Here is a 60948-nt window from a genome sequence, read left to right on the forward strand (position 1 = left end):
TTAGAGGAAGTTTATACCATCAAATACTTCGTTTGAAAAGTTCACATTAATTTATTTAAGTTAGTTTGTTTAAATGCAAAATGTACAGAAATTGTTTAATAGCCAGAAAGTCAAAGCAAAAATCAAAATCCTACACAAAGTTACGTTTTAGACAACCTTTGTTAAAGCAAGTTGTGCCGATTAAATGATTGACCAGCAATTTTTGCCTGGCTTAAGCAGATAGGCTTAAAATTCAAGTTAAAAAAAGACATACAAGGTAAGTGATTAAAATTAGACATTCGTACAAGTTCAAACTTGAGTTTGAATATAAAACAATCAATATTTCTATTGACTAAAAAGCTACGAGTCATTTCAGATCAGTGTTACAGGTTGTTCATGGTGGTGCTTTAACCCCTTTATTTCAAGTCTTGTCTGATCCATAATGACATTTTCTCAGGCACTCTGTACAAAAGGTACAGAGTGCCTGTACCTTTGTCTATTAAATAAAGTTTAAAAAAATAAACGTAAGCATCTAGTGGTTTTAAAAACACAAAAACCAGCTTTGTAACCTTTGGTTTGATAGATGCACAAAGTTAATGAAGGCAGGTTTGACTTGCGTGCACCGCTCATGTGGTCTCATACCTTTCTTGCATGTTAGTTCACAGCTCTCTTCATCCGACCCGTCCTTACAGTCAGTATCTCCATCACACACATGGCTGTAGGGGATACACTCCGAGCCATCCTTGCACATTTCAGAGCCCAGGCTGCACTTCAATTGACTGCTTCCAGCTGAAACAACTGTTACGTCACAAGACGTAAAAAGCAATTAAAATGTGCAGCAATGAAGAGGTTGATAAAGACAGAGTTTGGTCTCACTGAGTCACCTTGCAAGGACAAGAGCACACAAAGAAACCACCAGCCACCCATCACCACACATAAAATAAAACAGACCAAATGCTGTCAGGTACTGATGGGGAGCATTTTATAAAGGAAGCAGGTGAGGCCAATGCAGCTTAATTGGAGACCTGAGTGAGGGGAGGAGCTGCACCAAGCTGCAGGGCTGAATCAGTCATCAGAGAAATTAAAACTACTGGAAGTGATGCTGCACAGCCCATCTGTTCAGGTTGTAAATTTAGGAAGAATGTGGATAATGCAAATGGACCAATGAGTTAATGACTATTGAATTTTTTTTTTAATAATATATGGATGCATTTGTTCTTTTCAATGTTTAAATGTTTGTTTTTTTCTTTTTGTATTGTGATCAATGGTACATACATATAGTTATTTGTGGTTATGGCATCATCATCATCATCATCATCATCATCATCATCATCATCATTATTATTATTATTTTATTATGATATTTTTTATTTGTCCTATTTTTTGTTTTCATTGATAGTTGGATTTTAATGGACAGTTTAATTCATGCCATTTCTATTAATTAATTAATTAATTGATGTATTTATTTATTTATTCATGTTTCGTTTCTGTGTTATTTCCCAGTCAGTTGCTGTGATTGTGGTTTTAATTATGCTTTACTGCAGTGAAAACAATTATTTAAAATATATTTTTTTGGTGGCAGGTGGCAAACTTTGTTTCTTAGGGGTTTTTTTTTAAGGAGGGTAACCTTTCACACCTGTGAAAGAAAAGCAGTTATTGGCTGATGAGGAATAATGAACAGTCACAAATTGCCCAACAAACTGAACCAATATCACATTTATGTGTTTATTGTTTTTTGTTGTTGAGGTTTGTTTTTGTATTCTATTGAATTAAATGTCGTTGTGGTTTTTTTATTCAAACTGTGATTTAATGTTCAGGAGATAAAGTCTGCCTACATGTTGCTGGATTTTCCTCATAACTGCACATAATGGGGAGAGACGTAAACACATGCTGTCAGATAAACAATGGGGACTGACAGGGAGGTGAGCCAGTGTCGGGTCGCGCTCTGGTTGTAATCCTCCAATCAGGGCCAGAGAAGGCGGGACACAGCGTGCCGCACGAAACCAGCATGTTTGTCGTGATGCTCCGGTCTACCTACCACGGGCTAACTAGCTGCTGTAGCAGCTTCAGGGGAGCTGAAAACACCAAACTCCCTTCAAAACGCCCTTTTTAATGTCAGCGCTGTGCTTCAAGAGCCGTGCACACCTTCATTCGTCAAAGTGGAGCTCCGGACTTCCAGATTGGGGTCAGTATTGACACGCTTTCGCCAGCTTTGGGGACTTTTGCGGCATGTTTGTGGAGCGGTAGCTCCGTTTAGCCCCGTTAGCTGCAGTTCGGGAGAGTTCGTCCGCGATGCGAACCCATATTCTGGCTTTATTTCTGAGTCGAACGCCCCGAGCACCGGTGGCCCCTTCGAAACGAAACTCAGCCGGGATTAAATCCCACAAACTGACACCCGGTGGTGTGCCATGAGCCCGGCGGTGTTTGACAGGCTGCTTCCAGAGCAGCGCGGCGGACTGTTGATCACAACAAAAGGATTTTTGATAACAAGTTGTCCGTTAGCTCCGTTCAGCTAATGTCCGCTGCCCCGGCGGTGGTATCACTCATTTGTGACTCTGGTTTACTGAGTCATGTTCGCTGTGCTCTGTGCCTTCATAGGGTTGGGTTTGATTTTGGAGGCTTTTTGCTGGCGAGCGCCGGTGAAGTTATTGTTGTGATTGGAGAGGAGCAGGGCCCCCAGCAGGCAGCTAGCGGCCGGCCTTCCAGCACGGCGCTGAAGTTGGCCTCCGATGTGTTGCTTCGAGTCCGGAATTTAATGGAAAGTTTTACTCTTAAAAGTGATAATCGCGTTGTTTCTGCACCACTGAATGTAAAGAAAGCGGGATATACTCTGTATAACCCTACTGCTGTCTGAAATTTCACACATTTTTCAGGTAACATCGTATAATCGTCCTTATTTTGGTACAAACGTTGCAGGTTACTCTCATATGACCACTTCTTTCAGTAACAAGTAATATCACGCGTTACTATTTCCAAACCACTAATCGGATTAAAGTTACTTGTCCAGGTCACTGTGCGTTACTATTGTAGCGTCCAGCAGGACGAGTTTCTTGTCTGAAAAGCCGCTTTATTATTAAACAGAACCAGCAGCTCCTCCGTTCTCCTCCAAACTGACGGACACGCTCACCAGACCCGCCCCCTTCTACACTCTCAGCCAATCACAGGCCGACCTGCTCTAACGGTGCGTTCGGGTAAAGTATTGGAACCAACCATTGTCATCAATAAACCTTAATATTGCGACAAGACCCCACTTTTTAAATCAATCAATCAATGAAAGAAGTTTTTACTCCAGGAGGGGGTGAAATGCAGTCACAGAGATCAGGCAGTGCAAATAGCTAAATAAATAGTGCAACTACAGCTACATCTCTGGGTAAATAAATAGCAGTAATAGTAAAAATGTGATAATAAAACAGTGGTTCAGATATAAATACAACAAAGAATGAAGGTCAAAGGTTAAATATGTACCAGCAGGTGCAGGAGGCCGGGATCATCAGAGTTTTTGTGTTCAGACGATTGGTGGTGTTGTCGGCAGCTGCTGAAAGTAACTAAAAAGTAACTTGTAATCTAACTTAGTTACTTTAAAGAAAACAAGTAATTGGTGAAGTAACTAAGTTACTTCTTAAATGAGTAACTAGTAATCAGATAATTTTTTTAAAGTAACTGTGGCAACACTAGTCATGACTCCCAGTCCTTATTCTCCTGGGACTTGGTGGTTTTCCAGTTGACAGGCACCATAATGACAATCTAACTTCATCGTCTGTCCACACCAGTGTTGGTGTTCTCTCATTGTTAATGGTGATTGTATTGTTCTCTGTGTGCATGTGTGTGTTTTCATTACCAGAACCACCAACAACACCGACTAGTGACCCGACATGATACCTACATTGTTTTCAGTGTTGTTAAGGTCCCCTTCCAGAAGTTCTCAGAGAACTTTAGTTGGGAGTTCTGACTCCCAGTGTGCCTTGATTTATTAAGTAATTTATAGAAGAAGGAGGTGTGGCCTTTTGTTAGGGACAGTGAGCCATCCTCTTATTTGTGCCCAAAGAGTTCCAACAACAACCGGATTAGAAGTAAAATTTGACGGGATGAGAGGCAAAGTACTGCAAGCGAAAGCCAGCAGTGATGAGGAGCATGAGGCTGACTCACTTTGGCACCACTTGAAGTGAGGGGTCGTGAGCCATGCTATAATCTCAGTTGCGGTGGCTGCCCAATAGTAACCAATAAGATTGGGTAACTACAACTGATCTGTCCCTGTAGGGCAGCGTTCGGTTTGTTCTTGGGCGTTTGTTATCCCAGATGAATGATGACATAATACCATTTATAGTCGTGAAAAATGATTTGTGAAGAAATATTGGGAGACATAGGAAAACATACAAATATCTTGGTAGTGCATTCATTTTAATCATTTGTATCCTACCTGCTAAAGATAACGGTAGATAATTCCGTTTTTGTAAATCTGATTTAACTGCCGTTGCTAATGAGGTAAATTCTGCTGACACATAGTTCGCATGGATTGTGCAATTGTAATGCCAAGGTATTTAAATCCTGTGTTGGCTGGTTTAAAAGAGATAGACAATGGTGGTATGTCTTTGGCTGATTGGTTTATTGGGAAATATTCACTTTTAGCGATGTTAAGTTCATATCCAGCTATACGGCTGAAAGAATTTAATACTCTCAGGATGTGTGGAATGCTTTTCAGAGGGTGTTTGACATAAAGAAGCAGGTCATCCGCATATAATGAAACCTGATGTTCAATGCCACATCTTTCAATGCCCTCAAATCCCGCCTCCCTTTTTAGAGCAGATGACAGTGGCTCAGTTGCCAATGCAAACAGCAATGGGGATAACGGGCGCCCCTGTCGGCTGCCCAGAACAAGTGAAAATGGCGCGGAGCGCTGCTTGTTGGTGCACACTGGAATATTGGGAGACGAGTAGAGTAATTTGATCCCCGAGATAAGGTTGCTATTAAATCCAAACTGTTGCAGGGTAAAGAAAAGTTATTTCTACTCCACCCTGTCAAATGCTTTCTCGACCTCAAGCGATATTATGGCCTTTGGGACATTGGAGGTAATTTTTTTCCTTGTTTTGTTATTTTGCGTTTCGAGCTGGATATGTTATAATGAGTTGTAAATGTGCAGTTTGACTTGGGTATTTCAGTTTTGACAAAATTCGGACAAAAATATGACCATTTATAAAATATGAAACATGCTTTACAACGAAACACAAAAGCTGAAAATGTGCTTCCCTTAATCAGCTTTTGTTTTTCGTTGTGAAGCATGTTGCATAATTTAAGAATGGTCATATTTTTGTCCGAAATGTGTCAAAACTGAAACGTTTCCCTTAACTGCACGCTCAGAGGCTACACATGTGAGACTAACTTCACTGCTGTGCGCTGTGGGGGCCTGCCCACTGATACTCCTCACTTGTTTGTGTTTATTGGGAATGCCAGAGGGATTCTCACAGTTTGCTTCGAATTGGTGCATCTAAAGCAGAAGGAAGAGGCCCGACAATTGTGTTAACCGCAAAGTTTGTCATGTCATTAGCCTCAAACATGAGAGGGAGTGTGTGGGTTGAACAAATATTTAGTGGATATTCCAGACCGATAAATTCACCAGCTCGAGTTCACTGAATAGTAATAGACCAGATTCCTGGTTTGTAATACTCATGGGATGCATCTTATGTGACAAGTCGGTTTCATACTTTTGTCATGTCATATTCACTACTTGTTAGGGCTGCTCGATTAATCGAATTTTAATCGTGATTACAAGTTTGGCTCGAGACGATCTCAACATTCCTATAATCGAGGGAAAACGATTATGTGGTGTTTTTGTTGTGAGACGAGCATTTGGCTGCGGGACCTCCACTCTCAGCCTGTCAGACGGGAAATGACGACACATTTAACCCGAATGCACAGGTGCTAGTTACTTAGCGGTAAGTTACTACTTTTAAATTTCCCGAAAAAGTTCTGACTGTATGGTGTCTTGTGTGTGCTCGCCGTTGTCATACCTCCCGTAAACTAACATGTTGATGATGATGATAACAGCGTGTTACACCAGTGGTTTAGGTTACGTGTCATTTTAAAGCTCAGTAATGCTAACGGTGGCTATGAGCATTGCTTAGCTTTAAGAACTGCCTCACTGCCTCACAGGACGGCCAAAGTACCAACATATAATGTAAAGCAACATGATTCCTTACTGTAGCTTATATTAGTATCTAAAGTTATTTATTTACTGTTTTAAAAAGATTAAATGCAGAACAACAGTTTATTTTATCTACATTATAAGATTTTTAGATGTTCAACAGGAGAGTTTTTTTTAAACATGTTTAATAAATGCTGTTCCAAAATCAAAAACATAATCGTGTAAATAGTCGTGATTTCAATATTGCCCAAAATAATCGTAGTTATGATTTTGTTTCCCCATAATCGAGCAGCCCGACTACTTGTTAGCCTAACGCCCAATACTAGTCTTTATTAGCCTTTAATAGCAATCTTCAGCCTCTATGTTGTGTTTGAGTAAATGTTCATCAAGGAAGTCAAAACTTTATTTTCCATTCGAACACACTTTAAAAAAATGCTTTTTCTTCTCTCTCATCTCCAACGGAGCTTCACACACGGTGGAACAACGATACTACTTCCGCTCGGGGGAGAGGGAGAGGGAGAGAGAGAGAGAGAGAGAGGGAGAGGAGAGAGAGAGAGAGAGAGAGAGAGAGAGAGAGAGAGAAATTTTGACATCGTCTGGAGCCAAAATCATAATCACCATTAAAAGTCCACTAATTGAGCAGCCCTACAGCAACGTTTTGGAAACGATGACTGTTTCCACAGAAACGCTGAAAATAACGTGGCGACCATGTGGGGCTATGAGTTGCTCTCTTGGTTGTTTTTGTAATAAAACCACACACATGCACACAGAGTTATAACTCATCATGTTATAAACATGATGAGTTCTCAGACACTCGTACAGACGGACGAACAAGTTGGATTGTTCCCGGTGACCATCAACCAACAATAAACAATAAACTACCAAGTCCCAGGAGAGTGTGGAGCGGGAGGCACGACACTCTGGAGGCAAACATAGTGAATGTCGATCCACTGATGCATGTGCAGAAGAACTATTTACTACGGCTGTGGTGTGTGCGCACAACAGCAGCTTTTCCACTGTTGACGTGACGGGAGTCCTAGTTTTCCAACAAGTTGGATTAACGGTGAATCTGAGCTCTGTTGTCATGTGAACAAACACGTAGTGAGAGTTTTGCGTTTTCACATAAACATGGCTTAAAACTGCAGTTTTCTGTGGGCACGGGACCGTTAACTGGCTCCTTGTACACGGGTAGAACCTTGACCGGGATGGCTATGGTTTACTCGCTAGAGTGGGTGATTGTGGCGCTTCTCTAACCTCAAAGCATCACTGCCTTCAGATTTCTAGTGCCGACTTGCAAGGGGCAGACTGAGTGTATAACATGGACAATGCTGTATCTTTGTGGCTTCGACAGGTAAAGGACGTTTTGAAGAACAATAGAAAGAAGTTAACAAGGGAAACACGTGGAGTTTTAGTAGCCCCAGTCACTTTATTCTGTGGAAACTGTGTGCTTAAATAAATCATCATTTGGATGCACCTTTCAGACAATGAAATGCAATTGAAACTTCTTTGATGACTGACAAAAACATTAAAAGAATATATTCAAGTGTGTTGCACACGTATAAACACACCAATAACGTCTTTAAGTGGGGAGAACAGTGCACACCTAAAACAGCTCAAATGAGTCATCAACTGTGGTAAAATGGTAAGAAAACAACTCGCATTAACAAAAGGCAGGAATAAAATATCTAGTTATTTCTAAAACGCACAGCTATAAAGCCACAGTATGAAGTTATTTCCTGAGAGGAGCTTAATATAAAAGCAAATCATACTTCATTGATCCTCTGAGGGAAATTATTTCCATACATTTAATCCATCGTATTCATAGTTAATTCATTGTTCAGCAGCATGATGCATCTGCCTTTCTAATGCGTGAGTCACATCAGTAAACCTGTTGTTTACATAATGCATTCTATAGTTGGACAGAGGGGCTCAAAAGCGTACAGACAGTCTTTTCCATATATCCCGTGTGAAATTTAACAATCATTTAGAGATCATATGAGTTAGTTTGTGATCAGCATGATGTTTATCGACATGTATAAATGGCATAAAGGGGTGTTTTCCCTCTATTAGTTGATTTAAAAATCCTTAAGTGACACTCTGGGGTATGTGGGATATCAGTGAATTCTCTCTGAAGGTTTTCATCTGATTACTGCTGAAACTGTAAACTGTATCATGAATTAGTTGATTTTACAGTTTCTAATCATGTGCTTTCTTCCTTCTAAGGTGCCCGTCTCGTTTGAAGAACCCCTGCGAGCTCTGGCGTCCACACTGTGAGTCCCTGGTCACTGGCGGGGCCCCTCACGACAAGGGCCCAGACTGTAGCTCCGGGACCCCCGGACCCCCCCCCCCCCCTCCTCCCTTGTCTGTCTGTCTGTCGGTCAGCGTGCCTGTGAAACGTCCACCGGGTGAGAAAAGAGCGCGCCAGCTCGTGTCGAGTCCTCTCTGGAGACTCCCGGCTTCGTCCCGTGAACATGTCCTCCATCCTGCCGTTCACCCCCCCCGTGGTGAAGAGGCTACTGGGCTGGAAGAAGTCGAGCAGCGGGCCGGGCGGCGCAGGAGGCGGGGAGCAGAACGGGCAGGAGGAGAAGTGGTGGGAGAAGGCCGTGAAGAGCTTGGTGAAGAAGCTGAAGAAGACGGGCCAGCTTGACGAGCTGGAGAAAGCCATCACCACACAGAACTGCAACACCAAGTGTGTCACCATCCCCAGGTACAACCCCCCCCCCCCCCCTCCCCCCCGACATCCCTCGAAATACATGTCAAGATGCAGAACGGTTAAATCAAAAAACAACTTGCCGTTTGTTTACCGGCTGTCTATGTTCCTCACATGAGAGAAAATGTTCCCTTTATCAGCCAGCCTTGATGATCCAGATCGGCGTTCGGTGGGAACACTGTGTGGGCTGACTCACTCGTCACTGACGTGCCGCCACAACCACCACGTCAGATGTTTGTACATCTATCGATAGCAAGCTGCTCGTTATCGCCTGAGAAATGTGCCGGGCCGGTTGTAGAGCTCCAGCGGCTGGCTCAGTGTGAATGAAATCCTAGAAGGTCCACATGACCAGAAAAAGCAAATAGTGCCCCGGTGTACTGTCACGTTGTCAGATCATGAGAGAAACGCTGCTCGCTACAGGAAGACTTCCACGACGCCTTGTATGTTGTCTGTCGGCGGTAAACAGATGATGTTTCCAGCCGAGCTCAAGCGCCGAGTCAAAACGGTGCTTGAGCTTTATTCATTATAAAAGTCTCCAGTCGATAAAATACAGTGAATAACATGTTTTAGGGTTCGTTAAAAGGCTGACAAGAACAAACCTCTCCGCACGACGGTCAAAAGATGACCGCTTCCTCCCGGTGGTGTCACCAGAAAGGAATTCCGAGGTGTATTTAAAGCTCCCCAGGTGAAAGGCACCGCCCCCCTCTCCTGGACTAAACACAAAGTGAAACCCAAAGTAGCCCCAACACCCGTCTTTGAGGGAACTGCTGCCACTTCTGATCTCATTTGTTCAACTATTAACAAAAAGTAAGGAAGTCTGAGTTTCGGAGATGATTTCTTTAGAACAACGAATTATTTCTGTTCAAGTGGTTTTACAATTTTAAGGAACATGGAATTTTTTTTTTTACGACGTATAAATAAATGGCCACATTTATTTTAGTCACATGAACGTCTGCCTCTGACTTCTGACACGTGACCCCCCAGGTCCTAAATGTTCATCAATGGAATTGATCAGTTGGTCAGGCGTGAATGCAGAGAGCATGGAAACACATTTCACTGCACTCCAGTCGATCCTTTGTGACTTGCGTTGAGCACACGTTGACCTTGAGATTCCCCGGTGGAGCTGCCGTCTCTATTTTCACCTTTTGGAACAAGAGCAGAACTTAGTCACGTCGCTCTAAATGCATCTCAATGCCAAGTGTGAATGGGTTCTCTGACGGCTGTCGGCGAACTCATCCACTTTTCTTTTCCCTTGACGGAAACTCTCTTTCACACTGCTGTTGATTTCACCTGGAACTTCTCATCTTGTGCTGTGCAACTTATTGAAACCCGAGGGATTTTCAGCTCGTCTCTGGATTAATGATTTCCCAGCTGTAATTTAAATGTTAACTGAAATTCCACTCGCATATAAACTGCTTTGTGTTTCTGCATTTTAACGTGTATAAAATACTATTGTTGTGTTCTCCACAAGCATTGTCTCATTTGTGTTCCTGCCACGTTTTGTGTTTCTCCATTTTCTTGTGAGTGTTTTGAGAACGTCTGAACAGAGTTTTGTTCTGTTTTTGTTTTTTCGCTTCCCAAGGTCGCCTCCTACTTTGTGTCATTGTGTGTCTTCAGTGTTTGTTTGAGCGTCTCCAGATAAGTCCTCCTGACACAAGCGACAGTCGTGGACAGAAGCTTGGAGTTATTTTCAGACTCTGATACAATGCCACCATGTTGAAGAAAGCTTTGTGTGCAGAATCCATCATGTATTTGGGGGGATTTTTTTTATGCTTCTGTCAAAAAAGGCTTCACTCATTTGAAGTTCCCGTCCTCCATTCCCACAGTTGAATGTGAATTTATTGTCTTTATTTTAAAATTAGACCCCCATAACAGAGGCCTCTTTAATGTTTATGTTCTCATGCTGATAATTCTCATTGTCCCCTGTTTGTCATTGTTTTTTCTTTTTCTCTGCACAGCAATTGCTCTGAAATATGGGGACTGAGCACACCAAACACGATAGAGCAGTGGGATTCATCAGGCCTGTACAGCTACCCTGACCAAACCAGGTGACTGTCCTTACCCGTTGCTTGGTGTGTGAGAGTTATCGTGTATATTAACATCTTTGTTTCTGCTCTCTACCCCCCCCAACCCCTCCTCACCACACGGTTCAGATCCCTGGACGGCCGCCTGCAGGTGTCCCACAAGAAGGGGCTTCCTCATGTAATCTACTGCCGCCTGTGGCGATGGCCGGACCTCCACAGCCACCACGAGCTGCGCGCCATCGAGGCCTGCGAGTATGCCTTCCACCTCAAGAAGGACGAGGTCTGCATCAACCCCTACCACTACCAGAGGGTGGAGACCCCAGGTGAGGCCGAGCCGCTGAGGCTGCCGGGTCACATGTCACACGTCGGGCGCCACACGTCGTATCGCACACTTGTCGTTCTCAACAGATGAATTCAGTTTGTATACATTTTGCATTTTGATGCTGCCAAAAAAAAACAAGATCATTTTAGATTTGTAAGAAAAATACACCACTTCGAAGTTTTAATAGAAGACTTGTTTTAGTTTTCTCATAAAGTTTAAAGTTTTACAAACCTATGTATATATAACCTTCTGTGTTTGTTAGCAGACAGTGTGGCGCTTAAGAGCTTTAGAGACTTTAAGTTTTACAAAGAAATAATACAAAATTTGAATAAGACATTGCACTTGCAATGTCTTCATGTTGAATTAGGCCAAACGTCATGTAAGGCCAATTAAAAGCTAGCAAAGGGAATGAAGATGATGCAAGATTTTTTTGGTGGTACATAGATTAACAAGGGTTACATGAAGAAAAAAATCCCCTGACTTGACATTTTTGATCAATTCTGGTAATGTTTAGCAAAGAAAACCACAGAGACAACCTGCAGTCTTTGAGAAAATTGCCTGGAAAATCATGGTTTATTGCCCACAACATCCTGGATCCTTATTAATTCACAAGAATAGTCCAATTTAAAAATAAATGAACATTTTCTTCCTTTCACCACTTAACTCAATACAAAAATTGAGAAACAATGGCCCAAATCAACAGTGAATATGATGATTGAGGAAAACAAACACGACCCACTCATAGTTGGTGTAAATTATGCAACAGAAAGAACAGTTTTTTTTGTTTTTTTTACTAATAATCTCCAGGGAGAAGTAAACTCAGTTTTATTTAAAGGGGTCATATCATGGAAATCCACTTCCTAAAGGTTTTCCAGCAGTAATAATCATCACCACTCCTGGAACGACGCCCCAGAAGTGAAGAAAGTGTGTTCTCTCGCTCTCTCTCGCTCTCTCTCTCTCTCTCTCTCTCTCTGGCTTGTTCCAGGTTTTAAAAAGTGTGTTGCTCCAACCAGCCAATCAGAAACCAAACCCTATATTGTGCCATCAGGAGTTTAGCCAATCACAATCAAGGTAGGCTCCTCCCACAATTAGGCAGCTCTGCTCTATGGGCATGTGTGGGCGGAGCCAGTGCACCTCACACAGACACAGCAGATTCTGAATGGAGTTCCAATATTCTACTTGAGGAGAATCGGTATAAAGCTGGATTTGGAGTAATGAACTTTGAATACAATGTGTTTGGACCAGCGAGACCATGTCAAAGTGTTAAAAAGCTGCATTTTTAAGAATGTCTGGCACGGTAGTGCAACTTACCTGAAAGTGAGTTTAACTCCATGTTGTTGCCTCGACTCCGCAGTGCTGCCTCCCGTTCTTGTGCCAAGACACTCAGAAATCCTGCCAGAGCTGCCCCCTCTGGACGACTACACTCATTCCATACCGGAGAACACAAACTTCCCCGCCGGAATCGAACCTCCTAACAACTATATACCAGGTCGGTTTGACTCTGCAGAGCACTGTGAGTGTCCAACTGGAGTTGTGCTGGATAGATGTGTGTTTAACAGGTTCTGCCACCTCCTTATTTTAGTTTTGTGGGAATACGCCACTTCTTTGTATGTTCAACTGAACAAACAAACAAACATGGCAGCCTGAGTGTTTATTTTCCTTCTGGATGTGTCCAGAAACGCCTCCGCCGGGCTACATCAGTGAGGATGGGGAGGCCAGCGATCAACAGATGAATCAAAGTATGGACACAGGTACCCTAGACTAGCGCTTCCTCTCCTGTTCCTTCTTGCCCCTCGGCTCCAGAGAAGACACTTGGTGGTTTTCTTCAAGAAAAAAAAAGCCCACGAACCCGTAAAAAGTACAGTTAATTTTTACAACAAGAGCGAAACCTTCCGTTTCCTGCAGCTGATTATTTTGGACCTGGTGCTCAGAGATGATTTCACACTTCCTGTTGCTGATGCTGATTGTGAGTGTTGTTGTTTTCAACTGGTGCACGTCCATGACGATCTTTGTTTGTTGTGCCAGGCTCTCCAGCAGAGCTCTCCCCCAGCACTCTGTCTCCTGTCAATCACAGCATGGGTAAGACATGTTCATGCTCTCTACCTCAATAGTCATGAACCAGCTCATAGCCAGAGTTTAGCTGAAGTACACACGAAGCAATGTAGACTGAAGTAGTCGGTTATTATTGGGGGGGTGTTGATGTGCTGATGGAACATATTGGGACTACTTGGAATTTATTCATCATATGTTAGGAACAAAATATCAATAAAAGTACAAAATGAATAACATTTAAGGTTCATTATGAATCTAAATTATCAGGTAACATCCATATCATCACATAAATCATTTTTAAAGATCATTTTTAGTCCAATTCTTTTAAAAATGTTGGGTTTTTTTCACGACAACAGGCACATTTGTGATAGATTTATCAGCATTATCTTAGATTTGATAGTTTTATGTAGCAAGTTGTTGGTTTGTTTGTTTGTTTTTACTGTTTTTATGCGCTGATATATTACTTTATGTTTTTGTTGTGTTTAAATGTTCTGGCTGTTTGTCCCGCTTTGATATTTGCTATAAAAAAAAAAAAACTCTTTTTTGAACGACGGTATTTGTTCCCCTGACTTGTGTCGACGCCGAAACAAACCTCCTCTGTCCCGCAGACCTGCAGCCGGTGACCTACTCGGAGCCGGCCTTCTGGTGCTCGATAGCGTACTACGAGCTGAACCAGCGCGTGGGGGAGACGTTCCACGCCTCCCAGCCGTCGCTGACGGTGGACGGCTTCACAGACCCGTCGAACTCCGAGCGCTTCTGCCTGGGCCTGCTGTCGAACGTTAACAGGAACGCCACTGTGGAGATGACCCGGCGGCACATAGGTACGTCACGGGTCCAATTCCTCTGTGTGATATTTCATCTGCAGAGGAAAATGACCAGCAGAGGGTAATTCAAGGATCTTGTTAGTACGTTCTAATGGGCTCTATTGCAGCACTGTGGGGACCAACGGGTTGAAGGTTTTATACAAATAGTGCTGACAGTTTTGCATGTTTGATGTGATTAATCTCACGCAGTAATCAAAGGGTGGGGGTGTGTGTGTGTGTGTGTGTGTGTGTCTGCTGGCATCAACCACAAAGAGTTTCTGGGTGAAGTTTCTCGTCATGTCGCTCAGACGTGACGGTAGCTGGATGATTGTGGTGTCGCTGTCTGAGGACGGATCCACTCTGTGTTCAGCTCAAGTTTTGTAGAAAGTGAAATGTTGGCGCACGTTTTTGTTTTTTGCCTGTCTGAGTCGGTCACACATTATTAACTGTAGGTGCTCCTGGGTCCGGGGGGCTGCTGGGTGCGGGCCCCCCCACAACAGTTCCATTCACATCCAGAGGACAAACCACACACACACACACACACACACACACACACACACACACACACACACACACACTTCCAGTCCTCCTTGACGAGATTTGCTGCTGATTTTTCTTATTTTCTGCTATTGTTCTGTCAATTATCAAAATTATGTTTTTTTTTTTGTTGCTTTTGTTTTGTTTAGTTTTTTTTCCGTTTCTTCTTCTTTTCTTTTCTTTTTTTGTTCTTTGTTTTGTATCCTTTTGTTTTTGCTTTTGTTATCATTGTTGTGGTTATTTTGGTTTTTGCTCTGTTGTTGTTCAGGCTGGTCTTAATCTCATGGCAGTTGGAAAATATTTAGATCACTGTGATTACTGTATTTAAAAACAAAATATATATATATATATGTAGCACTAACAAGGGTATTGTATGTATCTCGCCACCAAGTCTATCTCTGTCTTTCCTATCCTCTCCTCTCCTCTCCTCTCCTCTCCTCTATCCTTTCACCCCAACCAGTCAGCAGACTTCCTCCACCTCTGACTCTGGTTTCTACAAAGTTTCTCCTGTTAGAGGGAGTTTTTCTTTCCACAGTCGCAAACAAACCTGCTTGCTCATGTGGATATGTTGGGCTTTTCTATTTTCTCTGTAAAAGCACATAGGAATGACTGTAATGTATTTAAAAAATTTTAAATGTAATACCAAAAAACAAACTGTAGGTGCTCCAGTGGGCAAAATGTAATCCCGGCAGCCGTTAACAGGTGTGGCTCAATAAGTGTGCGTGCCGTCACCAGTCTTATTCCACCAAATGACCTTATATTTGCGTCTGTTGCTGCTGTCTGTTCACAGGAAGAGGAGTTCGGCTCTACTACATCGGAGGGGAGGTGTTTGCCGAGTGCCTGAGTGATAGCGCCATCTTTGTTCAGAGTCCAAACTGCAACCAGCGGTACGGCTGGCATCCAGCGACCGTGTGTAAAATTCCTCCAGGTAGGACTCTGAAGATGCTGCAGTCAGAGAAATGTTGGCGACATTAAAGAATTGAACAAGCAGCTTCTGAGCATGAAGACGCGGATTTCTCTGTCTTGTGTGTGTGTGTGAGAAGATCGCTGGGAATGTATTTAGAATATAAGCTACTGTGATTCATCAGTGTGTCCTGAGTGTTTGGAGGCTGCTGCCTGGTGGTAGCAGCAGTAATCCTGCCACACTCAGAAACACTTGAACATGTCACAGCTTCCATAGCAACCTCTCAAATCACCTCCACCGTGGCGTGCTTCCAGCGCTGATCTGCAGGTCTGATTGCATAGGGATTCAAAGCCTGTTTGTTCAAAAACAAGTGAAATGAATGCAGCTGCTGATTGCTTGAACCAAAACGCAATACAGGTACATCTCAAAGCAATTAGAATATCATGAAAATGGTCAATATTTTTTCTCACTTATTTCATAAAGTCAAACCCATCTAGGATATCGACTCATGACACACAGGGGGAAGTATTTCAAGCCTTTAGTTCTTGAAATGTTGATGAATATGGCTTACAGAAAGTGAAAACCCAGTATTTAGTGTCTCAGACATGCAGAATATTTCATAAGATTTAAATAAAAGGATATTTCAAGCAAAAATGTCATGCTTCTGGAAAGTATTTGGTTGGGCCTCCTTTTGCATGAATGAGTGCGTCTTAGCGGCGTGGCCTGGAGGCCATCAACCTGTAGCACTGCGTCTTAGCGGCGTGGCGTCTTAGCGGCGTGGCCTGGAGGCCATCAACCTGTAGCACTGCGTCTTAGCGGCGTGGCGTCTTAGCGGCGTGGCCTGGAGGCCATCAACCTGTAGCACTGCGTCTTAGCGGCCTGGCGTCTTAGCGGCGTGGCCTGGAGGCCATCAACCTGTAGCACTGCGTCTTAGCGGCCTGGCGTCTTAGCGGCGTGGCCTGGAGGCCATCAACCTGTAGCACTGCGTCTTAGCGGCGTGGCGTCTTAGCGGCGTGGCCTGGAGGCCATCAACCTGTAGCACTGCGTCTTAGCGGCGTGGCGTCTTAGCGGCGTGGCGTCTTAGAGGCGTGGCCTGGAGGCCATCAACCTGTAGCACTGCGTCTTAGCGGCGTGGCGTCTTAGCGGCCTGGCGTCTTAGCGGCGTGGCGTCTTAGCGGCGTGGCCTGGAGGCCATCAACCTGTAGCACTGCGTCTTAGCGGCGTGGCGTCTTAGCGGCGTGGCCTGGAGGCCATCAACCTGTAGCACTGCGTCTTAGCGGCGTGGCGTCTTAGCGGCGTGGCGTCTTAGAGGCGTGGCCTGGAGGCCATCAACCTGTAGCACTGCGTCTTAGCGGCGTGGCGTCTTAGCGGCCTGGCGTCTTAGCGGCGTGGCGTCTTAGCGGCGTGGCCTGGAGGCCATCAACCTGTAGCACTGCGTCTTAGCGGCGTGGCGTCTTAGCGGCGTGGCCTGGAGGCCATCAACCTGTAGCACTGCGTCTTAGCGGCGTGGCGTCTTAGCGGCGTGGCGTCTTAGAGGCGTGGCCTGGAGGCCATCAACCTGTAGCACTGCGTCTTAGCGGCCTGGCGTCTTAGCGGTGTGGCCTGGAGGCCATCAACCTGTAGCACTGCGTCTTAGCGGCGTGGCGTCTTAGCGGCGTGGCGTCTTAGCGGCGTGGCGTGGCGTCTTAGTGGCTTGGCGTCTTAGCGGCCTGGCGTCTTAGCGGCGTGGCCTGGAGGCCATCAACCTGTAGCACTGCGTCTTAGCGGCCTGGCGTCTTAGCGGCGTGGCGTCTTAGCAGCGTGGCGTCTTAGCGGCGTGGCGTGGCGTCTTAGTGGCTTGGCGTCTTAGCGGCGTGGCGTCTTAGAGGCGTGGCCTGGAGGCCATCAACCTGTAGCACTGCGTCTTAGCGGCCTAGCGTCTTCGCGGCGGGCGTCTTAGCGGCCTGGCGTCTTAGCGGCCTGGCGTCTTAGCGGCCGGGCGTCTTAGCGGCGTGGCCTGGAGGCCATCAACCTGTAGCACTGCGTCTTAGCGGCCTAGCGTCTTCGCGGCCGGGCGTCTTAGCGGCCTGGCGTCTTAGCGGCCTGGCGTCTTAGCGGCCGGGCGTCTTAGCGGCAGGGCGTCTTAGCGGCAGGGCGTCTTCGCTCGTCTTAGCGGTTGCCAGAGTTCATTCTCGACCATCTTTAGACGTTGGACCTCAGAGCACCCAAATGAGACGAAAAAGGAATTGAGCTAGCCTTTCTCCTGACACGGAATTCTGGGTTTTCATTAACTGTAAGACATAATCTTCAACATTTCAAGAACTAAAGACTTGAAATACTTCACTCTGCGTGTCATGAGTCTAGATCAGTGGTGGGCCATCCTGGTCCTGGAGGGCTGCAGCCCTGCATGTTTTCAATGTCTCCTCACATCAATACAGCAGTTAGTGGCTCCTTGTCAAGCTTCCTGCAGAGCCTCATCATGATAACAGGTGTGTTTGAGCAGGGAAACATCTAAAACATGCAGGGCTGCGGCCCACCAGGACCAGGATGGCCCACCCCTGCTCTATATCATAGATGGGTTTGACTTTCTGAAACGAGCGACAAAGAATATGGAACATTTTCATGATATTCAAATTGTTTTGAGATGTACCTGTAATAGGCTACATTACGTTGATGCGTGCCGTGTACCGTTATTAAAAACCCTGGTTTTTTTCTATTTTCAGGCTGTAATCTAAAAATCTTCAACAACCAGGAGTTTGCAGCCCTGCTGGCTCAGTCGGTCAACCAGGGCTTCGAGGCCGTGTACCAGCTCACCCGGATGTGCACGATCCGCATGAGCTTTGTTAAAGGCTGGGGGGCCGAGTACAGGTGAGGACACCCGAGCTGACAGTGACGGCTATTTTAACCAAATTCCTCCAACAGCAGGTTTTTATAAGAGCATAAGACAAAATGTGAATGTCTAGTTGAGGGTCAGGGGGAAAAAACGTAATCTCCAAATAAAGAATCAACATCTCCTACATTACATTATGAAATGTTGCTTTATGACGTTTTAATGGAATAAACTTCCATTTTATTTCTTATTTCGTATTTGTTGATATACTTAAATCACTCTTAGCATACTTGGAGAACGATTTTAAACACGTGAGGAAGCAAAACAAGGGAATGAAGACACCCTTATGAGAAGGTCAAAGAAAAGATCAAGTCGCATCGTTTAAACAAAAGGAGAAAAACTGGCATTTACTTTTCCACACATACAACTCTTTCTGTTCTCTGCTTCAGATCTTATTGTCGAGTTAGAATTTTCTTTATTTGGTGACATTTGTCTCGCTCCGTCAGTCAAACTAATAATGAAGGTTCACGGTGGTTCAGCTTTCTGCTGTCATACAGTGACATCTAGTGGCCCCAATGGGGTTTACCAGTAGAGTTTCATCTTTAAGTCACTTTTTATATATAGTGACATGGGGGGGGGGTGAATAAGATCTCTACAAAATACAGTACATGTTAATACTAGCCTGCTAGTTGGTTGTGCTGTTATCTAAAGTAGGTATTTACGTGTGTTTGATACTGTGACTAGAGGAATGTGTGTTTTTCTTGTTTTCTGGTCACGAGCGAGTGCAGGGTCTTTTTGGAAATGACGTCCATGCTATTCTGAACAACTGCGTGTTTCCAGGCGGCAGACGGTCACGAGCACTCCCTGCTGGATCGAGCTTCACTTGAACGGCCCGCTGCAGTGGCTGGACAAGGTCCTGACCCAGATGGGCTCCCCGTCTGCACGCTGCTCCAGCATGTCCTGAACGGCTCCGCGGGCCCAACAAAACATACAATGCATTTTAAAAAGAGCCCGTTACAAACGTCATACCAATCTCAAGTTGTGAGTCCGCTCATGGAATTTAAAGAAGAAAACAAACTACTCACTCAACAGATTTCCTGTAACAAACTTCATAATATTTGTAGCTCAGTTCCACATCCCTGTTTTATCCACACACACACACACACACGCACACACACACGCACACACACACACCTCTCGGTAATAACGACACAAAGAAAATTGGCACTTTGTTACCCATCCTTGTCATGCACCTTGTTAAATTGCTTCTCCCCAAATCCTTAATATTAGATCTATTTGTGGTACAAATAAAAATGTATATTGGTTTTTAGTAGGTCAGGGGAAATACCAAAAATATCTGTGAATAGTTTCTCAGTATTGAAGATTGCTTGTAAGAGTAACACGAGCTTGAATGCTAACGTGGATTCTGCCCTCCCCTCCTCCCCGCACCGTCGTTCTTTCGGAGTTGACTTTTCTCTGGGAAGCGTGTAGTCCGGGCGGCGGCGTGCTGAAGACGACCATGGCCTCGGTGGCTTTTCTTCTCCGAAAGAGGCGCCGCGCCGCGTTTGTGAAATTTGAATCGACTTTGCCGGAACGCCCCCCCCCCCCCCCCCCCCCCCCCTCCCTTTTTTTAATTTTATTTCTTCTCTCGATGTGTGTCGTTGTAAGACATGCGTCTTAAAGGACGAATAGGAATGTTAGTGGGGAAAAAGAATCTGAAAAACAACATCAGCTGCAGAGTCCAGTCCGGTTCTGGTTGTATTTTTCCTTCCTTTTGGCCGCCGTGTGGCGCTCTGTGTGGTTGACGGTTTGATCCCCGCCGGGCCGGGACCAGAGTGTCGGGAAGCTTCTGGGGGGTCCCGCGGCCCTGGAGGGTCTGAAGGTCTCATCCTGGTTTTAGCCTGTATCCCCATTGTTTTGCTACTTTTTTGTATTCTCATGTATTTTTATATATAAATCTACTTAAGGACTTTCTGTCGTTCACTTTTTATTAAAGTAATATTTTCAAGACCACGGTTGTTTCTAAAGTGAAGGGCGCCAATCATTCCTTCGTTTTTCACCCACTTACTTTTCCGATAGCGACACGCGGACAAAGAAATGTCACTGCCCCCCCCCCCCCCCCCCCCCCCCCCCGCACAAGTTGTGTTTTCCAAAGAAACGTGGTGCTTCTGAAGTACACGAGCCAACAGATTTGTTTTAAGCCTCTATTCCTCCTGTTGAACAATTTTAATGATTCCAGAGCCATTGTGAAACTTTGTGATGGCCGTCCGTTCATTCAGTCATTTCTTCACCCGATCACTCTTCTATCCTTAAACGACACACACGTGACCTCTTGTAGCCTTTTGGTGCTCAGTCAAGCGGGTTTTAAGGTCAACTTGGGGAATAAATCAGCGTCGTCAATGTTACAGAAAGGGGAGGAGAGCAGCAGGAGAGCGGATGTGCCTCCACACGGGGACGTTCTGTGTTAATGTTTGTTATCGTATTTGTTCCGTCTATAAAATACAGTATGTACAACAAGACTTAAAGCTTAAACTCATTACGTGGCTGTTGTGAGTTTAGCATGTCCCCACTCTCTCTCTCTCTCTCTCTCTTGCTCTCTCTCTCTACTTCCTTTCTTTATGATGTAAACGTGTTTACCATGCGGCACTAGTGATTGTACTTTCAGTGCACCTAGTGACGTTTGGATTTGGGGAGCTGAACCATGTGTTAGGGTCCAGTGTTACATTGTCTTTATCTTTGGCCTACAACATATGAATGTGAAGAAAATAAATAAAAACAAAAAAACAAAAAACAAAACAAAATACATTACAAAAACTGACGTGGACCAGACATGCATATACATAACAGTAGTACAGTATGTGTGTATTTAACAGTAATCTTTTTGAAAAACAGTCAGTACAGTAGATGTCGCAGTTGTTTTACCAGTAGAGGGCGGTATTGATAGAGCATTTCCTTTTTATTTTATTTGTTTTTGTTTTGTTTTTCTGTTTGTTTTTCTGACCATAAGCTTCTCAGGCGTGTGGCATATTATGCAGACTTCATAAAACACTAATAAAGATTTTTATTCTCATGATTCTCTGCTTCTTGTGCTTGTTTACTGCAAAAGTGGCAACCAAATACTCGAGTCCAAAATCAAGTGGAAACCCAAAGTTTGAACTATAATTTAATTGAAAAAGTCCCATTTCAATGTAAAAGATATCTGACAATAATATCTCTTCTTCTTGGTGTTTTTGCTTCAATTGTGGTTTTGCCCTTTCACTGAGCTTTTCTGAGTGTTAGATGGAGGATCAGAAAGTAACAATCAAAAATGGCTCAATGTTTTGAGGTGTGACTGACTAGATAACTGTCAGCTCTAATTTTCAGGTGAAATCCTCGTTCAAAATCTGATTTACTGATTTTCTAGATGTGCAATCCTGTACTTGCATGTAGAATTACTCCAATAAAACTAACAACTTGAAATAGTTTAGAAGCAAATTTTGTCTCCTGAAAAAAGTAAGATGGTTTTCATAATCTAAAATGTAATTTCACAGATAGGTTTTCTTCGTGAACAGTGTCTCAGCTACAATCTGAAAAAATATCTATTTTAAGGTACTATTGTGAAGTGACAATGGTTCCACTATTTAAACAGCGTGTGTTTCACCTGAGATGAATCCATTTGTTACTCCCTTCAGAGAATATCATCTGAGAATTTCAGTTTTATAAAGCCTGCAATGCTTTACAACATTCCTCCTGCACAGTGTACCTTCTTTATCAACACAGGAACAGAGAGGGCAAAAGTGCCCAGATTCTTTACTTGAGTAAAATGAAAAACTAATGATCCAAATATCTACTCAAGTAATAGTACAAAGTACAGGCTCTAAAATGTACTCAAAGTACTTTTAAAAGTGAAAGGTATTTCTATTGCATGATTCACAGGCTGCAAAAATATTGAAGGATTATTTATATGGAATCTACTTTAGCTATTAGTTATTATTTGAACAAACACGACCTGCCTATTTGGGCAATTGTATTGTACACTTAAGGTTAACACATCACACTAAACTATGGTGTCACAAATCGTGATCATAGGCCCAACTCTTCATCGACCTTTTTAATAGCAGTTTTTTAATAGCACATCAGGCAAACAACCAAAACAAAACAAATCAACAAAAGCCTCTGTTGAGTTTCATGAGAAGCAGGTTTTCCAAGTTCTCAGATGAGAGCTGAGCCCTCTTAGGTCTAAAAATCCTTCCTGCTGTGCTAAAAAGCCTGTGGCAGGCAGTGGTGTGTTGAGCTACAGAGACAGGTGGCCCACGGACAGGAATGATGTCTGGATGTCCATGGTAGCAGCTGGACTGGACAGGTAGGACTCCAGTTGATTGGTGTTGTCGTCCCATTGATCCGTCTGCTTGATGGTTGAAAAGAAGTTCTCGTCCTCCACCGACGACAGAGGGTCAACTGACGGTGCTCCACTCCTCTGCTCCTTCAGGTGGGTTTGGATGTAGTCGAGGCCTACGGGGATACAAAACCAAATGAAGAAACAGAATTCGCATACAAGAGAAGGGGATGGACAGAGAAAGGTTATCAGAGAGCAGGAAGTCTTTCCTGGGTCTCCACCATGTGCTGGAGAACAATGGAACATGAAAGCTCGTCTTTAGCATCTGCTTTCTGTGTGTCTCTGCTAAAGGACCATTTCTAGAATGACTTTATGTGAATGAGACTTGCTTTGTAAAACGTCAGGAGTCGTCAGATGGTGTTCAGTTACTATGTGATGTTGTCTTTGATGTGATATGTGTAGGATTGTGAGTTAACAAGTTAGTAAAGCAAAGATTAGCATGCAGACCCTGTGTCTGTGGCAGAGCTAACATTGGTTTACAAGTTGATAACTGCTCCTAATATCATTATCTATAGAACTCAATCACTGTAACAGAATCAACACATATTTCATAAAAGTTAAACAGTTCTATCATAGCATCAGGTTTAACTAATCTCAGGTAAAGCCCAGTTGTTGTTCCCACTTCCTTGAAGGAGTTCAGTTGTTGTCCTGCTGGAGGGAAGCTGGTGTCTTCTCCTGTAGTTAGCACCTCCTGCTAACTGTGGTTGCTGGTTCTGCAGGCTGAGGAGAAGAAGATGAAGTTGATGTTTCAGGAGTCCTTCTTTGCAGCTCCTGGTTGTTCCTTTTGTCCAGACTGAGGATCTGGTCGCTCAGGTCTGTGATGGTTTTCCAGCTGGTTGAGGAAAACACAAAGAAGTTCTGTGAGGCGTTGTTTCCCTGGTCCGTCCTGGAGGAACTGGTTGGTTTTCCTTGGTTGATGGGAAATCAGACTCTGGGCGCTGGTCTCTGGCTCAGGGGAAGGTCTGACCCTCGTGGTCGGGTCAGCAGAGGAGTTGAGGAGTGAAGGCCTCTGGTTGCAGGCCTCTGGTGTTAGCTGTATGCTAACACTGGGTGAGCTCCTCCAGCATCCCCATTGAACCCCATTCTCCATTGAAGAACTGGAGCAAAAAGCCTTTTGAGAGAATCTCTCCAACTGTTTTGATGAAAGTTGGGGGGTTCAAAGGTGTGAAATCCCGAAAGCCTCACCCAATCAGTGGCTGAGGACATGGGGGAAGTGTCTCTTGAGCAGAAAGCGGGGGAGGACTTGCATGGGTCTGCAGTGGCAAAAGGTCTCCCCACTGGGTGTGATGCTCAGTCACATTCCTGAGACAGAATTCATGTCATGATAGTTGTATCATAACAAATGAAGACTGTCTTTCCCAAGAAATGAACAAACTTTCTGTGGTCTTGTGAGATCCCAACACACTGAACTGGAGCAGTGAGCCAAAAGGTTTCATACGTGCATACCGCAGCATTCAGTTCTTCCTCTAATAATCTAGTAATGCAGGACGACGTGTCCGAGCCAAAGTGCCAATGAAAGAAAGTACTGTCATCCAGAATAAGCGAGATTGTTCTGTGTGTCACTTTTGTTGCTGTTAATTCCTGTGGCTCGTTCACACAACTCCTCAAACAGCCCCAAGTACAACACAATCACAACTGTGCAAGGCCAGAAGTCAACATTTAATGTAATCTAAATACACATTCACAGATCACTACAGCGATCTGCATTTGATCATTTTAACTGTTGTACATGATCAAATGTGTTGGTTTGTAAATAGGATGATGTGCTGCATACCTCTTGGCCAGGTCACCCTTGTAAGAGAGATTTAAAGTGGCTTTCCTCCTGGTTTCATGAAGATAAAATACAACATAGTGTATGATCTGCTGGTCCAGTCCACATAATGACCTCGCCAAGTCTAAAAGTTAAAGGGATTTCACTTTATCAGTTATTTCCACTGTTTTAGGAAGTACATTAAAGTGTTCGTCACATTTATAGATTCAAACACACACAGAGTGTGTTTTGGCTGCCAACTCAGAAAGAACATTCAAATGTGACACAGAAAGGTCCAGAACCTGGAATCCAACCAGGGAGATTGTCAAAGGGACATGGTAGTGGAAACCACAACACCAAGTCTGTACAGTTAATGTAGAAATGCTAATTTAGAACATGAAGTGAGTCCTCCTGTGGGTTATTCTTTAAATCTATTTGAATAAAGCTGCCACATGAAGTGAATGGACATTTTGAATTATTCATCATATTCACAACAACTATTTTGTCTCTTAAAACGTTGGCACGTTGTTGGCAGGATTCGAACCTGCGAGGGGAAACCCCAATGGATTTCAAGTCCATCGCCTTAACCTCTCAGCCACAACAACCTGTCTGCCTCATCATTCCATCAATCCAGCAGTAGAGTACTAGCTTGTACTAATATTTGTAGAAACTTGTATTTTTATTATGTATCGTCTGAAACTCAAATCTGTTCAATTTTGCTCGTATTTCTATCTTAAAGTCAGATTCTTAGTCCCTGTGAAAATGTCAAAAGTAATAAATACCATGAATATCTAATTGTTGAAACATTGAAACTAATATTTGGTCAAGATCTGTACCTCTCATAAACACAGTCATGTGTGTAATAACCTTTTTGAACCACCAGGGGGACACCTCGCCTTTATGGTGACTGACCACTGCACTCGATCTGCAACAGGATTTGCACCAACAGTATTTCTTTCCGGGAGGAGGGGGGGGTGGCTACGATGAATCAGAATTATTTGGATGTGAAAACTATTAATAGTTTAACTTTTTAGTTCTTTGAATTGAATTCATTGTAAATGTAATGGAGATCAATGAATATACATAGAATTATGTTTCCAGAACCATTGGTGTAACAACAGGAGCACAACTGTATGTGTGAAGACTTACCAGATATGACATAACTTAACCCTTTGTTGCCCATGCATCTTAGATTATAAAATGAAAGAAAGGAGACATTGAAATAGCAACCGTCCAGTTAGTGTGGTGGTTATTTGGTCTGGAGGGGAGGAACCATGTGCTTTAACGTGTGTGATCCGTGTGTTTGACCTTCCTCAGGTCAGTGGACAGAAGACAGGTCAGCTGACTGGACCTCCAAACTCATGATGGTTGATCTCAGGATCCTCAGACAGGTTTATTAGTGGTTGTGAGCTGTTAGAAAATACTGTGGCATTGTAGGAGAGACCTCTTTGTTTCCTGTTCCAGGTTTGGCTCTCAGTTTCCGGCCCACAGTTTCCAAAGCCTGACAGCTGACCTTGAGGTTATAAAAAAAATAATCACATCATCACATCGTTCTCGGGGGTGATCTCTTCAACACCTCAACAAACTTCCTGTAACACCAGAGTTCATTCATAGATGAAGAGAAGATGGGGGCTCCTCTTAGAGAGAGCTGACTGCTCATCTAGAAATCAATGTATTTACATTTCCAGGTGAAGTCTCACATTGTTCTGTCTGCTCACTGGAATTTCTTCATCGCTTCAACAGGCAGCCTGAAGAGTGAGTGACGTCAGGACCAATCTCCCCCGGCCTCCGGAGCGCAGCCCCCCCTGGTGGAAGCAAGGGGAATGTTTCTTCTTTTTTTTTTTATATATATATGAAATATGTGAATAAACTGTAATACTGTCAAAATGTGTTTATGCCAACAAACTAACAAAGGGCCCTGAGGAAACCTCTGAGGAGGCGGGGCTTAGTAGCCATCTGACCAATCACTGATAAACACCAGAGTGACTGACATGAAGTCAAACCAATCAGCATCATTTCATATCAGAGAGTTAAATCGTCCCTGGCTCAGTGATTGGCTGAAAGCCAGTTCTCATTTGTTCTCGCGCGTTTTAACGAGATGTTGAGATGAAGACAAGTGGTGAGTCTCTGATTATTAACTCTGTCACTTCTCTTCTAATTTACTGTTAGACAGAAGACATTTGGCTGAAAAGCTGCAGGCCAGGTTCAACTTTCTCCAGTATAGTTATTTTTTAATGCAGAAATGTGTTCAGAATTTTTCAAATGTGTCCAGGTTGGTTAATATTTATAATGTTATATGTTAAGATGCTATCATATTTTTTAATGACTGGAAAAAAACTGTTAATTTTGCACTTCTCTTTTTGAGGTTTGTTTCAAAGAATTCTAAAATGACTCTTTAATGACGTTGACTAATACACTTGGAGCTATATTATGAGTGTCTTCGGGATATCCATATGATAATGCATGTTCATGGTCATAGCGCCACCTAGTGGTAAGAGGAAGTCCCCCCCCCCGTGGTGATCAACCCTGCAGACGAACAGGAGGAGGAACATTGTGAGCTCCTTCGTCCCCCTTCTCCTGCAGGATGATTACAAAATCTAGTTCATGTTGTCAACCTGGAGCCTGAGTTTTGACAGACTGCAGATTTGATGCCCTGACCTTGTTGAAGTCAGTTAAAACTCGTTCTGTCTCTGAACGCAGTCCCGTCACTTTCCTATGAGGATGCCGAGAGACCAAGAGGCATCACTTGGAGGGAAAAGTCCCACCACTGTCCCAGACTGTCATGTTACATTCCAGATCTGATCCCAGATCTGATTCCCCTGCTCTCTGCCGTGATAGCGGAGAAGAAATGAGATGCTGGTGATTTGTCTCTGCTTTAGATGTAAAGGGAGAAGAGGAGTCCAGTGTGTGTGTGTGTGTGTGTGTGTGTGTGTGTGTGTGTGTGTGTGTGTGTGTGTGTGTGTGTGTGTGTGTGTGTGTGTGTGTGTGTGTGTGTACTCTCATCCCTCACAGACACCATCACTATTGTCTTCCAGCTGATACAAGTGTGGCTCCACACAAGGCTCTGGAGCAGATCCACATTAAAACCCTGGAGGAGATCAGGAAGGAAAGGGCCATGAAGGCTCAGCCCCAGATCCGAACCGTCTGGGCCAAGAGGAAGAGGGAGGATGATGGGCCGAGCCAGAGACCCAGCCTACAGAGGGCCAGGAACACGGTGGAGAGCCAGGAGCCATCGGACTCGGCAGCACCTCCTCAGGAGACCTCCGACATAGGGAAGATCTCCTCCCGGACCCTGGAGGAGAGCCGCAGAGGGAAGGTGGCAAGACTGCAGGTCCAGCAGGCTGCAGAGGTACGATCACACACAACAGCTCAGACACATGAAGAGTTGATCATGAAAAGTGAAAAGTTCAACCTAAATGTTTGGACCTCACTCCGGACGTTTTAACTGAAATCACAGCCTCAGTGTCGAGAACACCATGAATCATTTCACTCAATCCTTCTCAAATCTTTCTGGGGCTTTTATTGGTGCAGCAGCTTCCTTACCAAACACTTGTGTTGTCAGGTGGTGGCGTCCTCCTGTGGCGAGGCTGGACCTGGCCGCCTGCTGGAGGCTGGCTCCACGGAGAGTTGGAGTCAGGAGAGCCAGCCAGCTGCCAAAGAGCCCTGTGCTGTCCCCCAGAGGTACCAGTCCAGTCCCCCTTCCATACTCACTCCAGCTCTTCATCAACTCACCAGGACTTTCTGACAGCGCAGCGGTGGGCGGGGGGGGGTACACCCCCCAGAAGCTCTTCAGTTTTTGGCTATTGAAGGTTTATTTGACAACTTGGAGGACGAGAATCAGTGGCACATGATTCCACTGACATCTGCATAAAGTTGATGTCAACCAGCAGGATTTTGACATAATTCTATCAGTTCAGAAATAAAACACAATCATAGCTCACATTTATTCAGAATTAACAAAGGAAATTAAGTTGTGTTTGTAGGACATGTCCTCCTCCTTCCATACTGCGTCCTCACTAATAAATGCTGTGTGTTTTCCAGTCCGGTCCTGAAGTCTCCCAGCCAGCCAGAGTCCAGGGGACCCAGCATGGCGGCGTCTCGCTCCGCCTCCGAGGAGGACGCCATGGACCTCGATGATTTCATGAAAGAGTTCATGGTCGACTACGAGGAGGACGACGTGGACAAGGACATCGGAGAGGACGACCTGGTGAAGGAGCTGTGGGACATGATCAACTGCTGAGAGCTGCGTGGATGCCCCCCCTCATCCTGTATTGATGTTTTTATTCAATAAACCAGCTCAGACACACTGGATAATGAGTAAACAAAGAAAAACTGGCTCCACTTCTTCCTATCAAACATGTGCAGGAAGAGTTGGGAAGGTTTAGAAGGTCACAACTTAATCCTGAGGAATAATAGAGGAATAGAGCTTCATCCAGATGTAAAAATCCAGTGTGCAACTGCAATATTTACTATTTTATCACATCTATGCATTCAATCGCTTGAATCCATGGGTTTTGTTTTCCTGATTCATAGACAGGCCTTTTATATAAAGGATTATTACATTCTTGTACTATTAAAAAAATTAAAAAGTAAATACCCCTATTTCAGACTTTCTTAGAACAAATGAAAGTCTTGGAAGTCAAAATTGAGACAGCAGAGGACTTTATAATACTGAAACCAAACCTTTCTTCAATTGTTGTTTGTCTTTAGCAACATCCATAACAATACCTAAGTCTTGTGGAATGAAGGAGGCGTCTTTACAGGAATGCCAGTGTCTACAAGGTCAACAACACTGAATTGCCTCATCAGCTGCAGCCTCCAGGTCGTGAGTCGCTGCTTCTGCCTCACCCTCCATCTTCAGAACGTTGAGCGTTGCCTCAATGCGATCCTTCTCGACCTCCATGTGTTTTTGGCGTTTGGCGTACTGAGCTCTGGTGGGGGCAGCTTCTGCATCCGCTCATGCTTTTACTGCAACTTGATTGGTGGTTGACTGGCGTCAGCTCCGTGAGCTGTGTGACAGGCACTGTGACTGGCCCTCGAGCTGGGAGATGGGTGGTGACTCCTGTGATCGTGACATCTTGTGACGTTAAGCATCTTGTGTAGATTTTCTTTTTACCCTTCAGCCATTAGTTAAGTGTTTCCTCCTCACTCAACTTGGACACAAACGAAATGGCCCCAGAAACGACAGAGGTTTCATGTCCGAAGACCTTTTTATTTAAACTTGTAAAACTGCAAAACACCAGTATTTCAATACATGTACAAAACTCACATACAAGAGTGTATAACTTAATACACATGAGGCACAGGATGCTGATTATTGCCCGTCCCCGGATGAACTCTGACCTCTGGTCGGTCTTGATGAGCTTCAGCTTTGAGAAGCTCTTCTCTGCTGAGGCCACAGTCTCAGGACGATCCACAGACTGGCTTACAATTCCTCCAGATGTTTATAGAGTCGTTATGTCATCAGAAGGTAAGGTTGGCTAGTTTTATTTAAAATTTGTTTATCTTACCTCATACTGGTTGACCAAAAACCGGCAAATGACCACAACAATCTGCAGATGAAGACGGTCCTACTGCTTCCTGGTCAGGAGAAGGTCCTGAAGACTGGGATAGTCCATGAAGCTGGAAACATCCCTCTGGCTCAATGCCTGGAGGCAGAAACAGTTTAGAATTGATCCTGTAAAGACAAAGCTTTTTAGGTTTTCAAGCAAAAATATCCATAAGCACATATTCCTATTTTATAACTGCAGTGATGTTGCAGTAATACAGAAAATAAAATTAACCTGCTTTAATCTAAAACATTGCAATGTCCAGTGTCCCTTTAAAGCATATACATAATTATACAATTGTTGTTTTTCAGGGCATTAATCTACACATTGTACAAGTTAAAGTAATAAAACTAAGATAAATGATTCACTGCCACAATAGTATAAAATAAACATCAACAGGCCAAATAGTTAACATTCCCTTCAAAAATAAACCTTTACACTTCACAGTTGTAATTGCAGTCCTATATAATAAACACTACAATTGTTACCGTACTTGTAAGTATTGATAAAATAATGTTAAGAGTCAAATTACTGAGAGACAATTTCCCGGGAACAATGGCAGAGTATCAACTAACCCCCAGGTAGGCCATCAGTCGCTCTCATGGCCACAGGCTGTCTATTCTGGGACAAGGAACCTTTGGTGTGGTTGTGAAGTGCTGGAGGGCAAGTGACTACAGACACGTGGCCGTCAAGATGCCCAAGAGAACGGCTAACAGCATCAGAGAAATTGAACAAGAAGTAGGAACTACAAGAATTTTATTTCTGCTCCTTGATTTACTGATTCAATTCAAAATCACATCTGGAAATATGAACCCACATGAAGGAGTGAATGTGTTCATCATGTATTCTCAGATTTCCATACTGGAAGAGGTGCGACGGCTCGACCCCGACAAGTGCAACCTGGTTCGGTGGTATAGAGCCTTTGAAATACCAAGTCTTTCCTTTCTGGAGTTTGAGTGCTTGGACAAAAGTCTGCTGGACTTCATGAAAGAGAGGTGGTTCCGGCCGCTCCAACTGGAGGCCATCAGCTCCGTCGTCCAACAGGTACGTTCACTTTCATTCTTCTCCACATAAACTGGGTCAGAGGTGATATTGATGGAATGTAGTTCACATTATTAACTAGAATGGGCGCTCGGTAGAGCTCATACCTTCACCAAGGAACCGGGTGAGCATCGCTAGCATGGTACAAGAATGTTCTAAGCTGGTATCGATGCTAACTCGGCAGGTCATGTCGCCACACCACTGTGTGAAACACTGAGCAGTGTCTCACACACACAAAGGTAATAATTATGACACAACCTGTTTTCAGGCCTCAACAGCACTCGTTCACCTCAAGAGTCTGGACATCATCCACGCCGACTTAAAGCTGGCGAACATCATGTTGGTGGACCAGAAACTGCAGCCGTACAAAGTCAAGGTGATTGACTTTGGCCTGGCACAGAAAATGTCAACTGCCAGACAAGGCTGCTGTACCCAGACGCTTCCATTCAGGTGAGTTCCTGCTCCACTAGTGGTGAACTCATCACATTCACACCAACATGAACCTTCAGATCTCTGTGAGGTTTTCATGGAGTCGTTGACGTTGTTGTGATTCTGACGTAGAGTAAGTTGGATGTGCTGTCAGGAATGTGGAGACAGTGTTGGGAGAGAGTGTAAAGAGCTAATCTATCACCGGTTGTTTGATTTCCACCAGAGCTCCAGAGGTCATGTTGGCCCTCCCGTACACCACAGCTGTGGATGTGTGGTCCCTGGGCTGCATTGCAGCATTTCTCTACCTGGGAGCATTCCTGTACCCCGGCTGCTGTCAGTACGAAATGGTAATTTTGACCAACTTTTTCTTTTTTTAAGCACTTTGGATTTTTACCTTATTATTGTAGATAGTATATGAGAAGAAATAGAAAGCAATGTGGGTTTGTCACGTAATGTTCTGCTGTTTCTCCAGCTGAGAGACATCGTACAGACTCAGGGCCAGCCCCCAGACACACTGCTGGACATGGGACAGGCGACTCGCCAATATTTTATTAAGGACAGCGGGTCTCACTGCTGGAGGCTGAGGGTACGTCACATTTCCAGCCCTGTGATTAATCGTCTACATGATATTTCCTCTGTTTAGTTCTGACTTTGCATAAATCTCTTTGTTTGGTCTGTTTGCTGTGTGTTCAGAACCTCGTGGAGTACTTCAGGGGGCAAGTGTGTCCTTTTAAGGACAAAAGGGAGACCGTCTTTAAATCCCTGGATGACCTTCTGCATGTAAGTGGATTTTTTGTTTCACTGTAAAACCTCGAAGGGGAAGTTATCCATCACTCAAGATACAAGCTGACCTTCATTGTTGTTGCTTCTCATCCCAGCTCAGACCCAACCGCCCCAGCAGCCAGGTCAGCAGTGATCAGGTCACCATGTTGGTGGACCTGCTGAAGGGGACGCTGCAGAGAGGTTGATGCCTCATGAGGTGCTGCAGCATCCTTTCGTCACCAGGTGCCGCTGTGCTGTGCGGAACCCCAGTGCCCAGTAAGTAAACACCGCCACGATAAAGCAGTTAGTGTTTTCAATATTTGAATAAAGTCAAGTGAATATTAATTTTACATTTACATGGAAGATGGATGTGGCTAATAGAAGGATTCCTTCATCTTTCAGTGCCACATCCAGCAGCCACAGCAGTGAGGCTGGTACCCGGTCCTCCGTCACCACGCACACCTGTATCACATCTGGAAAGAGGAAGAGGACCTCTGGGACAGAGACTTTTGAGCCTCAAAGAAAGAGGATGTGTTTCTCACCTGAGCAGTCGACGTCACCCCTGAAGCCAGCCTCCACACAAAAAAGAAAAAGACTGAAGATCCGTTATGAAAGTCCAAAGAAGAGGTCCAGACAGGAAGGACAATAAAAAAGACAATTATCCTCATGTTTCTTTCTCGTGAATCATTTTTTCCACAAGTTTGGACATAAATACCATAATTTCTGGACTATAAGCTACTTTTTTCACACACTTTGAATCCTGCAGCTTATAAAATGACGCGGCTAATTTATGGATTTCTAATGGGCTTTTTTTTAGTTTAACTCGACACCTTCTCCCACTCTAACGAAAAATCTCTCCACTCCAGAAGGTTCCTTCACCCACATGTGAAACTCCAGAAATGGCTGAGAACTTCATCAAACTTAAAGGCTCACAGCTAAAAATGATAGAAGATAGGAGGTAGAAGATATTCACATCTGAATCAAAGACAGGCCTGTCAACGGTTTAAAAGTAAAATCAAGTCTCCAGTTGAAAGTATGGTGACGTCATCTGAAAAGGGAGGATTGTTTGTGTGTTTTTCACTTGATTCTCTTGAATGGGAAAAAGTTTTTTGGAAACGGTTCGCCCAATCAGACCTTCTGATGTGTTGTGTGTCCGTGTTCCCAACAGAATAGCTAGCGGCGGAAGAAGAGAAATAAAAAATTAAAAAAGCAGTCGGAGGAATAATAATCTTTGCAGGACCTCATATAATTGTGTGTTATGAAGAAACCTCAGAACACAAACAGTTTCCTCGTCATATTCTGTAACAATGAGTTCCTTTCCTCTAAGGATAAACTCTTCAGGTTTACAATCCGTGTCTGGGGTTTTGGTGGACTGGAGCTGCTTCAGCTTGAACATTTCAAACCGAGCAGGTTAGCTAGGTGACGACAGTGGCGGAGTTCAGAGACGCAAATGTTAAAACCTCCTTATCATGGCGAAACAAACAGGCAATGGCACAGCCACTCACCAAGCCAAAGTAAAAAAGAAATGTGCTTCTTTTAAGATGGAGTGGCTGTCGGAGTTTGTGCTAACAGAAGAACAAGTGATGAAACTGGGGGAGATTTGTTTCTTTTAGAGTAACTAAGGTCTGCTCTGCTAAACATGCAGCGACGCCGAAGCCTCCACAGCAGATTGTGAAAGAGGATTTAGTTTAATGAATCATATCTAAAACAGAATCCACAAATTGTCATTTGGACCAGCTGATGCACATGAAGTCAAAGCAAGAAGCAGAAGGAGCATCGACCTGGACAAAGTGTTCAACCATCGGAGACGAGAGAAGGACCGACGTGAAAAGGTACAATTATTATTATTATTATTATTAGAATTTACAGGGACAATTTAAGTCACATTTATGGGTCGTAGAAATGCTAATAAAAAGCTGCAATTAGATATTTTACAGACAAAGAGTTACAGGAATAAACATTGTAAGACGAGCTACAGCACACGTCCATCAGTCAATCAGTCAGTCAATTGTGCAAAATGTGAATGTTTTAATGTTTTAATGTGAACAAAAATGTCTCAAGTCTTCCAGAGCAGGACCCTCCCTCCCTCACCCAGACCAGAGCAGGACCCTCCCTCCCTCATCCAGACCAGAGCAGGACCCTCCCTCCCTCATCCAGACCAGAGCAGGACCCTCCCTCCCTCACCCAGACCAGAGCAGGACCCTCCCTCCCTCATCCAGACCAGAGCAGGACCCTCCCTCCCTCACCCAGACCAGAGCAGGACCCTCCCTCCCTCATCCAGATCAGAGCAGGACCCTCCCTCCCTCACCCAGACCAGAGCAGGACCCTCCCTCCCTCACCCAGACCAGAGCAGGACCCTCCCTCCCTCATCCAGACCAGAGAAGGACTTTCTCACTGACATATAACATACAAAGGTCAAATAAAATAACATTTAAGTCAGATTTGTGTTTATTCTAGTGTCATTTTTTGTGTGATAATTTCCATTTATGAATATATTAATCATTAAATGCTGTTACGACTAGATAATATATGAGTAGTAGAAATGCAAATAAAAAAAAAACTGTAATTTGATATTTTTCAGACAAAAGCTGTGTTTTGCAGTGTTGCAGGGCAGGGTGGGATTTCACATGGTCCAATAGAAGAAATTAACTATTGACCCAGAATAGTCGCCATCTTGTAAGTAGGATTTAAACCATCTTAGTGCAGTGAAAGAAATTCCCACCCAGTGTTCCAGTGGGTCCAGCAGGATTTTGTGGTCAACTGTGTCCAAAGCAGCACTAAGACCCAGTCACAGTAAAAGTGAGACTCTGGAAGGGTCACTGCTCATGGAGACGTCGTTCAACACTTTAATCAAAGCTGTTTCACTGCTGAGCTTTGACCTAAACCCAGACTGGAAAACATGTAGCTCATTGTTTTGAAGCCATAAAAGCATTATTTGTGTCAAAACCACCTTTTCAATAATCTTACTTCAGAAAGACAGGTTTGATATGTCTGTAGTTACTAATTACTGAAGTATCCAGATTACTCTTTTTAAAAGAGGTTTGATAACGGCTGTCTTTAGAGTTTTTTGGAGAAACACCCATCTGAAGAGAGCTGCGGACCATCTGGAGCTCAACAGTTAACAACATATTAAAAACCTCAGTGAGCAGAGTGTGGAGGCTGCATGTTGTGGGTTGGGGGTGTTGAACAATGTGGGTTGGTGCTGCTCAGTCTAACAGGTGATAGATAATCTGTTAGATTAGACAGAACCTCTCTGTGTGGAGGCTCAGCTGTTCCAGCCAGAAAGCCTGATCTGGGTCATTTTATGGGTAAAATAGGATGAAAGTCATGACAAGATGCATTTGACAACAGTTCAGGAGGAACTGATGGTGAGGTCAGACATCAGTCTGTCCACCACACTAAACAGAGTACGAGCATTATTTCTGTTTGGTGATGATCTCAGAGAAGAAAGATTGTCTGGCCCTTTTTAGTTCTAGGTTATACATGTGAAGCGTTTCTTTGTAGACGTCATAATGAAGGCGGAGCACCTGCGCTCTGCACTGTCTTTATTGGAGATTATCAATGGGACACATGGCAGTGCAAAGCACTACACCTCCAGAGACAGAGTCTATACAGTTAATGTAGAAATGCTAATTTAGAACATGAAGTGAGTCCTCCTGTGGGTTATTCTTTAAATCTATTTGAATAAATCTGCCACATGAAGTGAATGGACATTTTGAATTATTCATCATATTCACAACAACTATTTTGTCTCTTAAAACGTTGGTACGTTGTTGGCAGGATTCGAACCTGCGAGGGGAAACCCCAATGGATTTCAAGTCCATCGCCTTAACCTCTCGGCCACAACAACCTGTCTGCCTCATCATTCCATCAATCCAGCAGTAGAGTACTAGCTTGTACTAATATTTGTAGAAACTTGTATTTTTATTATGTATCGTCTGAAACTCAAATCTGTTCAATTTTGCTCGTATTTCTATCTTAAAGTCAGATTCTTAGTCCCTGTGAAAATGTCAAAAGTAATAAATACCATAAATATCTAATTGTTGAAACATTGAAACTAATATTTGGTCAAGATCTGTACCTCTCATAAACACAGTCATGTGTGTAATAACCTTTTTGAACCACCAGGGGGACACCTCGCCTTCATGGTGACTGATCACTGCACTCGATCTGCAACAGGATTTCTTTCCGGGAGGAGGGGGGGGAGGGGGGGGGGGGGGGTGACTACGATGAAACAGAATTATTTGGATGTGAAAACTATTAATAGTTTAACTTTTTAGTTCTTTGAATTGAATTCATTGTAAATGTAATGGAGATCAATGAATATACATAGAATTATGTTTCCAGAACCATTGGTGTAACAACAGGAGCACAACTGTATGTATGAAGACTTACCAGATATGACATAACTTAACCCTTTGTTGCCCATGCATCTTAGATCATAAAATGAAAGAAAGGAGACATTGAAATAGCAACCGTCCAGTTAGTGTGGTGGTTATTTGGTCTGGAGGGGAGGAACCATGTGCTTTAACGTGTGTGATCCGTGTGTTTGACCTTCCTCAGGTCAGTGGACAGAAGACATGTCCCTGGTCTCTTTTCAGTCCCAGTGTGCTCAGTATCTTTCATTTTCCTCCTTGACGTTCACTTTGTCTACATCCTGCTCAGTTCTCAGAATCGTCTCAGGTCGTCTTTCAGCTCTGAGTGAAGTGACCATTGTGTCCAGAACAGCTGACTGGACCTCCAGGCTCATGATGGTTGATCTCAGGATCCTCAGACAGGTTTATTAGTGGTTGTGAGCTGTTAGAAAATACTGTGGCATTGTAGGAGAGACCTCTTTGTTTCCTGTTCCAGGTTTGGCTCTCAGTTTCCGGCCCACAGTTTCCAAAGCCTGACAGCTGACCTTGAGGTTATAAAAAAAATAATCACATCATCACATCGTTCTCGGGGGTGAACTCTTCAACACCTCAACAAACTTCCTGTAACACCAGAGTTCATTCATAGATGAAGAGAAGATGGGGGCTCCTCTTAGAGAGAGCTGACTGCTCATCTAGAAATCAATGTATTTACATTTCCAGGTGAAGTCTCACATTGTTCTGTCTGCTCACTGGAATTTCTTCATCGCTTCAACAGGCAGCCTGAAGAGTGAGTGACGTCAGGACCAATCTCCCCCGGCCTCCGGAGCGCAGCCCCCCCTGGTGGAAGCAAGGGGAATGTTTCTTCTTTTTTTTTTTTAATATATATGAAATATGTGAATAAACTGTAATACTGTCAAAATTTGTTTATGCCAACAAACTAACAAAGGGCCCTGAGGAAACCTCTGAGGAGGCGGGGCTTAGTAGCCATCTGACCAATCACTGATAAACACCAGAGTGACTGACATGAAATCAAACCAATCAGCATCATTTCATATCAGATAGTTAAATCGTCCCTGGCTCAGTGATTGGCTGAAAGCCAGTTCTCATTTGTTCTCGCGCGTTTTAACGAGATGTTGAGATGAAGACAAGTGGTGAGTCTCTGATTATTAACTCTGTCACTTCTCTTCTAGTTTACTGTTAGAAAGAAGACATTTGGCTGAAAAGCTGCAGGCCAGGTGCAACTTTCTCCAGTATAGTTATTTTTTAATGCAGAAATGTGTTCAGAATTTTTCAAATGTGTCCAGGTTGGTTAATGTTTATAAATGTTAAGATGCTATCATATTTTAATTTAGTTAATTTTGCACTTCTCTTGTTGAGGTTTGTTTCAAAGAATTCTAAAATGACTCTTTAATGACGTTGACTAATACACTTGGAGCTATATTATGAGTGTCTTCGGGATATCCATATGATAATGCATGTTCATGGTCATAGCGCCACCTAGTGGTAAGAGGAAGTCCCCCCCCCCCGGTGGTGATCAACCCTGCAGACGAACAGGAGGAGGAACATTGTGAGCTCCTTCGTCCCCCTTCTCCTGCAGGATGATTACAAAATCTAGTTCATGTTGTCAACCTGGAGCCTGAGTTTTGACAGACTGCAGATTTGATGCCCTGACCTTGTTGAAGTCAGTTAAAACTCGTTCTGTCTCTGAACGCAGTCCCGTCACTTTCCTATGAGGATGCCGAGAGACCAAGAGGCATCACTTGGAGGGAAAAGTCCCACCACTGTCCCAGACTGTCATGTTACATTCCAGATCTGATCCCAGATCTGATTCCCCTGCTCTCTGCCGTGATAGCGGAGAAGAAATGAGATGCTGGTGATTTGTCTCTGCTTTAGATGTAAAGGGAGAAGAGGAGTCCAGTGTGTGTGTGTGTGTGTGTGTGTGTGTGTGTGTGTGTGTGTGTGTGTACTCTCATCCCTCACAGACACCTTCACTATTGTCTTCCAGCTGATACAAGTGTGGCTCCACACAAGGCTCTGGAGCAGATCCACATTAAAACCCTGGAGGAGATCAGGAAGGAAAGGGCCATGAAGGCTCAGCCCCAGATCCGAACCGTCTGGGCCAAGAGGAAGAGGGAGGATGATGGGCCGAGCCAGAGACCCAGCCTACAGAGGGCCAGGAACACGGTGGAGAGCCAGGAGCCATCGGACTCGGCAGCACCTCCTCAGGAGACCTCCGACACAGGGAAGATCTCCTCCCGGACCCTGGAGGAGAGCCGCAGAGGGAAGGTGGCAAGACTGCAGGTCCAGCAGGCTGCAGAGGTACGATCCCACACAACAGCTCAGACACATGAAGAGTTGATCATGAAAAGTGAAAAGTTCAACCTAAATGTTTGGACCTCACTCCGGACGTTTTAACTGAAATCACAGCCTCAGTGTCGAGAACACCATGAATCATTTCACTCAATCCTTCTCAAATCTTTCTGGTGCTTTTATTGGTGCAGCAGCTTCCTTACCAAACACTCTTGTGTTGTCAGGTGGTGGCGTCCTCCTGTGGCGAGGCTGGACCTGGCCGCCTGCTGGAGGCTGGCTCCACGGAGAGTTGGAGTCAGGAGAGCCAGCCAGCTGCCAAAGAGCCCTGTGCTGTCCCCCAGAGGTACCAGTCCAGTCCCCCTTCCATACACACTCCAGCTCTTCATCAACTCACCAGGACTTTCTGACAGCGCAGCGGTGGGCGGGGGGGTACACCCCCCAGAAGCTCTTCAGTTTTTGGCTATTGAAGGTTTATTTGACAACTTGGAGGACGAGAATCAGTGGCACATGATTCCACTGACATCTGCATAACGTTGATGTCAACAAGCAGGATTTTGACATAATTCCATCAGTTCAGAAATAAAACACAATCATAGCTCACATTTATTCAGAATTAACAAAGGAAATGAAGTTGTGTTTGTAGGACATGTCCTCCTCCTTCCATACTGCGTCCTCACTAATAAATGCTGTGTGTGTTTTCCAGTCCGGTCCTGAAGTCTCCCAGTCAGCCAGAGTCCAGGGGACCCAGCATGGCGGCGTCTCGCTCCGCCTCCGAGGAGGACGACATGGACCTCGATGATTTCATGAAAGAGTTCATGGTCGACTACGAGGAGGACGACGTGGACAAGGACATCGGAGAGGACGACCTGGTGAAGGAGCTGTGGGACATGATCAACTGCTGAGAGCTGCGTGGAGGCCCCCCCCTCATCCTGTATTGATGTTTTTATTCAATAAACCAGCTCAGACACACTGGATAATGAGTAAACAAAGAAAAACTGGCTCCACTTCTTCCTATCAAACATGTGCAGGAAGAGTTGGGAAGGTTTAGAAGGTCACAACTTAATCCTGAGGAATAATAGAGGAATAGAGCTTCATCCAGATATAAAAATCCAGTGTGCAACTGCAATATTTACTATTTTATCACATCTATGCATTCAATCGCTTGAATCCATGGGTTTTGTTTTCCTGATTCATAGACAGGCCTTTTATATAAAGGATTATTACATTCTTGTACTATTAAAAAAATTAAAAAGTAAATACCCCTATTTCAGACTTTCTTAGAACAAATGAAAGTCTTGGAAGTCAAAATTGAGACAGCAGGGGACTTTATAATACTGAAACCAAACCTTTCTTCAATTGTTGTTTGTCTTTAGCAACATCCATAACAATACCTAAGTCTTGTGGAATGAAGGAGGTGTCTTTACAGGAATGCCAGTGTCTACAAGGTCAACAACACTGAATTGCCTCATCAGCTGCAGCCTCCAGGTCGTGAGTCGCTGCTTCTGCCTCACCCTCCATCTTCAGAACGTTGAGCGTTGCCTCAATGCGATCCTTCTCGACCTCCATGTGTTTTTGGCGTTTGGCGTACTGAGCTCTGGTGGGGGCAGCTTCTGCATCCGCTCATGCTTTTACTGCAACTTGATTGGTGGGTTGACTGGCGTCAGCTCCGTGAGCTGTGTGACAGGCACTGTGACTGGCCCTCGAGCTGGGAGATGGGTGGTGACTCCTGTGATCGTGACATCTTGTGACGTTAAGCATCTTGATGTGTAGATTTTCTTTTTACCCTTCAGCCATTAGTTAAGTGTTTCCTCCTCACTCAACTTGGACACAAACGAAATGGCCCCAGAAACGACAGAGGTTTCATGTCCGAAGACCTTTTTATTTAAACTTGTAAAACTGCAAAACACCAGTATTTCAATACATATACAAAACTCACATACAAGAGTGTATAACTTAATACACATGAGGCACAGGATGCTGATTATTGCCCGTCCCCGGATGAACTCTGACCTCTGGTCGGTCTTGATGAGCTTCAGCTTTGAGAAGCTCTTCTCTGCTGAGGCCACAGTCTCAGGACGATCCACAGACTGGCTTACAATTCCTCCAGATGTTTATAGAGTCGTTATGTCATCAGAAGGTAAGGTTGGCTAGTTTTTTAAAATTTGTTTATCTTACCTCATACTGGTTGACCAAAAACCGGCAAATGACCACAACAATCTGCAGATGAAGACGGTCCTACTGCTTCCTGGTCAGGAGAAGGTCCTGAAGACTGGGATAGTCCATGAAGCTGGAAACATCCCTCTGGCTCAATGCCTGGAGGCAGAAACAGTTTAGAATTGATCCTGTAAAGACAAAGCTTTTTAGGTTTTCAAGCAAAAATATCCATAAGCACATATTCCTGTTTTATAACTGCAGTGATGTTGCAGTAATACAGAAAATAAAATTAACCTGCTTTAATCTAAAACATTGCAATGTCCAGTGTCCCTTTAAAGCATATACATAATTATACAATTGTTGTTTTTCAGGGCATTAATCTACACATTGTACAAGTTAAAGTAATAAAACTAAGATAAATGATTCACTGCCACAATAGTATAAAATAAACATCAACAGGCCAAATAGTTAACATTCCCTTCAAAAATAAACCTTTACACTTCACAGTTGTAATTGCAGACCTATTTAATAAACACTACAATTGTTACAGTACTTGTAAGTATTGATAAAATAATGTTAAGAGTCAAATTACTGAGAGACAATTTCCAGGGAACAATGGCAGAGTATCAAGTAACCCCCAGGTAGGCCATCAGTCGCTCTCATGGCCACAGGCTGTCTATTCATGTGACATATTCATTTTAAATCCGCCAACTTCCACTCCTCATTGACGAGATTGTTCTGTTAATTATCAAAACCAAGTTGTTGTTTGCTTTTGTTGTTGTTGTGTTTGTTTGTTTGTTTTATTTATTTATTTATTTATTTTTGTTCTATGTCCTTTTTGTTTTTGCTTTTGTTATAATTGTTGTCATTATTTAGGTCTTTTGCTCTGTTGTTGCTCAGGCTGGTTTAACCTCATGGCAGTTGGAAAATATTTAGATCACGGTGGTTAATGTATTATCAAAAAAAAAAAATGTATGTAGCACTAACAAGGGTATTATATGTATTTTGTATTTTGTATTTTTTGTATTTATTTTGTTTCACCAAGCCTTTCTCTGTCTTTCCTCTCCTCTCCTCTATCCTCTCACCCCAACCGGTCCACAGAATGCCGCCACCTCTGACTCTGGTTTCTACAAAGTTTCTCCTTGTTGAGGGAGTTTTTCCTTTCCACAGTCGCAAACACACCTGCTTGCTCATGTGGATATGTTGGGCTTTTCTATTTTCTCTATAACAGCAAATTGGAATGACTGTAAAGTATTTAAAAATAATTAAAAAAAATAAAAAAAAATCAGCCAACTTCCATAAAGCAAACCAATCCCACCATTTTTTTCATTTTCCACCCACAGGATTAATAGTTATGTGCTGATTGACAGGAACAACGTGGAGCTGGACATTTCCTGTCGCCGGTGTTTCGGATTAACTGGCATCCCTGCTAACTAGTGACCGACTTCTTTCAGCCGTTACTGCTCGTAACTACATATGTTAAAATAAGACTCATTTCGAAAGTTTATTGTAAAAGAGGTTAAATGGCGCTGGTCCGGACTGCTACGGATTTCGGTCGGGTTTGGAATATCCCATGTCGGTCACCAGCTAATACAGAAACCCGTTAATCCGAAACACCGGTCCGCTGAGCCGCTCAACATGACAGAGGGGTCCAACAAAATATGACCGAATTTAAAAAAAATCTTTATCTATCTATCTATCTATCTATCTATCTATCTATCTATCTATCTATCTATCTATCTATCTATCTATCTATCTATCTATCTATCTATCTATCTATCTATCTATCTATCTATCTATCTATCTATCTATCTATCTATCTATCTATCTATCTATATATATATATTTATATGAGACAGGCTACGGATACCGCCTCAGGAACGGGGCCACGATCAGTCACCTCCTCTACATAGATGACATCAAGCTGTACGCCAAGAGAGAACGGGACATAGACTCCCTGATCCACACCACCAGGATCTACAGCAATGACATTGGGATGTCATTCGGGCTTGAGAAATGTAGTAGGATGGTAACAAAGTGAGGCAAGGTAGTCCACACTGAAGGGGTCTCACTCCCAGAAGGAACAATAGCAGACATTGAGGACAACCTTGAACAGGCAACAAGGAAAGCGGCAACGGCCAAATACCTCCAGCGAGTGAGGCAAGTCCTAAGAAGCCAGCTCAATGGCAAGAACAAGTCCAGGGCAATAAACAGCTACGCCCTGCCAGTGATCAGGAACCCTGCGGGTATAATAAGGTGGCCAAAGGAAGAGATACAGACCGCGGATGTTAATACACGAAAGCTCCTTACCATGCATGGTGGGTTCCATCCCAAATCCAGACCCTTGAGACTGTATGCTAGCCGTAAGGAAGGAGGCCGAGGACTAGTGAGCGTGAGAGCCACTATCCAGGATGAAACATCCAAGCTCCGTACATACATCAAGGACAGGGCTCCAACGGATGACATACTCAACGAAAGTCTCAGACAATGGCGAGATGAAGAGGTGCTGGAAGAGGGACCATCATGGGAGGACAAGCCCCTACATGGGATGTACCACCGGAACTTAACCGAAGTGGCTGATCTCAAGAAGTCCTACCATTGGCTAGAGAGGGCTGGCCTACAGGACAGCACAGAGGCCCTCATCCTGGCTGCACAGGAGCAGGCTCTGAGCACCAGAGCGATAGAAGCCCACATCTACCACACCAGACAAGACCCAAGGTGTAGACTGTGCAAAGAGGCACCTGAGACAATCCAGCACATAACTGCAGGGTGCAAGATGCTGGCTGGGAAAGCATACATGGAACGCCATAACCAAGTGGCTGCCATAGTGTACCCAAACATCTGTGCGGAGTATGGTCTGGAAACCCCAAGGTCACAGTGGGAGACCCCCCAAAGGTGGTGGAGAATGACCGAGCGAAGATTCTGTGGGACTTCCAGATACAGACAGACAGGATGGTAATGTAGAACCAACCAGACATCGTGGTGGTTGATAAAGGGCAGAGGAAAGCCGTGGTGGTGGATGTAGCAATACCAAGTGATGGTAACATCAGAAAGAAGGAACATGAGAAACTTGAGAAACACCAAGGGCTCAGAGAGGAGCTGGAGAGGGCTTGGAAGGTGAAGGTGACAGTAGTGCCCTCGGGGCAGTAACCCCCAAACTGGAGGAGTGGCTCCAGCAGATCCCTGGAACAACCTCGGACATCTCAGTCCAGAAAAGTGCAGTACTTGGAACAGCAAAGATACTGCGCAGGACCCTCAAGCGCCCAGGCCTCTGGTAGAGGACCCGAGCTTGGAATAGAAAAACAGGTGACCGCCCGTGGAGGGCGAGAGAGGAATTATATATATATATATATATATATATATATATATATATATATATATATATATATATATATATATATGTAGTTATTTATTATGATTATGTAATTATGAATTAAAACAATTAATCTAATTATCAATGTATATATGAAGGCGGAGGCTCGCAGGAAGCTGGTGAAGGGACAGTTAGAAGTAATTGATGTTTAAAGGTGACGCTGGCCCGTCAAGCCCTGCAGGCTTCAGTGTCTCCGGAGCTCCACAGTGTGAGCAGTTGTCCGTCGCCAGAGACCCTGTTGGACAATTTAGAGGGAATCCAGAGTGCAGAGAGCGATCACACACAGCGGCATCAATAATCACGATAAGTGTTTACACAGCGAGCTTTACACACTTTATTTTTACTTGTCTGATCAACTCTTGTCACTTAATGCTAACGTGCTAATGTGGCTCCACGTTCACATGCGATTGTGTTGTTCTTGAATTATGTTGTAATTTCAGTTGCTTTAGGGACTCCAGTTTACATTTCTGAGATGTTTTGATGGTTTAACACCTTAACAAGTCTGATGAGAAACTTTTTAGTTTAAAAATGCTGGAAAAACTCCAAATACATCACGTTTTCCAAGGTTTGACTAAGAGAGTGGGAAAAGTAACATTTTCCACTGTAAAACTGATGCTGTAAGTTCAAAAATCCTTCAAATTGGTCACTCATGTGTTTGAGGCCTAAAAATCCTATCAATGCCTGACTTGTGATGAACTGGAGGTCGTCTCCATGACAACACACATACACACACCTGCAGTTTTACTTTCTCACTATTACTGGTACGTTATTGGTCATTTTTCCACTATTATTGTTATTATTGCACACACACACACACACACACACACACACACACACACACACACACACACACACACACACACACACACACACACACACACACACACACACTTTAGAACTAAAAAGGGCCAGACAATCTCTCTTCTCTGAGATCATCACCAAACAGAAATAATGCTCGTACTCTGTTTAGTGTGGTGGACAGACTGATGTCCACCACTGATGTCTGACCTCACCATCAGTTCCTCCTGAACTAAAGTTCTACACTTTATTGTAAATTACACTAACACATTATTGAGTCCAGTTTACATTTCTGGTGTATTTTTAACACAGTAACAATACTGAAACTCCAAATCTACAATGTAGTTTAACTAGCAGAGTAGGAAAAGTGACATTTCACACTGTGTTTTCACTGTAGAAAACCTTAACGTTAAAAGTGTAATATATTAAGGTCTGACTGAGGTTCATGATTATTTGCTGAAGTCGACCTTTAATGGTAGTGTTAGATGGAGCCTAATTTTCTCATCTCCTCCGTCAGCTTTGAACACTCTTCCTCTTTGGAGCTCTCAGACAATGGCGGCACCAGCATCGTTGGCCTTGCCTCAGGAGGGAACGTCAATGAACGTCCCTATGCCAAACATCAACGACTTCATGGAGTCCATGGAGTCTATTCTGGGACAAGGAACCTTTGGTGTGGTTGTGAAGTGCTGGAGGGCAAGTGACTACAGACACGTGGCCGTCAAGATGCTCAAGAGAACGGCTAACAGCATCAGAGAAATTGAACAAGAAGTAGGAACTACAAGAATTTTATTTCTATTCCTTGATTTACTGATTCAATTCAAAATCACATCTGGAAATATGAACCCACATGATGGAGTGAATGTGTTCATCATGTATTCTCAGATTTCCATACTGGAAGAGGTGCGTCGGCTCGACCCTGACAAGTGCAACCTGGTTCGGTGGTATAGAGCCTTTGAAATACCAAGTCATTCATTTCTGGAGTTTGAGTGTTTGGACAAAAGTCTGCTGGACTTCATGAAAGAGAGGTGGTTCCGGCCGCTCCAACTGGAGGCCATCAGCTCCGTCGTCCAACAGGTACGTTCACTTTCATTCTTCTCCACATAAACCGGGTCAGAGGTGATATTGATGGAATGTAGTTCACATTATTAACTAGAATGGGCGCTCGGTAGAGTTCATACCTTCACCAAGGAACCGGGTGAGCATCGCTAGCAAGAATGTTCTAAGCTGGTATCGATGCTAACTCGGCAGGTCATGTCGCCACATCACTGTGTGAAACACTGAGCAGTGTCTCACACACACAAAGGTAATAATTATGACACAACCTGTTTTCAGGCCTCAACAGCACTCGTTCACCTCAAGAGTCTGGACATCATCCACGCCGACTTAAAGCTGGCGAACATCATGTTGGTGGACCAGAAATTGCAGCCGTACAAAGTCAAGGTGATTGACTTTGGCCTGGCACAGAAAATGTCAACTGCCAGACAAGGCTGCTGGATCCAGACGCTTCCATTCAGGTGAGTTCCTGCTCCACTAGTGGTGAACTCATCACATTCACACCAACATGAACCTTCAGATCTCTGTGAGGTTTTCATGGAGTCGTTGACGTTGTCGTGATTCTGACGTAGAGTAAATTGGATGTGCTGTCAGGAATGTGGAGACAGTGTTGGGAGAGAGTGTAAAGAGCTAATCTATCACCGGTTGTTTGATTTCCACCAGAGCTCCGGAGGTCATGTTGGCCCTCCCGTACACCACAGCTGTGGATGTGTGGTCCCTGGGCTGCATTGCAGCATTTCTCTACCTGGGAGCATTCCTGTACCCCGGCTGCTGTCAGTACGAAATGGTAATTTTGACCAACTTTTTCTTTTTTTAAGCACTTTGGATTTTTACCTTATTATTGTAGATAGTATATGAGAAGAAATAGAAAGCAATGTGGGTTTGTCACGTAATGTTCTGCTGTTTCTCCAGCTGAGAGACATCGTACAGACTCAGGGCCAGCCCCCAGACACACTGCTGGACATGGGACAGGCGACTCGCCAATATTTTATTAAGGACAGCAGGTCTCACTGCTGGAGGCTGAGGGTACGTCACATTTCCAGCCCTGTGATTAATCTTCTACATGATATTTCCTCTGTTTAGTTCTGACTTTGCATAAATCTCTTTGTTTGGTCTGTTTGCTGTGTGTTCAGAACCTCGTGGAGTACTTCAGGGGGCAAGTGTGTCCTTTTAAGGACAAAAGGGAGACCGTCTTTAAATCCCTGGATGACCTTCTGCATGTAAGTGGATTTTTTGTTTCACTGTAAAACCTCGAAGGGGAAGTTATCCATCACTCAAGATACAAGCTGACCTTCATTGTTGTTGCTTCTCATCCCAGCTCAGACCCAACCGCCCCAGCAGCCAGGTCAGCAGTGATCAGGTCACCATGTTGGTGGACCTGCTGAAGGGGACGCTGCAGAGAGGTTGATGCCTCATGAGGTGCTGCAGCATCCTTTCGTCACCAGGTGCCGCTGTGCTGTGCGGAACCCCAGTGCCCAGTAAGTAAACACCGCCACGTTAAAGCAGTTAGTGTTTTCAATATTTGAATAAAGTCAAGTGAATATTAATTTTACATTTACATGGAAGATGAATGTGGCTAATAGAAGGATTCCTTCATCTTTCAGTGCCACATCCAGCAGCCACAGCAGTGAGGCTGGTACCCGGTCCTCCGTCACCACGCACACCTGTATCACATCTGGAAAGAGGAAGAGGACCTCTGGGACAGAGACTTTTGAGCCTCAAAGAAAGAGGATGTGTTTCTCACCTGAGCAGTCGACGTCACCCCTGAAGCCAGCCTCCACACAAAAAAGAAAAAGACTGAAGATCCGTTATGAAAGTCCAAAGAAGAGGTCCAGACAGGAAGGACAATAAAAAAGACAATTATCCTCATGTTTCTTTCTTGTGAATCATTTTTTCCACAAGTTTGGACATAAATACCATAATTTCTGGACTATAAGCTACTTTTTTCACACACTTTGAATCCTTCAGCTTATAAAATGACGCGGCTAATTTATGGATTTCTAATGGCCTTTTTTTTAGTTTAACTCGACACCTTCTCCCACTCTAACGAAAAATCTCTCCACTCCAGAAGGTTCCTTCACCCACATGTTAAACTCCAGAAATGGCTGAGAACTTCACCAAACTTAAAGGCTCACAGCTAAAAATGATAGAAGATAGGAGGTAGAAGATATTCACATCTGAATCAAAGACAGGCCTGTCAACGGTTTAAAAGTAAAATCAAGTCTCCAGTTGAAAGTATGGTGACGTCACCTGAAAAGGGAGGATTGTTTGTGTGTTTTTCACTTGATTCTCTTGAATGGGAAAAAGTTTTTTGGAAACGGTTCGCCCAATCAGACCTTCTGATGTGTTGTGTGTCCGTGTTCCCAACAGAATAGCTACAGGCAGAACAAGCGGCGGAAGAAGAGAAATAAAAAATTAAAAAAGCAGTCGGAGGAATAATAATCTTTGCAGGACCTCATATAATTGTGTGTTATGAAGAAACCTCAGAACACAAACAGTTTCCTCGTCATATTCTGTAACAATGAGTTCCTTTCCTCTAAGGATAAACTCAGGGGTTTTGGTGGACTGGAGCTGCTTCAGCTTGAACATTTCAAACCGAGCAGGTTAGCTAGGTGACGACAGTGGCGGAGTTCAGAGACGCAAATGTTAAAACCTCCTTATCATGGCGAAACAAACAGGCAGTGGCACAACCACTCACCAAGCCAAAGTAAAAAAGAAATGTGCTTCTTTTAAGATGGAGTGGCTGTCGGAGTTTGTGCTAACAGAAGAACAAGTGATGAAACTGGGGGAGATTTGTTTCTTTTAGAGTAACTAAGGTCTGCTCTGCTAAACATGCAGCGACGCCGAAGCCTCCACAGCAGATTGTGAAAGAGGATTTAGTTTAATGAATCACATCTAAAACAGAATCCACAAATTGTCATTTGGATCAGCTGATGCACATGAAGTCAAAGCAAGAAGCAGAAGGAGCATCGACCTGGACAAAGTGTTCAACCATCGGAGACGAGAGAAGGACCGACGTGAAAAGGTACAATTATTATTATTATTATTATTATAATTTACAGGGACAATTTAAGTCACATTTATGGGTCGTAGAAATGCTAATAAAAAGCTGCAATTAGATATTTTACAGACAAAGAGTTACAGGAATAAACATTGTAAGACGAGCTACAGCACACATCCATCAGTCAATCAGTCAATTGTGCAAAATGTGAATGTTTTAATGTTTTAATGTGAACAAAAATGTCTCAAGTCTTCCAGAGCAGGACCCTCACCCAGACCAGAGCAGGACCCTCCCTCCCTCACCCAGACCAGAGCAGGACCCTCCCTCCCTCATCCAGACCAGAGCAGGACTTTCCCACTGACATATAACATACAAAGGTCAAATAAAATAACATTTAAGTCAGATTTGTGTTTATTCTAGTGTCATTTTTTGTGTGATAATTTCCATTTATGGATATATTAATCATTAAATGCTGTTACGACTAGATAATATATGAGTAGTAGAAATGCTAATTTAAAAAAAACTGTAATTTGATATTTTTCAGACAAAAGCTGTGTTTTGCAGTGTTGCAGGGCAGGGTGGGATTTCACATGGTCCAATAGAAGAAATTAACTATTGACCCAGAATAGTCGCCATCTTGTAAGTAGGATTTAAACCATCTTAGTGCAGTGAAAGAAATTCCCACCCAGTGTTCCAGTGGGTCCAGCAGGATTTTGTGGTCAACTGTATCCAAAGCAGCACTAAGACCCAGTCACAGTAAAAGTGAGACTCTGGAAGTGTCACTGCTCATGTAGACGTCGTTCAACACTTTAATCAAAGCTGTTTCACTGCTGAGCTTTGACCTAAACCCAGACTGGAAAACATGTAGCTCATTGTTTTGAAGCCATAAAAGCATTATTTGTGTCAAAACCACCTTTTCAATTATCTTACTTCAGAAAGAGAGGTTTGATATGTCTGTAGTTACTAATTACTGAAGTATCCAGATTACTCTTTTTAAAAGAGGTTTGATAACGGCTGTCTTTAGAGTTTTTTGGAGAAACACCCATCTGAAGAGAGCTGCGGACCATCTGGAGCTCAACAGTTAACAACATATTAAAAACCTCAGTGAGCAGAGTGTGGAGGCTGCATGTTGTGGGTTGGGGGTGTTGAACAATGTGGGTTGGTGCTGCTCAGTCTAACAGGTGATAGATAAACTGTTAGATTAGACAGAACCTCTCTGTGTGGAGGCTCAGCTGTTCCAGCCAGAAAGCCTGATCTGGGTCATTTTATGGGTAAAATAGGATGAAAATCATGACAAGATGCATTTGACAACAGTTCAGGAGGAACTGATGGTGAGTCTGTCCACCACACTAAACAGAGTACGAGCATTATTTCTGTTTGGTGATGATCTCAGAGAAGAAAGATTGTCTGGTCCTTTTTAGTTCTAGGTTATACATGTGAAGCGTTTCTTTGTAGACGTCATAATGAAGGTGGAGCACCTGCGCTCTGCACTGTCTTTGTTGGAGATTATCAATGGGACACGTGGCAGTGCAAAGCACTACACCTCCAGAGACAGAGTCTATACAGTTCATGTAGAAATGCTAATTTAGAACATGAAGTGAGTCCTCCTGTGGGTTAATCTTTAAATCGTTTTGAATAAAGCTGCCACATGAAGTGAATGGACATTTTGAATTATTCATCATATTCACAACAACTATTTTGTCTCTTAAAACGTTGGTACGTTGTTGGCAGGATTCGAACCTGCGAGGGGAAACCCCAATGGATTTCAAGTCCATCGCCTTAACCTCTCGGCCACAACAACCTGTCTGCCTCATCATTCCATCAATCCAGCAGTAGAGTACTAGCTTGTACTAATATTTGTAGAAACTTGTATTTTTATTATGTATTGTCTGAAACTCAAATCTGTTCAATTTTGCTCATATTTCTATCTTAAAGTCAGATTCTTAGTCCCTGTGAAAATTTCAAAAGTAATAAATACCATAAATATCTAATTGTTGAAACATTGAAACTAATATTTGGTCAAGATCTGTACCTCTCATAAACACAGTCATGTGTGTAATAACATTTTTGAACCACCAGGGGGACACCTCGCCTTCATGGTGACTGATCACTGCACTCGATCTGCAACAGGATTTGCACCAACAGTATTTCTTTCCGGGAGGGGGGGGTGACTACGATGAAACAGAATTAATTGGATGTGAAAACTATTAATAGTTTAACTTTTTAGTTCTTTGAATTGAATTCATTGTAAATGTAATGGAGATCAATGAATATACATAGAATTATGTTTCCAGAACCATTGGTGTAACAACAGGAGCACAACTGTATGTATGAAGACTTACCAGATATGACATAAATTAACCCTTTGTTGCCCATGCATCTTAGATTATAAAATGAAAGAAAGGAGACATTGAAATAGCAACCGTCCAGTTAGTGTGGTGGTTATTTGTTCTGGAGGGGAGGAACCATGTGCTTTAACGTGTGTGATCCGTGTGTTTGACCTTCCTCAGGTCAGTGGACAGAAGACATGTCCCTGGTCTCTTTTCAGTCCCAGTGTGCTCAGTATCTTTCATTTTCCTCCTTGACGTTCACTTTGTCTACATCCTGCTCAGTTCTCAGAATCGTCTCAGGTCGTCTTTCAGCTCTGAGTGAAGTGACCATTGTGTCCAGAACAGCTGACTGGACCTCCAGACTCATGATGGTTGATCTCAGGATCCTCAGACAGGTTTATTAGTGGTTGTGAGCTGTTAGAAAATACTGTGGCATTGTAGGAGAGACCTCTTTGTTTCCTGTTCCAGGTTTGGCTCTCAGTTTCCGGCCCACAGTTGCATTACTAAAACAGTGGCGGTGGTCAATAGAGGGCGCCGGAGCGCAGCCCCCACTGGTGGAAGCAAGGGGAATGTTTAAAAAAAAAAAAAAAAATTTTTTTTAATAATATATATGAAATATGTGAATAAACTGTAATACTGTCAAAATTTGTTTATGCCAACAAACTAACAAAGGGCCCTGAGGAAACCTCTGAGGAGGCGGGGCTTAGTAGCCATCTGACCAATCACTGATAAACACCAGAGTGACTGACATGAAGTCAAACCAATCAGCATCATTTCATATCAGCTAGTTAAATCGTCCCTGGCTCAGTGATTGGCTGAAAGCCAGTTCTCATTTGTGCTCGTGGGTCATGAGATGTTGAGATGAAGACAAGTGGCGAGTCTCTGATTATTAACTCTGTCACTTCTCTTCTAATTTACTGTTAGAAAGAAGACATTTGGCTGAAAAGCTGCAGGCCAGGTGCAACTTTCTCCAGTATAGTTATTTTTTAATGCAGAAATGTGTTCAGCATTTTTCAAATGTGTCCAGGTTGGTTAATGTTTATAAATGTTAAGCTATTGTCATATTTTTTAATGACTGGAAAGAAAAAAGCTGTTTATTTTGCACTTCTCGTTTTGAGGTTTCTTTCAAAGAATTCCATATGATAATGTATGCTCATGACCATAGCGCCACCTATTGGTAAGAGAAAGTGTAAGGAATTATATTTTCACATACCATGGCCCCAAACTTTGTGACATCATCCTTGAAACTGGACAGGAACAAACATTACTCACCTTTGTAAAGCTGAAGTCAGAGTTTAAAACTGTTGGGTACCGTTTAGGGATGTAGATAAATAATTGTGGAGGCTCTACATCTTGCTTAGGGTCGATCTCGAAGTGCTTCCGTATCTTCGAAGTTTTTTTTTTTTTTTTTTTTGTCTTTTCTGAGTTTTTTCCCCTGACCGACCGATACCGACGCCGTGAAGTTTGTTCTTTCTCGGCAGCCGTAGGCGACGTCAGAGATAAACAGTGTTAGCCACAGTTAGCTGCTAGCAAGAAGCCAACATGGGTTTTACTTTATACTCTCTGATTCAGGCTGCGATCCTCTGCGTCAATGCCGTCGCTGTGTTACACGAAGAGAGGTTTCTCAGTAAAAGTGAGTTGATTTAATTAACTATTCTTTATTTGTTTGAGAATATTCGCGAAGGTGTTGTTAGCCGTGAGCTGGGCTAATGCTAAGAAAGCATTTAAAGTCACTGTTGTACGTGTGTGGTTGGAGAGTTTTCATTGTGAACGACAAGGATTTTGAGTTTTTTGAGACAGAGCGAGTCACAGTGTGTCTGTTTGTTCAGTCGGGTGGGGAGTGGACCAGAGTGTCGGAGGATTTGGGGACGAACCAGGGGTCAAAGTGCAGCTGATGAACCTGGTCCGATCAGTGAGGACCGTCATGAGAGGTACACGCACACGCACACGCACGGAGTCCACGGATAACTCGTCCACGACTAATTTTTTTCAGCGTTATTAATTGGAAGGGTTTCCAAGTATATTTGACAAATTTGGAAGGATCATTAAGTGTATTTAAGACAAAAACACAATATCTATACTTCATTATGAATCAGTCTTTATGGCATATCACAGGAGGGATACATATACAAATGTACAGGTTTACAGTAATCACAGTAAATGTGTCACAGTATGTAGAGATGTTGGGCTTGGGAAAGTGTTTTTCTGTGTGAGGGGAACGAGAGAAACTGAGCCATATGATGCTATACAATATGATAATTCTATAAAATATCAATTAGAAGTCATATGTAAAAGTACATTGTACAGGATTTATTTTCTCAAAGAAATTCAGAAATCTCATCCATGGACTTCTTGTAGAGTTGTCCTACAACACACACACACACACACACACACACACACACACAATCAATCTCCTCCTTCACTCCATCCATGAATCTTCTCTGTCTTCCCCTTTTCCTCCTGTTCAACTAGAGCTGCTTAATTAGTGGACTTTTAATGGTGATTATGATTTTGGCTCCAGACGATGTCAAAATTCCTCTGCAGGAGGAAAAATGATGACGTTGTAGAGCTGATGAATGGGAGTGGGAGGTTCAGCAAGGAACTTTAAACTTTATCCTCCATGAATCCACACTTCTCTTTCTTTCTCTCTCTCTCTCGCTCTCTCGCTCTCTCGCTCTCGCTCTCTCTCCCCAACATGAGAGCACAGCGCCACACACTGGTACACCAAAATACTACCGACCGGAAACCCCGCCTCTCTACAAAATAAAGATCCCCACTGTGGTGATCAGTTAAGGTCATAGTTCACCCAGTTAGTGTGGGGTGGTGGGGACCTTTATTTTGTAGAGTGGAAGTAGTTTCGTTGTTCCACCGTGTGTGCGCTCTGTTGGAGATATGAGAGAAGAAAAAGAGAGAAAAGAAAAGCGTTTCTGAGAAGTGTGTTCGAATGGAGAATAAAGTTTGGAATTCTTTGCTGAACATTCCCCGTCCGACTCCCGCTCATTGGCTCTACACCTCCAACATTTTATGTTGGAACAATTTATCAAAGTATTTATGTTGAAGTATATCTATCTCTTATTGTATTTTATTTATTCATTGTTTTAAAAAGGTTGAGTGCAGTACAACAGTTTATATTTTACTACTACATTACAAGATATTTTTATATATTTAACAGGAGAGTCTTTTTTTTTTAACATGTTCAATAAATGCTTTTCCAAATTCAAAGACATAATTGTGTAAATAATCATGATTTCAATATTGCCCAAAATAATTGTGATTATGATTTTTTTCCATAATGAAGCAGCCCTACGGTCAACCTAGAACCTCTCAAAGTCTTGACCTCTGACCTGATGGACTTGTGCCACTGTCTCCAGTCGGTCTCCAACCAATCGATCAAATCAATAGCAGTTCTCAATAATGTAAACGCTACAATTTATCAAATTACATTTTATGTTACAAAAGTTGTAACATAAGATGTTATTTTGAATATAACACCCGTTGGTGTACTCATCTCTGAACCAATAGTCTTCACCGCTTGTGCCTCTAACGTCTCCTCTTCAGAAATGGCTGACATCAGAAAGCCTTTCCTGACTGAGCGTTCTGTCTCGCCGTGTCCCACAGTGCCGCTGATCGCTGTGAATTCAGTCTGCATTGTGCTGCTTCTTCTGTTTGGATGAAAAGCAGCGAGTGATTGAAGCAGTTTGCCGTCAGGAGAACGTCTCCGTCGTCTCAGGAGGGCCTGTGAAGACACTGGATGGCCTGAGCACACAGAGCACCGGGCTTTATTGCCGAGTCCGGTGTTTTAGTGACAGGTTTATTACACATGACACAATTTTGAATAAGCAAATGAATTGTTGAATAATTTTCAGTTTTCAAACATTTAAGCAATACAGAAAATGTTGGTCAGAATTTTACAGTCGACGAATGTGAAATGTTTGAGTCATGCCTCAAATTATGTAAATGACATTAAATATGTGTGTAAATACTGAGAATAAAAACTTTCTAAGGACTTCAGCTGGTGTGTGGATCGGTTTTGTTCATTTCACATAAAGACACACACACACACACACACACACACACACACACACACACACACACACACACACACACACACACACACACACACACACACACACACACACACACACACACACACACACACACACACACACACAGTGCCCTACTGTCCAGATGGAATCACTATTAACAGACCGTCACACTCTTGTGATGCCACTGAGCTCCTTTCCAACCCCAAAACAAATAAAACCACAGCTGGTAAAACCAAAGCTTTAGTATTTCATATTTATTATCAAGTTAATCCTCTGAACTCCAAAAAGTGAAATAGTTGTTCAAACATTGAAGTATACAAATGTATTAAATGCAGGAATAACTACATTTTATACAATCTACATAATAGCAGGTTCTTGGTAAATCAAACGTACATAAATAAGCTAAATATACGTTATATACATTTTTATTTTGTTTGATAACGTTCATTGTCACAACATCATGTGTATAAGTGGTAAATGGATTTCTCTTTTCCACCATGTAAGTAGTCCCCAAAGTGCTGTACACTGTTAATCACATTCACACACCAATGGAGGCCGAACACTCAGCCCACCCACTGGGGAAAGTGTGGGGTTCAGGGTCTTGCTCAAGGACACCTTGGCATGTGGAGATGGTTTTAACCAGCAACCTTCCAATGAGGAGACAACCGCTCTTCCAAACCGAGTCACAGCCGCCCCACAACAGAATATATCACTGGATGACATGGCAGGGCCTGTCTCTGTCAACTGGACACATTCTGACAAGTAGAAGTTTTCAGATTGGATTTCACTAATGCAACTAGACGTTTTCAGATTAAACCGATCTTGAATTGTTTGGAATGTTTATCACATTTCTAAGCTTTTAGGGATTGTATTTAAAACACAACAGCTGAGTGCTTTGACTTTCACTGGATGATAATATTACATGACTTCCTCTGTACAAGAAGTGGAATGAGTCTGTGGAAACTTTTTTTACTGAAAATTTTAAATTAATTGTAATCACAAATGAAATAATGAAACTACTCTCTTGATAAATAAGTAATACTTTGAGGTAGTTTCACACCTAATAACGATGTATGCAATTATACATTTACGTCTAAAAGAAATATATAAAGTGCTTTTGGATTTAGAAATTTCAAAAACAAAGCGAATAAACAAGCCAATAGAAATTCAATACGTTGCGAATAGTCGAAACTGAGTGCATTGTCCCTCCGCGCTCGCCGTACTCAGATATTCCTGCGGGACTAAACCTCAAAGTTTGACTCTCATGAGTGAAAGACTTCCTCGGTCATGGAGAACGTGCACAGTTGCGTCATAGCGTCGCTCTCCTTATTTTCTGTGTATTTAGTTTATGTTCACGTTTACCGCGCGCACACGGCGTTAAAATCGAGCGTCCTCCACAGCGACAGATTTCCGAGTTCTGCGTATCTCTGCGTCAAATACGTCCTCAGAGCGTGCACACGCACGCCGGGACGCGTGTACGCAGCCGCAGAGACGCGTCACGTGGTTTACACGTTGCTCAACTGCAGGTGAGGAAGTAACGAAGTAACTGCTACAAGTCATGAAGTAATTTCCAAAATAAGATACAATGTAGCATCCTGCTGCACATAATGAAGTAATGTACGAAGTAGTGTCCTGCTGTCGGTAACAAAGTAACATACTGCTACAGGTAACAATACAGAATACTGGTACAGGTAACAATACAAAATACTGCTACAGGTAACAATACGAAATACAAAGTAACATACTGCTACAGGTAACAATACAAAATACAAAGTAACATACTGCTACAGGTAACAATACGAAATACTGCTACAGGTAACAATACGAAATACAAAGTAACATACTGCTACAGGTAACAATACAAAATACTGCTACAGGTAACAATACAAAATACAAAGTAACATACTGCTACAGGTAACAATACAGAATACTGGTACAGGTAACAATACAAAATACAAAGTAACATACTGCTACAGGTAACAATACAGAATACTGCTACAGGTAACAATACAAAATACTGCTACAGGTAACAATACAAAATACTGGTACAGGTAACAATACAAAATACAAAGTAACATACTGCTACAGGTCACAATACAGAATACTGCTACAGGTAACAATACAAAATACTGCTACAGGTAACAATACAAAATACAAAGTAACATACTGCTACAGGTCACAATACAGAATACTGCTACAGGTAACAATACAAAATACTGCTACAGGTAACAATACAGAATACAAAGTAACATACTGCTACAGGTAACAATACAAAATACTGCTACAGGTAATACAAAATACAAAGTAACATACTGCTACAGGTCACAATACAGAATACTGCTACAGGTAACAATACAAAATACTGCTACAGGTAACAATACAGAATACAAAGTAACATACTGCTACAGGTAACAATACAAAATACTGCTACAGGTAACAATACAAAATACAAAGGAACATACTGCTACAGGTAACAATACAGAATACAAAGGAACATACACATTAATGTTCTGCTGCACATAACAAAGTTATGTATGAATTAATGGACCATCTAACGCTGCTACAGGTAAAAAAAGTAACGTACAAGGTAACATCTTGCTGCAAGTGACAAAGTAATGCATGAAGTATTGTACAAAGTGTGTGTGTGTGTGTGTGTGTGTGTGTGTGTGTGTGTGTGTGTGTGTGTGTGTGTGTGTGTGTGTCAGGCTGCAGCCTCCCGTGCTGCGGCTCTTCTGCAGCGCTGCAGGTTACGGCTGGGATTACCCGGACTCGGAGCACAGAGACGTCCCACTGAGCTTCCCGGAGTTCCTCTGCAGCAGACTGATGCTCGTCCTGCTCACTGACGCTAACTTCAGACTCAGCCCAGCAGGTGAAACACTAATCCTTTGTCTTCTCTTACTAATGAGGCGGCGTAGGCACACACATCTGACTCAGAGTGATTTTGATATTCTCACTAGTTGTACTTGACAACAATTTTTCACAATACTAATGTCAGTTGGAAAATATTTGAGGGCTAAGAGATGCAAAATGACCAAAATGTGACACAAAGCAGATAAAACAAAATGAAATGAGCTCAAAAGATATAAAAATGAAAAAAAGTGTCCAAATGAAATACAAAAAGATAGAGATGGGCAAATGAAGCCTTGTGAACCTTTTGAGGCTTCTTCCTGATTGTACCGAAAAAAGATTCAAAGCTCCAAAGCCTCAAACGAAGGCCAAAACCAGTGACATCGAGTGGTCTACTACAATTATAGCAGCAATGGACCTCCAAATGATTCACGCATAGATTCCAGTTCCAACACAAATGCAGTAAAGTCACGACTAAGCAGTTGTGTCTTCATTCGAAGAATCATTGTTCTCACATGAAAGTGTTACTGTATATTGACAATTGACTAATAAAATGTCACCTGTAATGACTTAAAAGTGGGACTGGGTTTGTGTGAATATTGGTGAATATATGGGATTGTGCTTGTGCTACAAGGGAATTATTATTATGTGTGCATAAGGGAAATGTGCTTGGGGACTTTATTTTTGTGCACTTTTTATCCCCCGCCGTGGCTGATAGGCCCCGAAGGGGGATCTTGAAACAGTCTCCGTACGTCCGTCCGTTCGAACGTTTCTACCTATATCTCGGCAACCCCTGGGCCCACAGTGACCAAACTTCACATGTGGATACATCTCAGAGGAGGAAGGGACACTATGGTGACCTTGACCTAATTTGCATATTAAGTAGGTCATAGGGTCACGAAGTGCTTAAAAACACATTGTGGGCTCTGGAGGCCTAGGTTTTTGAGCTAGGGCTCTGAAATTTTATACACACATGATACACACTCCAGGGATAACCTCCAGTACACCAAGTGACCTGACCTTGACCTTGAAGATTGGTAGGGTCTGAAGTTTGCTCGTCATGGTTGCACAATACATGTATTTTCATATAAACATTTCTCCTCATTTCTCAGCAGTTCCTGGGCCCACAGTCACCAAACTTTACACATGGACACTCCACCTGGGGAGAAGGGGCACCATGGTGACCAGGACCTCATTTGCATATCAGGTCACAGGGTCACTAAGTGCATAAAAACACCTTTTGGGCTCTGGAGACGTATTTTGACATAGCTTATGAAGAAGACCTTTCAGATTCTACATAATTATCTACTAGGACCCATGGAACACCCTCTAGTGTACCAAGTGTGCTGCCTTAGAGCTGCTTTGTGAGAAAATATAAAGCCCTCCGGCGGGGGATTAGCCGAGCAACGGCCTTCTTGTTTTTTTTTTTATTCAAAAACAAAGTCTGTTCGATTGTGCTCGGCTTTAAGCGGCTTCTTCTTTGGCTGACGATCTCGCCAGCCTTCGAAAAGATTCTCTCACATGGTACTGAGGATGCTGGCGTGGAAAGATATTGCATCGCCACTGTGAAAAGGTGTGGGTGTGCAGTTTTTTTGGAGCAGCCAATATTTTAATGGGTCCTCTGATCTGGGCAGCAGTTTGTCCTTCAGATATCTGGATAAAGTAAAGAAAAAATATAACATCAGTATCATTTCAGCAAGAGATGAATACAAAACAAAATATGAAAAGTAAACTAAAAAAATGTTTACCTCTGGACCTCTGCAATTGCACTGGCGGTGCAGTTTGATGGCCGCTGTGCCTCCATGTGGCGTCCAGCAGGTCCCTGTTGGTTTGACTGGACGGACCCTCTGCAGGCGGCAGTGGCAGAGCTGGCTCAGGCATCACATTAGCACATTCCCTGGTGAGCCTTTCCACCGCTGCCTGACAGTTTGATGTGCTACACAATCCCACCTCTTTAAATCTAGGGTCAAGTGATGTTGCAAGCGTTAGTGAAGAAACGTTTTCCAGCATGGCACATTTCTCTGGCAGGTTTGTGTTTATGTTCTGGACGAGGTTCCTGGCGGTGTGGCGTGTTACTGAAGCACACTGTCTGGAAATTTGGTGCTTCAGCGTTTTTACACTTGGGATGACTTTTGATCCAGAGACCCTCTTCTCAGTGGACATTTCTTCTGTGGCCTGGTGGAAGGAAGAGAGGACTGTGATGCATTGATTTATGCTTTCATTATCCTCTGCGGAAAACGGCAAGAGTGGGGCGTTGAGGCTGCTGAGTGCTGCACCCAGAGGCTCCGTCAGCTCATACCGCCGCTGGAGCATTGAGAATGTGCTGTTCCAGCCGGTGTCCACCTCCTGTACAAGTCTGTGCTCTGGTCGGCCCGTCTGTCGCTGTATTTCACACAGCTTTGCTTTTGCTGATGTGCTCGATTTGAAATGTCCAACAATTTTACGAGCCCTGGTGCGAATGTCATCCAGTTCCGGTGTCTGCGTCAGTGATTTCTT

General features: G+C 43.3%; 2 protein-coding genes across 3 annotated transcripts; both read left to right on the forward strand.

Moving 5' to 3' along the window:
• Positions 1-2039: 2039 nt before the first annotated feature.
• On the forward strand, positions 2040-20361 carry LOC308132355 (mothers against decapentaplegic homolog 2). Of its 2 annotated transcripts, none has more exons than XM_080499432.1 (11): positions 2040-2164; positions 8342-8825; positions 10787-10876; positions 10982-11175; positions 12529-12663; positions 12851-12925; positions 13200-13253; positions 13835-14047; positions 15357-15494; positions 18173-18317; positions 19120-20361. In XM_080499432.1, the coding sequence occupies exons 2-11, from the start codon at positions 8590-8592 to the stop codon at positions 19241-19243; spliced, it is 1404 nt and encodes a 467-aa protein (XP_080355558.1). In that variant the 5' UTR covers positions 2040-2164; positions 8342-8589; the 3' UTR covers positions 19244-20361. The 2 variants fall into 2 exon arrangements, with proteins under 2 accessions (XP_080355558.1, XP_080355559.1); XM_080499433.1 differs by having other exon boundaries at positions 12851-12913.
• Positions 20362-53057: 32696 nt separating this feature from the next.
• On the forward strand, positions 53058-55565 carry LOC308132049 (immediate early response 3-interacting protein 1-like). The gene is made up of 3 exons (XM_080498991.1): positions 53058-53192; positions 53389-53490; positions 55178-55565. Exons 1-3 carry the CDS (start codon positions 53102-53104, stop codon positions 55231-55233), a joined length of 249 nt encoding a protein of 82 aa, XP_080355117.1. The 5' UTR covers positions 53058-53101; the 3' UTR covers positions 55234-55565.
• The last annotated feature ends 5383 nt before the right edge of the window (positions 55566-60948 follow it).

Source organism: Blennius ocellaris (genome assembly GCF_963422515.1).
Source record: "Blennius ocellaris genome assembly, chromosome: 7".
NCBI lineage: Eukaryota > Metazoa > Chordata > Actinopteri > Blenniiformes > Blenniidae > Blennius > Blennius ocellaris.

Coding starts and splice junctions, on each gene's coding strand:
- LOC308132355 (XM_080499432.1), top strand. CDS start 8,590: ATGTCCTCCATCCTGCCGTTCACCCCCCCCGTGGTGAAGAGGCTACTG. Junction 8,826..10,786: donor AAGTGTGTCACCATCCCCAG/GTACAACCCCCC, acceptor TTCTCTGCACAG/CAATTGCTCTGAAATATGGG. Junction 14,048..15,356: donor GATGACCCGGCGGCACATAG/GTACGTCACGGG, acceptor GTCTGTTCACAG/GAAGAGGAGTTCGGCTCTAC.
- LOC308132049 (XM_080498991.1), top strand. CDS start 53,102: ATGGGTTTTACTTTATACTCTCTGATTCAGGCTGCGATCCTCTGCGTC. Junction 53,193..53,388: donor AGAGAGGTTTCTCAGTAAAA/GTGAGTTGATTT, acceptor CTGTTTGTTCAG/TCGGGTGGGGAGTGGACCAG. Junction 53,491..55,177: donor AGTGAGGACCGTCATGAGAG/GTACACGCACAC, acceptor CGTGTCCCACAG/TGCCGCTGATCGCTGTGAAT.